General features: G+C 38.5%; 1 long non-coding RNA gene across 1 annotated transcript; it reads left to right on the top strand.

Annotated features, from left to right (window-relative positions):
- The first annotated feature begins 46337 nt into the window (after positions 1-46337).
- Positions 46338-65991, top strand: LOC104005208 (uncharacterized). The gene is made up of 6 exons (XR_678423.4): positions 46338-46396; positions 47445-47474; positions 47647-47722; positions 48400-48956; positions 61827-62841; positions 65197-65991. It is a non-coding gene; the product is annotated as an uncharacterized LOC104005208 (long non-coding RNA).
- Positions 65992-72089: the final 6098 nt, after the last annotated feature.

Below are 72089 nucleotides of genomic sequence, written 5' to 3'. Positions count from 1 at the left end.
TTTTATCCTACCTCTCACACCTCTGTCCTTGCCATTTCCTATTCAGAGCTCCTGAAAGATCATCCAAGATGGTGGCTCTTGATTCTGGTTATGCATTAGACTCACTTAGGGAGCTTTGAAAAGAATGCCGACCCCTGGGCCTCACTGGTTATCACTTCTAATTCAGATGACTCGAGCATTGTTGGCATGTTCACAAAACCCACCAGTTAATTGTAACATACACTCATGGTTAACAGCCATTGACTTAAGACGTTAGGGATTTTTTTGGTAGGTAATGAGTAGCTAGTAATGTTTCTGTGACAAAGTAAATCTGGCGACATTTTGGTGGGTATATTGGAACAGGGAGAGACTGCAGGTGGAAACCATGGATCCATCAATTCTATCAACATTCAAAGGGTGATCATTCATGGTGGCTGGAGTGTCATTCTCTGTGAAATGACTCCACTCAAAATCTTTGCTTAAATCAATGTTGTGCTTTGAATAATTGACCGAAGAATTTGGATTCTATTTAGTAAGCAGTAAGCAGCTACTGAATATTTTTTAAGCAAGAATAAATACAGATAATGCAGTATTTTAGGAAGACAAATGTGATGACTGAGTAGGGGATGGAATAAAGGGAGGGAAATTATCCCTTTAAGTAATTCCAGCATTGCAGAGGAGACTGGTCTGTCAATGCGTAAATTAGAGAAAAATCTCAAGAGAGACTTCTGAGCTTCCAAAAGATGGAGGTTATAAAAGAAGAGGGTTTAAGGTCTTTAGGTGCCTCAACTACTCCATCTTATTTCTATCCTGATTGCATCCTCTTAGAGACACTGTCTAAATAATAAGCCAGTCTTATTGATAAATTGCAGCACCAGCCTTATAGGTAAATTGTAGCTGGAAAGTTAGTAGTCATCCTTCAATGACAGCTCCTCAAGAGAGTTGTAGGTCTCTACTGATGGGGGTCTGCTTGACCTTCAGGCATGTCATACTATTGGTGGCAGTAGTTATTCTTACAGCCAAGTAAGGGATCAAAGCCTTTTTTTCTTTAGCAGAAGCTCACATTCAAATGTGCAAAGAATCCTCTAGAACATGAGGAAAGTAGATTTGCCCCATAACTTACATTATCCTCATTCAACAAAAATTTACCGAGTGCCTACTGTGTGTTTGGCCCTATCTCAGACTCACTCCTAAGGGCTCTCATGGTGTGGAGAGAATACCAGGTCTACTATCACCATTTCCCTAACCCACAGATGACAGGTACCTGGCTTACGTGCCTCTGCTCTCAGATCCCAAGTCCCTGTGGTCATGGCACATCTTCCCACTCGGCCTAGTCATGGCTCACAGTCCTCCCCTGCCCAGAACCACAGGCAATCCCACATACACTGCCTATAGGGAGCCTATGAGCTGTTGCTTCTTGTTGCTTATTTGCATGTCTGCCTTGAAACAAGTTGTCTTCTTCCCAGCATCAGAATGCCAGTTCCAGAGAAATATCATTCATTCAAAATTTACACTGTCATTCAATTTTAAAGTTCTCCCTTGGTTAAGCCTCCTTCAAGCTAGGAAACTTACAGTGCAAAAGAGAGGTGTATTCAATCCTCTCTTCTGATAACCCTACCACATACCCAGAGTTTATCTCATTTGTAATGCATAGGATATGAAAGGGTCTTTTGTGACTGAGAATGCTATAACCTTTCACTGGAGACTTCTGGATGTAATCATATCCAATGATGAATCTCACCTGGGCATTTTTATAACTTTTCCCACCTGCTGAGACCCCTCAAGCTTTGAGCAATCTAGCCTTAGGTCTCCTCACCTCTGCAGAATCCCTCTCAAGGGCACCCCTTTTATGGGCTGGATCTGGACCAAATGAAAATTTTCCCTTTGCCCTTCTAAACTGTGGAAGTGCAGGCTTGTCCCAAATCAGACCTGTCCCTTCTCTCTGCCACCAAGCAACAGAAACTTCATATACAGCCTCATGCATTGACCTTCTTTCAGGGATGAGCCAGATTCCTGTCTTTGCATCTTCTAGGTGTTCATAGGTCCTTCCCTCAGGGTTCTTCCTAGAGCCATCCCTCCTTTGGATTGAGGAGAGGACTCCTTAGATGCTTCACGAGTGGAGAGGGATGGGTGACCAACACAGCAACAACTCTCTGTGTAAAGAAATCTAATCATCAATCTATCCCCGGGATGAGTTCTTGGCCACATCTTCTGTAGTCTGGAGGTGGAGGATGAGCTATCTTTGGCAGAATAGCCAACATAATCTCCAAGTGTGTCCCACTTAGGTGGTAGAGAATCTTCTTTAAGCTGTGGGAGAAACTACTGCAGTTTTTGTTGTTGTTGAAAATCCAAGGCAACAGGAAAAGTCAAATTTAATGTCCAATTACATCTCTAATTTTTTATGAATTAAAAATCATATGGAATTTGTAAGTTATACATCTGTAGTCCCTCATGTGAAACTTCTTGGGGTAGATAAGTCTCATAACTCACAATTTTTCAGATTTTAGAAAGGAAATATAGTACATCTATCATAGAGTATGCCACGGCCCCCAGTATTTTAGGGTCAGCACCACCTAACAAAATTCAGCAACATATGCACATAGTCACCCAAAGTGGGATCAATAAAGATAAGAAATGGCCTCTTATTAGTTCTGGTCAAGGTCAGCCACCAAATAACTTGCTGCTTGGATGAAATGAGTAGTAGTAGGAGATATACTCTGGTTTCTCTCTTCTTTCTGTTCTCCAGGCTTCTACTGATGGCTCCTACTGGCCACGAACCAGCAGGTGAGAAAGCCTGGGAAATACAGTGTGTGGAATAAGCCTCCAGAGGACACAGAGAGGAGGAGGGAAGGGCTAGAAATGGGTGTGAGACAAGCACGTCTGGGACTGACACACTTACCTTTTTTGCTCAGGCCACTCCTTCAGAGGTCACTGATTTATTACCCCTCCTTCTTCCCTTTATGTCACTGCCGTTTCTTCTCAGCTAGCTCTAAATAGAACCAGCATTGAGTTGAAAACCAGACTATCTGGGCTCTGTTTAGAAGTCTCCCATTATCTTTTAATATATATAGAGTTCCCAAAATGTGAGAGAGCTTTTGGGAAGTGCATATAACAATTTTATATCATAAGAAAAGCCAGAGAGTTGAATCTATGTTGTTCAAGTACAGCTGTCTTTCTCAAGGTTTGACCCAAAGATTCAGGGTCAACAAGAACGAAGGATGTGTATTAGGTAATAACTGGTGATTTAAAGATTACAGGAATGAAAGTATTAAGACTTGTATATGATTTGGGTCCTTTTAAGCCTTTTTTAATATGACAAGGACCAACAAAAACACTAAAAAATGCATATCCATACCTCGTCCTTCCAGTGAAGGAAGAGATCATGTTGGTTCTTCAGTGTTTGCTTTTCTAATCTGACATGAAAGACAAATACAGAGCTGACTGGTGAAGGGCTAAGCTAATTTCCATTAAAAGGCACGTATCATTTTGTTATACAGAATAATTGCTGTTCTTGCTCCTGAGTGCAAATGTGTGAGAGAGGATGGGGTAGAAAGGAGAGAGAGGAAAGTCAACATAGGCTCAACTGGGGGAGACCAAGTTTAAATGTGTGTGGAGCCATACTTAGGAGAGTGATTCTGCTATATGAACTCCTGAGAGAGAAAGGGGAAAACAGTTTTTAGGAGGTTTTGCTATGTGTTGTGAATGGCAGACCTCTTTGCTGTCTCTCTATAGACGTCACTATGTTTTAAATTGCTTTTCAATACCTTTTTGGAGGTCAGGTAGGTGTTTCTTTTATGTAGGACTCTTGCTGAGGTAGGTCACAGAGAGGCCCAGTTTTACTAGGGTTATATTTTTATAGCATCTTTTTAAAGTGCTCTTTAGCGCTGCTGTTTAACTTTATTAAATAATTCTTCTTTTGAGTTTTAAATGGTGAGTAAAAAGGCTGTTAATCTTTTTCTCAGTTAACCCAGGCTCTGTTGGAATCCTGGCAATTCCAACTTGTAGACAGAACTAAAGCAAAATACCTCAGAGGAAAAAGGCAGCCTTTGAGCCTTGATCTTGGAAACCTAAATGTTCAAGATTGCAACATGAAGTATCCCAAGAAAATGCATTTTGTTTTCTAGTTTCTGAACTTCCTGTGTTCTTAACTTGGAAACAGACACGCTGAGGTTTTACGGGCCATTCCCAGGGAAGCATTTCAGTAAAACTTCTCCATTGTGTGTGATGAGGTATGTGAACAATTCCAGCATCAACGCCCATTAATTTCCCATGCCCTTCCCTGCAGGGCTGTTAGGTCCCAGCCCCAAGTCCCATCACAGAGAGGGCACTGCACCTGGACCCTCTCTGCAACATTCACCGCATTGCATCTTTGACATGTGTGTCTTTGTTCTGTCTGAACGTGTAGCACATCCTCACCTTTTTCGGCAATTTCAAAACCTGGATGTTAGTTTCCCGTTCCTTTTCCAATTCTCTTTGTTTATAGGAAAGCATTTCTGGTTACTTTCTAGACTTTGATTACTGGCTAAAGGATGATCAGTTCTCCTGGCAAATTTGAACAGTTGTCTGTGTTTACATCTGTTCCTTATCAGGAGCACCCTGTACTAGACTGGATGTTGGCATGCTGCAGACTTCCTTCTCTTTGGCCAAGTGCCTATTTTAAAATGGTACAACCTCCAAGATTTTCCTCGAGGTCATTATCAACACCTCCCAACAGCATGAGGGCAGGAGGGTGGGAGAGATTTCTTTCTGCTGGGTTTACTTCCCCAATACATGGGAGGCTTTTTCCCCTTTCTTTGAAAATAGTTTGAAGTATCTGTATCATTGCTTTCATTGTCTTGCACCAATGCTTTGCCTTGGATTGATTTATCAGTCTCTGCCTTGTTTTTTTCATTGTCTATGCATAAGACCCCGGCAGCATAGCTGCCCTAATAATTCTCTTCTTGATATTGCCATGCTTTTCAAACATGTTGTCCCAAATGTGCTCCTAAAGGAAGGTAGACTCAACCTCTGTGTATGTTTGTGTTGATGATTTTTCAGCTGAACAAACAAACATCTGAGGTGCTTGATGAATAGTACCAATTAAAAAGTATCTACCAACAAGGCATATTATTTAAACACAAAATTTTGTGCATGGATGGACTATGCAGAATTTTCGTAATTATTCATTTTCCAGTTATCAGTTATAGAGAACTTGTGCAATTTAGCAAGCCCCCAAGTTTGTCAAGTTTGAACACTTACCTTCAGAAGCAGTAGTGCAGAATAGAAAGTACATGGACTCCAGACCAGACAAACTTGGATCCAAATCCCGGTTCTACCATGTAATAGCTCTCAGGGCCTCATCTCTCCATTTATAAAATAGGAACTATATTTATTATGCAAGATTGCAGTTAAGATACATCCCTATATAAAAAGTGCTTGGAAAATACTAGGTACCCCCCAAATGGTAGCCACTTTAACTTTATTATTGATTTTCCTGAAAATGCCCTTAGTCTGCCTCACTCAGGTGCTCTCACTGGCATGATTAGCTATTATTCTTGTATTTCATAAATCACATTTGGCTTTAATGAAACCATACATATGTCCATCTGGAAAGTAAGTTCAAAAAATAAATATAACTCCACAGAATGATGAAATAGCCCCTTGGGAAGACCAAAACACTCACAGACTGAGGATTTTTAGGTAGGTCAGAGAAATTTTGCCTAGGAGTAAACAATCAATGCCTACTTTTTCATTAAATTCCAGGAAAACTATATCAATATGTCTAGAGTCTATATTTTTAAGGTTCCATTTTTGCAATTCCTTCACGGTAAACTTCATTGTACTCAATTTATCTCCCTAGACAACCAATGTTGTTCTGGGATATGATTGGCCTCAAGGAACATTTCATTATCTGACTCAATTTTCAAAAGTTTTCTAAGATACGTTGTGAATGGGATTTAAATAATTTGTTTTATTTTAAAGAAAAGGATCATTTCTCAGGAAACATAGTCATTCCTGCCTCTTAGATTAAAAAAAAGATATAAATGGGATGGGGTCTTTCAATCTGACAGTGGAGAAAACCCTTATAGAACTTGCCACTCCTAGGAATTCCCATGGGGCAAATGGTTTCATCTAAACATTGATCTGATCCCAGTGAACCAGAGAAAAATTTTTGAGCCAAAAAAGCCTTCTATAAAAATTGTAACAGAAAATTAAGTGTTTTGAGTCATAATGAGGATATCCACAAACAATTTCGGCAATTCTGTTATTTAATAAATTTGTATCTTACAATTAATCCAAAGTATGTATAAAAAGTTACCATGCATATGAAAAAACAAGAATAACTATTTATCCAAAACTATTTTGCATGTTTAAAATAAATCTTTTGAATCAATCACTCTTTTGATGCTTTATTATGCATAGGACTAGAGTGGAGCATTATTTTAATTAATTCATCATTGTTACATCCAAGATCATTTGTTATTTTCGTAGTACCTTCTGTATTCCCACTAAGTACTTTAAACTACTTCACCACATTTTAATGACAAGTCATATGAAAGTGCCTTGACATATGGCCTCTAATATGAACTCTAGCCTAGTATTTCCAAATGATCTGAATTTTGTTACTATGAGATTTCTAGTGAAAGGTAGAATTCTTTCAATTGATAGAATTAATTTTTAGACTCAAACCATCCTGTAGGCTCCCCAGGCAAAAGGTAGCTTCATCATTGGTTAGAGTAAGGAAAAAGAGATTGCTGGAGAAATGTGGGGTAAGACTGATGCTGAAGTCAGGCAGAGGTTGGGCCCTGGGTACCTGAGAAAAGCATAGCTGCGTCAAGGATCATCAACTTTGACATTTACTACCTGTTTCCTCCAGAAGGTGGTGCTTGTCAGTCACGCCTGGATGGTTGTGAGACTGGAATAGATCCTGATTCTTCATGTTTCTTAATTCTATGAGAATCTTTCCTCGTGAAAAGAAGCCACAGAATGTAGAAGCATTACTATATTGGCAACAAAGCATGTTTTAGCACATCTACGACTTCCACATGATATGCATTGTAGGAGTTCATGGTAAAGGAATGGTTGAGGTTATAGCAGAAAATTCACAGAATCATAAAATGTTCAACTAACAAAACTTCAAAGGTCATCAGTTGTAAGAGTTCTTAACAACCCCCTACGAGGTGTGTGAATGATTTTAGAACATCTGTAAACTTCTAGAAGTCGCCTGCAAATTTCATGTTGTATTTATCCATGAGGGTTCACAGTTTTCATTATATTCCCAAAGGTCCCCCAAAATAAATAAGATTTAGTAACATTCATTTTGCAAAGGAGGAAGCTGAGGCATGGCATGGTTAAGTAACTTGCTTATGTCTCCTTCAGAATATCAGTGGTGGTGCTGGTGATGGAGTCCTATTTTCCTGAGCAATGCTGCATCTACACAAAATTCCAACAAAATTTCTTCATTTTTGGAAATAGAAGTGTTTACAAGGTACTCTGCTAAGTTTGTTTCTGAATCATGTCCAAATAACTGTAAGTTTGGTTAAATACTCAAAGCTATTAGCATTACACTAATGATTTTGAAAATGCTTGTTTGACCAAATGTTTCCGTTTTGATTGATTATGTTGGTATTATCCAGACATATACAAATAACAGCACACTCCCATGACCATGATCCTGTAAATATTCTGGCATCTCCCCCATTAGCAATAAAATGATTCAGCACAAATATGCAGCACAAAAGGGAGAAAAATGGGAAACATGTGTCTGAGTTCTCCACGTGAAATCTGGAGTCATTAAGGGAATGATTTGTATTCTGCACCCTAAGCATGCAGTAAGTTAGCAACCATGGAATCCAGCAAAGTCAAAAGGAACAGTAAGATTGCGAGGGATATTTCCAAAGGAGAGAAAACCACAATTCTTGTTTCGAAACCAAAATAACTCAAAGGCTAAAACCAGTTTGAAAACATTTATACAAGACAAACACAAAATCTTGTACTCTTGTGATATGATGTGGTTTCTAAAGATTTAGGGTAGGATGGTAAAAAGACAAATATGCTGAGAAAACCTACAGACTAATAATTGCTAAATAACAGTTTTTGTTTTGTTTTTTGTGTTTGTTTTGTTTTTGTTTTTTCTTGTTTAAAACGGAGTTTCGCTCTGTCGCCAGGCTGGAGTGCAGTGGCACGATCTTGGCTTACTGCATCCTCCACCTCCCGGGTTCAAGCGATTTTCCTGCCTTAGCCTCCTGAGTAGCTGGGATTACAGGTGCATGGCACCACACCCAGCTAATTTTTTGTGTTTTAAGTAGAGACAGGATTTTGCCATGTTGGGCAGGCTGGTCTTGAACTCCTGACCTCAGGTGATCCACCCTCCTTGGCCTCCCAAAGTGCTGGGATTACAGGTGTGAGCCACTGCACCTGGCCACAAAACAGTTAATGAAACAAACAACATCAATAGCAAAAAATGAAAAATAAAAAAAATAGCACTAAAGATCGCAAACAGGTACCATACAATAACAATTATTATTAGCCTGGATAGGGTTCACATCCTTTCCCAACCTCTGCTTGAGCCTTTCATTTTGCCTATCACCAAGAAAGGTTAAAAGTCAATTTTTCATGAGAAAACAGAGATCAAAAAAGAAGCTAAATTTCCCATGGTGGCTGCACGAAGAGGAGCCTGGGAGTGTGGGCCTACATGATAGTACAGGCTTCATGTTATGTCAGGACATGGAGCCTCAAGATGGTAGGGGTAGATGTCAGGCATAAAATAATCCTATGGGGTAGAAGAAAGTCTCTGGGGGTGGTGGTGTTAGAAAATAGGAAAAGATGAGAAGTAGTTGGAAGCTGTTTCCTCTAAATGTTGAGGAAGAGGTGAGGGCAGAAAATGATCAAGGCTTCCAGAAAGACTTACACAAGCAAAATGACAATAGACACTATTTTCTAAAAACAATGTCCAGGTAGCTTTGGTATTCATGACATTGAAACAGCATGTGTGACCTATTTTCACAATGGGCCACTTTGCATTCAATGTGATGGGTGTACTTCTCATTGTACTTACCACAAAAGGAGGTGTTCAACACTCAGTGAATAACATCTTCATGTTGGTGATGAGGGCTGGGACTAGAAGAAGGTAATATGTGGAAGACAAAGGCTAGGTGTTCCACCCCTTAAACCTTACATCAAGGTCAATTGCAAGTTTCAGTGCTTGGTAATAGGAGGAAGTGAGTCCAATTAGTTAATCCCTTCTATATTTGGGATGGCTGCAATCTACATTAGTCAACTTGGGAAACAAACTAGCCTTACTCTTCATGCTTGTGAAGGTGTGAAGCACAACACTGATTGTCCACACTCAGTGATTTCCACAGTCATGAGGGAATAGGCTCAATCCTGCCATATACAGGCAGAATCCTTGGTTGCTCTGTTTCCTTTTTCCTTCCAGGTCATGAAAGTTTTTGCTTTAGTAATTTGCTAAGGAAATCTTTGAATCAGAGATTACCACATGAAATCTTCAGATTGTATTTCCATGGAAATGGCTAGGAAGGAAGACCTTTATTATAGAGTAAGTATATTGGCTTGTCATTTAGTGAAAGAGGTCCCCAGTCTTTTGTGGCCAGCTGTCCAGAACATATCCTTCCCGTGGGGCATTCACACTTAATTGTTAGAAGTGGGTTTTAATTACTTGCCACTTTGCTCTAACTCCATTAAGGTCTATTGTATGGTGGACAGTGGGCATTATTTACTCACTGCTCACGAGCCAGTGGCCATAGTTAAATTTCACTTAGATTTGCTTGTGTGTGATGTGTCAGTCATGATCAATATTCTAGAACTTCTACCAAATCAGAAACCCATTTCACTGCTTGGGAATTATGTTGATGGTCATACTTCCTGGCCATCAGGTACCATATTTTTTCTTTCAAAACTTCCTGAAGATGTCCCAGTCTTGGGCAGTTTTTCTGCCTTCAACAATCCTGCCATGAAAATGCATCTGGTGAAATGCTGTTTCACAATGTGGTTTGTGAATAATTTGCCTCAGAGTACATCACTCAGTAATCTCCAGCCCAGAGTAACAGGAAACCCAGCACCCCTCCTTGAAGGGTACCCCTCCTCTCCAGTATTTCTAGGAATTCCCCTAGGATGCTTATACTTGTGCAAACGGATGGTCCTCTTTGCTCCCAACTGCCCTGGACTGTGACTCCCACACACTCTCTTCAGGATGGGAACATCATAACCAATTCTACAGACCAGCTGTAACAGACTGGATCCCACCCATTTCATCATGACTGTTGCTGGCAAAGCCAGAAACCTGCTGAGCATCTAAAGACCCAGACAAAAGAGATCTGCTGCTGCTATTCAAGCAGCATGTTCTGCATGTCATTCATATCTGAAGCAGGATTGCTTGAGTCTGAAACTCATATTTTAGTCACTTCCACTAGTGCAGGACTTTGGCCCTGGAGATTTTAATACTTGAAATGTCATCTAAGGGCATCTCATTCTAAGACAGCCTCTTCTACAAAAGTCTTTATATTCACAGAAACCCTTTCTGATAACATAAATAAAACTAGGTCAGGTTCTGGTATTCAGACACTCATAACATAGATCTGACTCTATTTTTTTCTTGCCATCAAGAAAATTTTATCTTTGGAGCTTTTGTTGTCCTTCCCAGCCACTGGGCATCGGCAAAGACCACCCTGACAGGTCACAGTAGATTTGAAAATTGAGCAGAAATTTCAGATGGCCTGTGATCTTGCATACATTTGCCCAAGCTCTCTCTAACCACAATACAAGCTTGTATATCAATAGTTGTTTTCTTATCCATCCTTCCCCCCAAAATTCCCTTCACTAGATACTCCACTACTCTAAGTATAGCGTAGCCATATGAACATTAGAATTAGGAAATCCTGAATTAGCATATGACCATCATTCCAGATATGTGTCATAAGGAAGTTACTGAGCCTTTTAGACTTGAGCTTTTTTTTATCTGTACACTGAAAATAATAAAAGGGATAATAACCTTATGGGATTGTTAATGAGATTCAAGTTAGTTAATGTGAAGAGCTGCATTTGGCACATAGTAAGTATAGAACAAAAGGTAGCTATAACAAATGTCTGCTGTAAGTTAAAGTTGTGGTCTACTCAGGCACAAATGAGGCTCTGAGAGCCTCATGCTGTGGGGGGTTGCATCTGTTCTGCCTCTCTTGAGCAACATAATCTAGACCACAGTTGGCAGGTGGAGTTCTCTTATTCCTGATACCTATCTATAATAATGCTTGGCATGCTCCTTAAGTAAGGACTTTGTGAAGACAGAAACATTATTAGCTGAAAACGACTGGACGCACCTAATGGAATGAAAATTATATATAAGTTATAAGTATCAAGTGTAGAGATAACAGTGTAACTACACAGTTAACTCAGATATAATAAGACACATTAAGCATGGGGCTGTGAAATCCAGTCTTTTCTCACTAAAGAAGCTGCAGAATTGGTTTTCTTTTTCTTTTGTCGAGTATTTTTATCATTTTTTTTACTTAAAGTGTTTTACTCTTTTACATTTTTTAAATTATAAAATAGATGCTCCTTGTAAAAAAAATTATTAGCCTATGATTATCAAAAAAAAAAGATTCTTATATAGTTAAAATTTTAAAATCTCAAAATGTGAAGTTTTATAGAAGAAAAAAATAAAAGTCCCTATGACTCTTTTTCCTATTCTTTATCATCTCACTTCTGAGAAGCTGACATTGAAAATAGTTTGGTATATGGACATCTACACATATAAATATATGAACATACATACATATGAGTATACAGTGATGTGTTACTTAACAATGGGGATACTTGATACTTTTGGAGAAACAGATCATAGGTGATTTCATTGTGCAAACATCAGAGTACACTTACACAAACCTAGCTGGTATAGCCTACTACACACCTACAATAGATGGGATAGCCTATTGTTCCTAGGCTACACACCTGTACAGCATGTTACGTATTAAATACTGTAGGCAATTGTAACACAGTGGTACTTGTGTATTTAAACATATCTAAATACAGAAAAGGTACAGTAAAACTATCGTATTATAATCTTATTTATTTATTTATTTATTTTGCGACAGAGCCTCTCTGTGTCGCCCAGGCTGGAGTGCAGTGGCGCTATCTTGGCTCACTGCCATCTCTGCCTCCTGAGTTCAAGCGATTCTCGTGCCTCAGCTCCATGAGTAGCTGGGATTACAGGCCTGTGCCACCATGATCCACTAATTTTCTTATTGTATATTTTAGTAGAGTTGGGGTTTCGCCATGTTGGCCAGGCTGGTCTCAAACTCCTGGCCTCAAGTGATCGGCCCACCTCGGCCTCCCAAGGTGCTGGGATTACAGCACCCAGCCCAGTATTATAATCTTACAGGACCACTATCGTCTATGCAGTCCATCGTTGACCAAAATGTCATTATGCAGAGCATGTGTGTATGTATTTTTTTTTTTTAACAAAATCATCTCATACTATGTGCTGTTCTATGACTTGCTTTTTCCCTTCACAATATATTTTGGGCACCTATTTATATCCGTATGTTTAGGTTTTCTTAATTCTTAATCATGAATAATTTAGATATAGTTCATTAACCTCTTAGCTAATGCATGCATTTTCTTTAGGGTTTATTAATGCACAGTGTTATTTATAAATTTTAAGTCTTTCTTAAAAGACTTAAGCAATGTATCTTGTTTTTATTTAAGAGCAAGGCCATGCAATTTTAGTGTTTTTTTGTTGATTTGTATTTCTTTCCATTCTCATATCTTCTGCCCAAATTCCTACAGAGTAATTTTCCTTATTCTTATTGATTTACATGAAAGTTTTTGTGTATTAAATTAATCTTTTCCATCATATATGTAACGACTCTATTTTTTCTTTGCCATTGATATTATTGTTTCACTTTGTTTATAATGCTTTGCATTAAACATAAGTGTTTGAAACAAACTTGTCTAGATTTTAGTTTATTACTTACAGATTTTTGTTATACTGAGAAATGTCTTTCCTAGTCCAAGATTACCGAAAAAGTTTTTTCTTTGGTTATTTTACATTTAAAAAATATTTAAACCTTTAATCCGTGTAGAATTTATTATGAAGTAAAGAGTAAGTGCGTTTTGTCCAAATAGCTACACATATGAACCAACAACATGTACTAAATAGTACATCTTTCCCCAACAGTTTGACAACCCCATTTTAACACACAAAACTTTCAGTTTTTCTAGGAATGTATTTCTGGCTCTTATAGATTCCTCCATTGATTTCCTTGTCTATTCTTGTACCGCCATTTTGAACATTGCTTTTTGAAGCATTTTAATATGTTGCATATTTTTTCTCCCTTGTTAGATGTTTTCATATTTTTCCTCACTTTACACAAGTGTATTCCTTCAAACAAATTTTAATAGCGTTTTTGTAAAAGGTAATTTGATTACTTTTAATTAAGATTGCAAATAATTACAACATTATTTTAAGGTGAATTCACATCTTTATGATGTTGAGTGATTTTTTAAAAATCAAGAGTGTATGCTTTTCTATTTACTATCTAAATGTGACTCAGAAAAATATAAGTATTTCCCTTTATATATATCCTTCACATTTCTTGTTGATTTCTTGATATTTTAATATTTTGCTGTTATTGTGAATGGGATCTTATATTTAATTTTATTTCTTACTATTTATTTTTGATATAAGGATAGTTGTTCATTATACTTTTTTAAACTGCCACCCTGAATGATTTCTTCTCTTTTCTCTGTTTTCTAATGCTTCTTTCAGGTATAAAATAATAATATTTGCTAGAATGTAGGTGGTGGGCATGCAGGTGCTCATTGTACAAGTTTTGCAAATTTTCTTTAGGTTTGAAATTGTTCATAATAGAACGTGGGGGTGATACTATTTTTTCTGAGTACACTAGGCCACACTTTGGATATTTCCTTATACCCCACCTATAATTATATGGTTACATGAGATATTACTCAGTTCTGTTCTTATTTGGCCAAATACTTATTAGCTTTCTCATTACATTTTCTTATCCTTTATATTTCTAATCCCTTCTCTCCTTTTTTTAAAAATCAGAGTGATGGCTAATTAACCAAATGACTAGGCTTATTTTATTATGTGCTATATTGAGAAATTTTGAAAAAAAAATTGATTTTAACTAACTTTAACATCATTTATTATTTGTATTATTCAGTGTTATTATCATTTGTAAGCACATGCTGCACAAGGCCCCTGCTCTGGAGATGATATTAAACCTCACATTTAATTATTATATTGAAATTTTCTGGTATTCCAGGTAACAACAAAAGCTATGAGAATCTAGAAATAATTAAAGCATATAATTAATATGACCAGTTTAATGTTATCATACACAATCTCCAATTGGCCAAATAAATATTTATTAAAATCTCCAAGCTTATTAAAACTAATGTCTATTGGGACAATTTGTCAATGACCTCATTCATGATGCCTTATCATTCATGTACCATTAATTTCATTGTTTTTATGCTTCAGTGCTCAAATAGAACAAGAGGATTAACTTTAGTATGATTTTATATGAGAATAAGTATGCAAATATCTAGTTTATAAACTGATTTATTTGTGACATTCTGCCACACATTTCCCTGAGAAATTCACAGAGCAGGCACCTTGCTATAGCTTATATTTTAGGCAAACCTGAGCATGTGGACTTACAAATGAACTTCTTAAGGGATCACGTATTCACATATACTTACGCTGGCCATCACTAGAAATAATTTTAATAAAATGACATATTTATATTAGTTCCTTGGAATGCTTGTAAGCCTTCTCTAGACATCTGTGATGATGAAATATCTTTGTTATTTAACGTTAGTTGTATATTCTATCTCTTTCAGTTGAAATAACTGTTTAAATCAAAATGTAACTGAAATGAAGTTTTTGCATATATCTAATCATATTTGCTGTATTTTTTCAGACTTCTAAAATGGATGTACTTACATATATCTAAATATATCTAATTTCCATTTTTATAAAACTATGGCCATATTGATAATACAATTTTGTATTCTTTTTGCTTATTAGTATATTGTGTTTAAGAATGTCATTGAATTGGTTGTGGTGGCTCACGCCTGTAATCCCAACACTTTGGGAGGCTGAGGCGGGCGGATCACGAGGTCAGGAGATTGAGACCATCCTGGCTAACATGGTGAAACCCCGTCTCTACTAAAAATACAAAAAAAATTAGCTGGGCATGGTGGCAGGCGCCTGTAGTCCCAGCTACTAGGGAGGCTGAGGCAGGAGAATGGTGTGAACCCGGGAGGCGGAGCTTGCAGTGAGCCAATATCACCCCCCGGACTCCAGCCTGGCTGACAGAGTGAGACTCCCTCTCAAAAAAAAAAAAAAAAAAAAAAAAAGAATGTCATTGAATAATCTCTAAAACTATAACTTATAATAGTATGAATCTGCCATAATTAATTTGCATATTGTTAAATCTTTGCTTATTTAATATCTGAAACAGAATCTTTTGTTCTCTAGAAGCTATTATGCTACTTTCAGGGCGTAAAATAGATACACAGTAATTGTTAGAAAAAAAGAGAAAACTTTAAAAAGAAATAAAATACACCTTTTCTTTAGAAACTAATAATTACCTAGGAAGTGAGACAAAACACAGCTCAAGAGATGTGACATTTCCGAAATATAGCTGTGAACAGCTATAAAGATCCACAGAGAAGAAAGTGAATGCTAATTTTTGATGTGGGAATAGGTATAGCAATTGTTTCAAAGGTCATTTCCTCAAAGGGATGATCAGTACAGACACTCACCTTGCCAGGGACTAAAGTTATTTCAATTCTGTTTACCAAGCAAAGGGTACACATGAAAATTTCTGAAGCTGTGGGTAGAACATTAAAACGCCTTACCTTCTCTGGAATTCTGACTGAGAAAGCACTGAACGCCAGCTGAAATTTCTCCAAAAAATTTCTGGTATGCTTCCTTCCATATAAAACAAACAAAAAAAGGAATGAAGGAAGAAAGTTCTCTAGGTCACAGGCTCGACATGCACAGCCTTCCCAAGCTTCGATGTTCTTTATTTGACTGAGCAGGCACATAACTGCAATCGGAAGGCCTGTAGTGAAAGCTGGTCATATAAGCATAATGGCTAATACTAATAGAAAAAACACTTGCTCTGTGACTGGCTTTATTCTACCTAGCTTCCATACGCTGACTTACTAATCCACGCAATAACTATTGTGGTATGTCCCATTATAAGCTCCATATTATAGAAGAAGAAACGGAGGCAGAGAGAGGTTGGCTCAAAGTAGCACAGCTGGTTAGTGGTAAAGCTGGCATTCTAACCCTGGAGTCCACATTCTTAACCATTAGGACAAAGATGCCCAAACTGTCTTTGGTTCATGGTACCTTTAGTATTACAGTAATTTTTTTTCACATTGCCCCAAAGCCAAGAGATATTTGAGTTTCATTTATTAAGTAGCTAAGTCAAAACAACTTAGTTTTATGTCCTAACAACTTAATAGCCATTTAAAAATAATACACATCCATTGAAATAAAATATATTTTAGTTCACTGGTACATAGCCACAATCAGTTACTAACATGCTGTGTGCACCTATTGGGCACTGCACAGCGTTTCAAATCCTGGAAATCAGACTAGGTATGGCTATCCTCATTTCCTAATTCACACTGATTGTGGTGCCATATTTGTTTTTATTATGTCAGTTGCCAAAAACTCAGCTTTACAATAAGAAGCTGTCATGGAAAGGCATGTAGCATGACCTAATAATGTTTAAACTATGTTTAAATGTTTAAACTACCTTGAGCTAGCAGGTCTCATGCTATTGGCAGATGTCAGTTAATACCACGTTTCCCTCCAAAGTTTAAAATACCCTGTAGCCCCTGTGAGTTCCCTGCACCACCCTGGGACACCTAAGTGCAGCTTGGGAATAGTGGCTGTAGATTATATTGTCACTTGAGTTTAAGACTTGTCCAAAAATGAATTCTGATTGCTTTTAATTCAAAAGATGCCTTTTGAAAAATTATACTCTAAGTTGCCAGCTTCATTATTCAAAGCTTTACATATATTTAACTGAAAGATTCTTTCACTTGGCTTAGCACACCTTTGAGAAAAGTATTACAAATCAGAGGGAATGAAAATGAAGCCATTTGGGGGATCTTAGCCATTTCAGGTTTGTACGGCTACAAAACATGGGGCTGAACTGAATGGTTTCTAAAGTCCTTTCTAAACTTCAATCACTGGAATTTATACACTCAAGTCTTTTCTTTCTACTTGTAGATATAATATTGCTTTTCCACGTGAGGATTCCTCCTCCCTCCCTCTCCCCTCAGTTTCCCTAAGCATTGAGCCATAGACTGTGATACAATAAACACACTGGATTCCCGTTGAAAGATCTCTGGGGTTCTACTCTGAGCTCTGACATACACCATCTGTAAGACCTTGGGCAAGTCACCTCACCTTTTTGCACTCTTTCTCCTAATTTATAAAAATGAGGACAGCAGTGACTGTCTCACCAAACTGTGGTAGGGTTAAAACAGTGTGTGTGCCATAACCCTCTTCAAATTGTAAAGCACTATATGATTCTGTTATTAATATGATGATATTCTAGTGGTGTTAACATCTCTCCAGATTAGTGCCACCAATAGGCTGTGGTGATAATTACAATTTATTAGGGGAAAAATGTTTTTTAGGGTTTCTTAATTTATAATCTATATATGCCAATCCAACACCAAAAAATTCTGCTCATTTATAATCATTTTAATGCTAGGTTGATTAAATAAACATATATACTGCAATCTATCTTTAATCTAGCTTTGTTCTTCTTAGTGCCTGATCATTTTAATGGTTGCCAACAAATTCTGAAATTATTTAAACATATTTTTAAACAAAAAACAGACACAAAGCATGAGACTCCAAACTCACTCATTATAACTCATTGAAAGTTAAAACCCATTAAAAGTTAGCTCCTATCACCCCAGAAAATGAAAATATGACTTTGTTTTTAAACTAGTAAAGATTCCTCTTAGCAAACATTATACAAGTCAGATAGTAATATTTTGTTGCTTTGGGGAAAATATTTTCATCTGATTGAGTGGGACATTCAGAATATAGTTAAAGATGTCATTTATTGCATTATTGTTTCCTCTTTGCCTTAAAGGAGTTTTCTCTGTTCTTGATGTAAAGAATGTTGTAATGTTGTATTTCTCCTATGAACTTTTTTTTTTTTTTGAGATGGAGTCTCCGTCTGTCGCCAGACTGGAGTGCAGTGGTGCAGTCTCGGCTCACTGCAACCTCCGCCTTCCAGGTTCAAGTGATTCTCCTGCCTCAGTCTCTTGAGTAGCTGGGACTACAGGCCACGCCCAGCTAATTTTTGTATTTTTAGTAGAGATGGGGTTTCACCATGTTAGCCAGGATGGTCTTGAACTCTTGACCTCGTGATCTACCCGCCTTGCCCTCCCAAAGTGCTGGGATTACAGGCGTGAACCACCGTGCCCGGCCTGAACTTCTTTTTTTAATATTTTTTCTCTTTGGCTTTGTCTGTTAGCAAGTTTGGAGACAAAATGGCTTCCACTTCACATGCTAATATAATTCCCAATTTTAGTTAAGTCCTTGCCCTTATTTTTCCCTTTGTCTCTTTTTTTTTTTTTTTTTACCAATATTCATTTATTCATTCCTTTTCTTACCAATATTCATTTTATTTTATTTTGTACATTTTGTGGATTATTTTAAAATACAACAAACCCTTTAGAGAACAAATCATGGTACATAAAAGTTATTTATCACATAGAAAAATATCCTAACAAATGGAAATACACTCAGCCTGATTATCAGACCAGGCTCTGACAAAAAATGCATGGCACATCCAAGAAGGGTAATTTAAGGAGATTAATAAAAAGAATGATTTACAAAGTTGTAAAGAGGGTATAAGCAGCCTGAAAATGAGGGAGCAATGCCTCAGAGGTAGTGGCAGCAGCAGGCTTTCCACCTCCAAGTTTAAGGTGATAGTGAAAGGAGCCTTTACTGGAATCCAGAAAGGGGCCTTGTGTGGGAAGGGCCATCTGGCAAGAGGTGTGGCCTTTGGCTGTAGCTCTGCCAATGTAAAGAGGCCTCACAGGGAGGGAACCAGAGGGAATAAACACCCAAACTTTGCTCTTTTCTTGCCTTCTGATCTCCTGCCAGATGTCAAACCCAACAGGAAGATGGAGGGCCACAGAGTCCATTGATGCAGCGTGTGGAGCAACCTCTGCCAACAGGCACAGAACAGGGTAGAGACGGGTGGAGAGTGGCCCTGGGGCTGCAAATGGAGGTTCTCCAGCTGATCTAGCAATGGTTAATAATGGAAATAAAAGTAATCCATAAAGAAATGAATCTGTAGGCTGGAGGGAATAATATATGGCACCTACCATCCCTATAGGTCAGTATTTCAAAAAGCAATATTCAAAAAAATTTATAATCATTGAATAATATAAACTCCAGCATTTTAAAGAAAATCCTCAATACGGAGTATGTATTTTACAATATACGATAAAATTAAAACTTACAGCACATTATCATCATGACCATAATTTTTAAAAATAGGAATTATGGCCCAGCACGGTGGCTCACGCCTGTAATCCCAGCACTTTGGGAGGCCGAGGTGGGCGGATCACGAGGTCAGGAGATCGAGACCATCCTGGCTAACACAATGAAACCCCTTCTCTAGTAAAAATACAAAAAATTAGCCGGGTAAGGTGACGCACGCCTGTAGTCCCAGCTACTCGGGAGGCTGAGGCAGGAGAATGGTATGAACCTGGGAGGCGGAGCTTGCAGTGAGCCAAGATTGTGCCACTGCACTCCAGCCTGGGCGACAGAGCGAGACTCTGTCTCAAAAAAAAAAAAAAAAAAAAAAAAATTACCCATTCCTAATGGTACACAAATTAAATAGAAAAATCAATCTAAAAATGCGGAAATTGTATTCATTCTTTTTTTTTTTTTTTTTGAGAGGGAGTCTCACTCTGTCGCCCAGGCTGGAGTGCAATGGCGTGATCTCTGCTCACTGCAAGCTCCGCCTCCCGGGTTCACGCCATTCTCCTGCCTCAGCCTCCCGAGTAGCTGGGACTACAGGCATGCACCACCTCGCCCGGCTAATTTTTTGTATTTTTGGTAGAGACGGGGTTTCACCGTGTTCGCCAGGATAGTCTTGATCTCCTGACCTCGTGATCTGCCCGCCTCGGCCTCCCAACGTGCTGGGATTACAGGCATGAGCCACCAAGCCCGGCCTATTCATTCTTTGTTATCCTGTCATAGTGAAGACTCAGAAAAGTCATCACAGAAATGGCAAGACAAAGACAAAATGCATCTGGAATAGTGAAATCCAGTACATAAAACATTAGAAAACTAATTTTAGAAATTTAGATATAGACATTTAGAGGCTGGAAGAGAGATGCTTTTGTCAGCCAACATGATGTAGAAATGAGAGTCTAATAAGAAAGACAGAAATATATAGAATCATATTTTAAAATGTTTTATATTTGTATTGGTCTTCTACGCTTGTTTAACATCCCCCGCCACCCACCCCAAGCCTAAATATGTCACTATTGTTATTATCATTTGCTTCTTGTCTGGTTTCTTTGCCAGAGAGATGAAAACAAATCATTTTTTTGCTCAAGGTAATGAGAAAGAAAGGAAGAAAAATAGGAAAACAGAAAGAATACTGGATACTTTGAAAGGACATGATGAATTTAAGTGATTGGGACAGCTTGAACCGGGTGTATTCAGCAATATAACCCCTTGCTGTTATGCCACTAAAATATTTACCATTGTCACTTGCTTTCATAATTGCTATGGGTCTTTGTGAGTTTTAAATTGATTTTGCCACTTGTGCCTGTTTGTGTTCTCTGGCTCATTTAGATTTAAACATTTATCAGTGAGGTAAATAATAAATTTTGCTTGATTTGAAAAATTGGGCTGTTGTGCTTTCCATCAGTCATTTTGTGAATTAAATCAGATTTCAAATGCTACTTAATAGCAACCAAGTCTACTGAGTATTGACTTTTATTAATTTTCTGTCTCTGACTCTGCAAAGCAATCAACAATTAAACCAAATTTAATGTGTCAGCTGCTTGAAATGCAATTTTTTTCATGGTATATCTTAAAAATCTCTGTTAACATAATAGCTTAAACCCGTTCCTTGTTTTCACAGTGATAAAAGTATGTAGGTGGCACTTTTTTTTTTTTGAGTTGGATTCTCCATCATGAATGCATCAAGTTGTTGAAATTCTTGATCCCAAACTCAGGCATTTTAGAAACCAGTTAATTCCTATCTCCTAACTAAGCAATACTTGTAATTTTCTGATAGGCTTCAAGGAATGCCTACCAAACCATTTAATTCATTCCTGAGAAGCTTCAGTTTCTGAAATGAGCTTTCACTTCTTCCTTATAAAATAACAGCTTTGTTTGACATGCCACTGGATACTTACATGTTAGCCTTCAACCGGATTATCTTACATCCCAGAAGAAGTGTGTATGGGAGCAAATAAATAGGGGTGACTCCAAGGGTCATGGGAAATTTCCCTGGTATACAGAACAATGTGAGATATGTCTAAGAAAAATATTTAGTTTCATAATTTGGGAATAGGATTTCATTTAGCACTTTTGAAACATGTGTCTAAATCAGTACACAGCTAGCTCAGGAAAACAGTACTGAAGTGCCTGAGCTTTCATTCATTTCATTGTTAGCTCTGATGGTCGTTAGGTTCCCAAGCAGTGACAGAGCACGGAAGCTGCCTGGATCATGAAACACATCCATTCCATTTCCTAGGTGTTGCATGTGGGTTATTTTGTTGTTTTTGCTGTGTGATGTCCAGAATTGGCCACATTATACTTTAATTCTCCATTTCCTTTAGGCTCATAGGACTCTTCGCTGAAAGGAAGATTTGATGTTGTTTTGTCCAATCCACCATCTGGTGCTAAATCTGTATACCCTCCTTGAATTTCCCAACCTGTTCAGCAAATAGCAGAATTTGAGGGAAACACTTTGTCTTAGTCTGTTTGTGTTGCTACGAAGGACTATCTGATTGGTAATTTATAAAGAAAAGAGGTTTTATTGTTTGTTTGTTTGTTTGTTTCACTGTTCCGTAGGCTGTACAAGGAGCATGGCACCAGCATGTGCTTCTGGTGAGGGCCTCAGGAAGCTTCTGCTCATGATGGACAGTGAAGGGGGGACAGGCATACATGGTGAGAGGAAGGAAGCCAAAGGAAGAGAGAGGTGCCAGACTCTTTTCAACAACAATTCTCAATAACTCACTCCCCACGAGAATGTCACCAAGCCATTCATGAGGTAGCTGCCCCAACAACTCCACACCTCTCCCACCAGGCTCACCTCCAACACTGGGGATCAAATTTCAACAAGATACTTAATGGTGCAAACTGCATCCAAATCATAGCACATTAAATGAACTACCTACTTCTCTGTCACTTACTCACCTTTGAGTTGCTGAATATCAGAAGGTTCCAGATCTAGATAGATACAGCTCTAGACAGATCCAGATAATTTTTCTGTAAGCCAGAAAAATGGGGGCTCACCATGAGACTACCTATTGTAGAAACATACGGCTTTGATATACAAGGAACTCTTTTTCCAGTCTGTATGCTGTATGCTTCTTCCCCCTCCCATTTTTGTTCCTCCTAGAGGCTAACTTCCAAAGTTCCTACTAAGCCTTGGTAAAGCAAGGTTTGAACCCTGTGAGTATTCCTGCCCCAGGTGCTGGTCAGATGATGGTCACAGGACAGACTCTCCTACCCAAACCTTAGCATGATAGTAAAAACTTAGCGCCGCCATTGACTATTTCACTTCGGACTGGCAATTTCTGAGAATCCCTTTACTGTGATTTTGGAAATAATCTGATGCCTTGATTTTCTTGATAGAACCTAAAATATAGCATTTGGAGCATGTGTCCTTTTTAGAACCACATTAATAATGTAAATACCAGTCATCGTATTTATGGCACAGAGTTCACCGCTAGCAGTTTAAAGTCAGAACGGTAGAAAGAAAACCATGTGAGTTTTTATCCAGCTTCTACCACTTGCTGATGGCATTATGTGACCTTAAGCAAATAAACTTCTTGGTTTCCTAATCTGCAAAATGGGAATAATACAAAGACATGTTAAGTGCCATGGGCAACGCTCATCCACAGTGTAAGTGTGAGATGAGTATGGGCTATTGTTGCTATTAGTCTTGAATAAACTATGATGAGAAGGCCATCCCTGACCATTGCCACCCAGGTGGTGAAAAGCTGAACCCAAGCAGAGTTCTCAACCTTCTCTGTACATGCTACGGATGCTGAAGACATTTCACAGAATTGTTACACTAGACCCTGCACTGTTTACCTTTAGCCAAATCTACTGAGCTTTACTCTCATAAATAGATGACAAGCAATTACATTTTAAAAGAGATCTTCCGTGGTGTTCTCTTATGGTAAGCAGATGTTGGCATCAGGAAATTGTCTTGCATCTTAAATCTTTTGTATTGCAGCTTAAACCAATTTCCTTATTCTGTTTTTGATGAAGAGGAAAAGCCTCTGCTCACTAGATTCTGTAAATAATGAGTTGGGTAGGGACAGAGGCAAGAAATGAGAATGCCCACCTTGAGCTAGGAGATCATCATTTTGCACCCAGTTTTGTCCCAGGCAGCAAAGTGAGCCCAGGTAAGTAATCAGTTTTCTAACCTGTAGATGATCTTTCAAGTTTATTTCACCTCCAACTTACTGTAACTCTCAGTTACGGTACCTTGATGTGTTATTATGTTTTTAAATTACTGTTTAGAGATAATACAGATAACTTGCCTACTGCAGTGACTGACTTATTGTAGAAATGCAATGCATGTTTGTTCTCTTTTCTTCTTTCTTCCCTCTTTTCATCTCCTTTAGCATTAAGAGAAACCCCATTATTGGAGAATGGTTTCTGTGATGACAGCCTGTTGTAATATTTCTCAGATCATGCATATATTGCAGCTTCATTAAGAACCTTTTAAGAGTAGACATTGAATAAAATATTCTCTGAAGATAATGGACAAAAAGGAAATAAGAACAGCGCAAATTGTCATTTGTCCTCCTGATCCCTAATCAAGATTGTCTTCATTGAAACAGATGGAGTTGGTGATGATATTGAAAATTCTTCTTATTGCACAACTGCGCCATGGATGACACGAGGTCTGCATTTACATTAAAGTAATGGCAAAAACTGCAATTCATTTTGCACCAACCTAACAGTTGTTTTGCTTATTCTTCTGAGGAAAATTAAAATGAATCTAATTTGGTTTCAAAATTCATCTGAGCACAATAGCAGCCGCACATCCACCTATAGAAGGCTTCATTCTATTAACTTTTAACCATCAGAGCAAAACTACTTTCTCCCAAGTTCATCGGCCTTTACTGATTATGTTAAAGTGTGTGTGTGTGTGTGTGTGTGTGTGTGTGTGTGTTGAGGGAACAGTGAGGATGGAACTTACCATTTAATGAGCTCAATTATTTTCAGCAACATGAGATATCAAAATATTTCCGCAGGCAGATTTTGCTGACGTACAAAATTACATCTGGCCCACTCTAACCATTTGCACCTAATATGTGAGTATCTCCAGAAGCAAAAACATAATATTTTGTAGAATATTTCCAGTGCATGATGTAACATATGCCTTACCTTTACAAGGCAAATAAAAGCAGCCAAGGTTAATTAACTGCAAGCAGAACTTGAAGAAAAATACTCTAACAAGCAGTGCTCAAATGTGGCTGCACATACAGGAATTACCCAAACAGCACTGCAAACAGCACTGATGCCTGAGTCCCACTCCCAGAAATTCTGCTGGAAGTTGTCTGGGGTGCAGCTTGGACATGAGGATTTTTTAAAAGCTCTCCAGATGATTCTAATGTATAGCTAAGTTTCTAAGCCACTGATCTATGTTTGTATACCTTGAATTTGGCTTATCAAAAAATTTATGTGAGGAAGGAGGGATCTTTAAATTTAGATTCTTTAATGACCAGTCAATTGCTTCTGAATTGTGATTATAAATATTTCCCTCTTTACATAACTGTGTTCTAGAAAACCAGAAAGGGGTTGAAAATAAGGTGGAGAAAACCATTTCCTTATTAGAGAACCCAACATAACAAGGAAATAAAGGAGAAAGAAGTTTATGTTGCTCTTATGTAAAATGTCTAGAGGTGTGCAGACCTCTGGCTATAGGGTGGCTCCACCGATCATAGGGAACCTCTCTTCTTATATCGTGTTCCACTTCTGTCTTTAATAATGCACTGCCTCATGTTTGTCCTAAATAGCTGCTCAACTCCAGCCATCACAGCAGGAAAGATGAAGTCACACAGAACATCCCATTTAAAGATACTCCTTAGAAATGGAATAGGATGCTTTCACTTACATTCCTTTAACTCTGGTCCTCAACTGGGGTACATTTTGTCCCTTAGCTGATATTTGACAATGTCTCCAGACATTTTTGGTTGTTGCAACTGGGATGGGGGGTGGGAGGCAGGGGAGACTACTGGCATCTGATGGGAAGAGGCCAGAGATGGTGCTAAAATTTTCACAAGGCACAGAACAGCCCCCCGACAACTAAGAATTATTCATCCCAAAATGTCAATAGTGGCAATGTTGAGAAATCCTGAAAAGCTTAGTCATGTTAGTCATATGGCTGTAACTAACTGAAAGGAAGATAGGAAATTAAAGCCTATATTCTGAGAGGCTGAATGCCTATTTAACAATTAGAGATTCTATTACTAAAAAGGGTGGAATGGACATGGGGTTGGGGAGGAATGTTTGTACCATATTACCCGGTACATTCTAACTTTCAACTCTGGTCAAAAATATTTGAGAGCTGAAATTTGTTCACTCATCCATGATCCATCATGCAACCACGATGCAAACTTTATACCCAGCATGGACTGGCCGGTTTTTGAAGCAAAACCAGACATTTGCATGAATAGAAATGCAATTTTAATGAGGGCTTTTTTGGCTTTTCTTCCTAAGAAGCTAGGGTTATATTTTAATGAGTCAATCTCATGAATATTCAGGATGAGCCTGCTAGCACTGACTACATCAGTAGTGGGTTACAAAAGGAGTTTCCAGGACAAAATGTGCACTTTGAATTTTCTCTTTCTTCCCACCTCTCCTTGGATAGAAATGTCCCTTGAGTTGGAGCAGAGGTACCATAGATATTCAGCTCCTTGGTCTCTTCCAGTACTTACTGTATTTGGAGACAATATAAAAGAATAAAGCTGGACCTTTGAGTATATCCAATCCAACCTCATTTGGTAAATGAGAAAAGCAGGCCCTAGAGATTGGGATTCTAGTCCTAGCACGCATTCAAACTAGACATGTGATCTTAGGCAAGTTCTTTACCATCTCAGCCTCAACTCATCTCTAAAATGAAAGGATTGGAATAGATGATGTTGTAGGTCACTTCAGACTTTCAATTTATTTGTGTCACGAAGCTCTGGCTCTAAGAGTTTTAGCCAGATATATAGAATGAAGAATGGGGTAGCTGAGCCCAGAATCTGCCCTCTGAGTTTGAGCTCTCTTGTGGATTTTGCACTTTTCATTTTGTTGTCAGGTTTATACTGACCTCCAATTAGTATAATGGAAATATAAATGTCCTGAGAGGCCAGGCTTTCCTTGAAGACCAAGTTTTATTCAACAAAGTGAGAATCAGAACATTCTAAAGAGTTTTTCAGTTCTATTTTAGCTAAGTTCAACTGTAACTCTAAGACAGTAACAATTCAGATAATAAATAAAGTTGTCTGAACTTTGGAAGAAAAATCAATGAAATTCTGTCTATGAAGAGATTCTTATTAAAGTCCGTGTCTTTTATAATGACTTTATACATAATTCAAGTAAACTTTTATTTTTTTAATATCAGGGCAAAATATAATATCTGATCTGGGTTTATTATTGGGTTTTAAAAAGATTAAAGAAACATTGGCTGGGCATGGTGGCTCACGCCTGTAATCCCAGCACTTTTGGAGGCCGAGGCAGGCAGATTACTTGAGGTCAGGAGTTCAAAACCAGCCTGGCCAACACAGTGAAACTCCATCTCTACTAAAAATACCAAAATTAGCTGGGCGTGGTGGCAGGTGCCTGTAACCCCAGGCTGAGGCAGGAGAATCACTTGAAACTGAGAGGTGGAGGTTGTAGTGAACTGAGATCATGCCACTGCACTCCAACCTGGGTGACAGAGCAAGACTCTGTTTCAAAAAAAAAAAAAAAAATATATATATATATATATATGAAACAGAATTGAAAATAGCACAGAAGCTTATTAAGTCTTCCTGAGATGGAGAAAGTTTCCTATAGTTAACTTCTTTCATCTGATTAACACAATTATGTACAGCAAGCTTCAGCCACTAAGCAGAATGTTTTCATAAAATGCTTTTCTTTAGAAAGTTATGGAGAAAATTTAGTTTTCTGGAATATTTTTTTCCTGGTCTTGATATCTTGTGAATGTTAGCTGTACATACAGCCGTACTGGGGCAATGACAACATCCTACAGTCTGCTTTCCTTCCTAAACATACACATCTTCTTTCAAAGAGATGAGAGAGATGACTCCCACTGCAGCAAAAACAGACCGTTCGTTCCAGCAATTAATACTGCCCAACACCATTCAAACGTGACGATGTGCAGATGTGAACAGAGTATTCCCTTGTAATTTCTACTCCTGTTGTTGCTTCCCAAAACTGGCCTATATTTGCTGAGAGAAAGCCACAAGATCAATATTTAATCTTCGAAAAAAAAAAAACCCAAAAACCATAATATAGTATCCTACAGTTTACATCCATTGGGCATGACTTCCAACAGAGAGCACCAAACAACGCTGGCCTTAATTGCATCAGAATACATACAAACATCATACATACATCAATATACCTGTAATTTTCAATCATTTCATGTTTTACTTCTTGAAATCCTGATCTATTTGGTTTCTTATCTCCTAGGGTTTAATCTCTAAAACTAGTTGACAAAAATTATAATGAACAGAAATAATTTTTAACAGGTAGATAAAAATAGGTCTTAATTCAAATCAGAGAGTTTTGGAAAAGTCAATAAATTTTTAACATGCTCTCAGTATATCCAAATATTTTGAAAAGTGAGTTCTTTGGAAGTTGCCATAGCAGCAGGTATTTGAGACTAGAAATATCTTTGAGTTTATATGTTATGTTGGTGTCAAAATTGTCTTATTATAGAAAATGTCACAGATTTTCCATTCAGCATTACTTGGTAACAGTCATGGCAGGTAAGAAAAATCTGAGGAAAGTACCAGGGAAGGCAACTGCTAATACTTCCTTGTTTAACTTAGCCTTTCTAGGCAATTTAAGAAAGAATGAAATGCATTACCCAGTGCATATTTCATTCATTCAGTGTAACTCTATTTTTTTAATAATGATATTCAGCACATATCAATAACTAGGTGTATTTATCTGCCAAAGACACACATTATGCTTCACATAATACTTTCAATTTTACTAGGCTAGTTTTGTAAACAGAAGATGATTACTTATTCAACAAAGATCAGACAAAGTTAAATAGCAGAAATGTTAGATGTTACCTCTCTGGTGACATCCAGGGATTCCCCTTCAGGGTTGATTAACTTTACATAGGAATCTAAAATAATTATGACTACACATGCTGAAGAATGAAATGTTCCTATCAGGCAATGATTACCACCAGCATCAAGATAGAATTTCAGCAGGCAATCAGAAATCACCAATTATGCAGAGTATATGCAAGAGATAATGTTGTTGGTGCATAAAGCAGAAATGAATAACTGGATAAGATTTTTAAAGGGAGCAGATGGACTCATTTTGGCTCCTGACAGTTGACTTGTGCGTACTGTATGCACCTGACCCATGGTAACAGCCAACTACCCACACTCATTTGCAAAATGCTCTTCAACCACAATGATAGAAAACAAAGCAGAACAATTCTTGTTCAAACAGAATCTATTTCTTCTATACTTTATCTACCCAAGCCCCTTACTTTTCCCAAAAGCACGAATTTCTAATTTACATTTCAATGATGCATGTAACAATTACTTTATGGGTTTGCCAGCATGTTTTTTGAGATGCTTGTTATCCCACCACAACAGGAGCCACCATTATCTAAGATTTTTCTTGCTGGTTATTCTCTCTCTCTCTTTTTTTTTTTTTTTGAGACAGATTCAAGCTGGAGTGCAGTGGTGCGATCTCAGCACACTGCAACCTCTGCCGCCTGGGTTCAAGCGATTCTCCTGCCTCAGCCTCTGGAGTTCCAGAGTAGCTGGGATTACAGGCACCTGCCACCATGCCCAGCTAATTTTTTTTTTTTTCTTTTTTTTAGTGGAGATGGGGTTTCACCATCTTGGCCAGGCTAGTCTTGAACTCCTAACCTCGTGATCCACCCACCTCAGCCTCCCAAAATGCTGGGATTACAAGCGTGAGCCACTGCTCCCGACCTGGTTATTCTTAGTGAAACTTTACAGCTTTCTGCTATCAAGGATGGATTGAAATTTGCAGATTTGGGGGAAGTTTCCATAACACAGAAACAAGAAGGGACATTAGTTTTTATGTAGTTCACATTTCCACCTTTGAGATGTGAGATAAAGTACATAGAATCAAATATCTTGTCAACAACTAATTCGTGGCAAGGTCAAAACCAGAATGCAGGTGTCCCTAAAACATAGAAGCATAAACCACAATAATTTATTTCTCATAATGTTGTGAGGTGATTGGCTGACTTTTCTGCTGGTTTCACCTGGGCTTACCTGTATGGTTGCATTTAGCTAGAATGTCATCCTGGCCAGAAGGAACAAGATGGCTTCACTCGTCTTGCTGGCTGGGGCACAGAGGCTCTCTTTGCAATGGGCTCTTGTCCTCAGGGGGCTGGGCCAGCTCTTTACATGGCAGTCTTAGTCAGTGTTGCAAGAGAGCAAAAGCAAAAGTTGTAAGAACCCTTAAAACCTGGGCCAGAACTGGCACTGCCACTCTTGTCCCATTCTGTTGGTGAAAGCTGGCCATATAGACAGATCAGATAAGAGAAGGAGAAATGGATTTCACTTCTTGATGGGAAGAATAGCCAAGAAACATTGCAAAGGAGCATGGTAGAAATCTCCGTAGGTTGTTTGTAAATGCTTTTCTATGTTCGGTCAACAATCTCAACGAGGAAGGACTACATTTCTGTGTCAGCCCAGCCTCTTCATCATTTGCGTCATTGTTGCTGTTGCAGCAAATGGGTTCATCCTAGTTTTTCTGCAAACACTTGGCCAACAGCCAATTTGTAGGGAAATTTATCTGATTTTGGTTGTTTGGCTTTATATAACAGTGAAAACTTTTAAACCATCTAGTAAAAAAATAACTAGGTTCTCTTTTAAAATTAACTTGATTTGTAACCTAATACATTTTACAAAGTAATAAAACCTTGAGAAAGCCTTTTCCTGCTCTTAAGTCGAATCCTTAAAGTTTGATTAGTTTCCAACTGAAAGCTGTCGGGTTGAGCAAAACGCCCGTGCTCACAGTTTATGAGAGATGCCATTTGGTAACCTGAAGGTGGCAGATGCAAAGGCCAAAAGTGGAGAATGGTAGTGGGGCCAGGGTCGGGGGCCCCCAGCTGCTTTTTTGATGGGCTTTTTGTCAAAGTCTCTCCTCTAAGGAACGTGACTCCATGCAAGTGGCTGTAGGTCTCAGAATAAATATTTCATTAGTCATGATGGTTTTGAAAACTTAAAGCTGTGAAGGACACATTGGAATCTCTGTGATTTATGATAAAGCTGAAGGAAATTTGATCATTCCAGTCCTGCCATATGTAGCTGTGAGAAATGTGCAAATGAATTGAACTAGCAAACCCCACAGATTTTGTTTCTTGATTAAAAAAAAGAAAGTCTTAAGTCAGATCAGCTAACAGGCAATTTGAAACAGGGACTTAGCAAGGCAGCTGTTTTAGATGAAATTCCTTTCAGATGCTTCTTTCTCCCTTCCCCCGTCCATATTTTTCTTGCAAGGACTTAGAGCAGCTTATTTTCCGAAATTATTTTGGTGCTGCCTATCAGTGATTAAAAAAAAAAAAAAAAGCCTGGCATAGTTCTGCAGGTGCATATGTTACTCCTCTATCAGTTTGCTCTTTGAGGGTGGGTGTTTTACCCATCCTAGTATGCCCACCAATCTTATTCTCTGCACGTAATAATTCTTTATATGGTACATATAAGGCATTTAGCACAGAAGCTCAATAAAATGTACAAATCTTTTGAGTATATTATTAAATTTAATTATCATAAATATCTAGAGAAAAAGAGAAGTTAAATGACGTGCCAAACTTTGTACAGGAGTTAGATGGCTAAACCAATTTGAACCCAGGGCTCCTGAGTTGTATCTAGGTTCTTTTTCTGTTACAACATGTTTGACATTTCATAATAGGTGCTCAGTAAATATTTATGGAATGAATGAATCCTCATTGTGATTGTCTTTGTTACCAGGCAATGCAGCTTAATCAACAGAGCATATTTTAGAATCTAAAATTTAGATCAGCACGTCTGTTCTAAAACACAGTGATTCTTTGACTCCTGTCTTCAGTGACCCATGAACAGACCAGACTGGCCAAAAAGGAAGGAAGTGATTCATCGGGTCATCTGGACAAGGACTTCATTTCCCAATATGACAAGTCTTTCAACCCTTGCCCACAGTGATAGGAGCTTGGAGGTAATCAGGTTCAATGAACTGAATTTTCTTTTCTCTGTGGCATAGGTTCACATTCCTTTATCCAAAACTCTTAGATGAAAATTCAAAATATTTTAGATGTTAGAAAGGAAATACAGTGTATATTCTAAATATTCTGCATATACAGGCCTGAGGGTGCACCACACAATAAATATATTAAAATTTATACAGTGAAATAAATATTCTTAGTAGAATAAAGTCTATAAATAGCCTCACATCAGATTAAGGCAGATTTTCCCACTCAAAGAGCTTTGGAGCCAAAATTGCAAAAACATTTACAGTTTCAGAATTTTCAATTTTGGAATTGTGTATAAGAGATTGTAGACTTGAATTCTGGTGATAAGACGAGTCTCATAGAAATACAGGAAAAACTTTCTCTTGAGTGACATTTAAACATTTGGAAAGCAAACAAATGGACACACCGCTTCTCTTCTCTTCTCTTCTCTGTCTGTGCCAATAAAAGAAAAAAGGCAAGAATTCTTTTCTAGATGGAAGATGTACCTGTATAATGTGCATTTCTCCACTGTCTCAATTTAAATATCCTTCCTTTATAGAGAAAAGCAGTCATGTTGCACCTTTTTAATGCCCATTTGAGTAAGTCCTGTGAGTCGCGAGTTCCAGAGAAATCTACATTTCATTCTTATTGCATGTGAACCAAATATCTTACCTGACACGTGTCAAGTGTATAAACACAATCTTCAGTTAAGTTTTTCTTTGTCTCTGTGCTTGTTCAGTAACCAAGGGCCTAATAAATGTTACTGGTTTTTTGGCCCAGTGCTGTCAGATTCCCTTAAGTCAGGTGCAATGCAGAAAAAGATCAATGTAGAATCAGTACAAATGCTGTAGGTTGGAGCATCCATCAGTTCAACCAGGAAGAAGGGAGTGGGGTGGGATGCTGTAAAATCATTACTCTTCACAAATTCTACCTCTTGAAATCAGAATCCAAATTTCCTCCATGTCATTTTCAAAGTTCAAAGAGAGTTATTTTCTTAAATTGCACTTCATTCTTTTTAGGAACATCTGTCCAGCTGGTTTCATCTTGTGTGTAAATGAGCTACAATAGCAAAAATTTCTGTCATCTTTGTCACTGATCTGGAATGAAAGTTACCAGAGAGTCTCTTGAGAAATGTGGTAGAGGTAATTGTGAACCCTACAAAAATGTGAGTCCTACATTGCATTTGTTAACCAAAAATCCTGGAAAATGGATATTTTCCTAATATCATCTCTAATAACCAAAATGTCTCTGCATAAATCACATATATAAGGAAGGTGCTTACACTTTCTAGAGTAATAATATTAATAAGAAATCAACTTCAGATAAAGAATAAAATAGCTATTTATGTGGCAAGGTATCTGAGATCTCAGATTATGAAAGTTAGCAAAATAAGATTAAGTCATCCAGGAAAAAGAAGAAAGAATCTACCAGTATGTTGGTCTCTTCTCACGCTGCTATAAATAACTGCCCAAGACTGGGTAATTTATGAAGAAAAAAGTTGTCTAATTGTCTCAGTTCCACATGGCTGGGGAGGTCTCAAGAAACTTATAATCATAGCAGAAGACACCTCTTCACAGGGTGGCAGGAGAGAGAATGAGTGCCCGCAAACGGTAAAGCCTGTTACAAAACCATCAGATCTTGTGAGAACTCACTCACTATCACGAGAACAGTATGGGGGAACCACCCCCATGGTTCAATTATCTCCACCTGGTCCAGCCCTTGACACTTGGGGATTATTACAATTCAAGGTGAGATTTGGATGGGGACACAAACCCAAACCATATCAACCAGTTATCTATTACATTTCTAGTTTGAGCTCCCTAATTCTTCTTTCAACTTTTATCCTTCTCTATAATGAGCAGCTGAAGTGATCGTTTACTATGAGAAGTTAGAGCATATTAATCCTCTACATAAAACTGTTTAGTACCTTCCCATTTCACTTTGGAAATATCCAAAATTTTTAGCAAACCCACAAGGCTCTATGAACTGGCCTGGGACTAGCTCTGAAGGTAGGCATGACCTACACCCCTGTTGACCATGCTGTCAACATACTGATCTTCCTCCAGCATTTTCAAAGTGCCACTTTCTTTCTTGCAGAGCTTTTACATGTGCTGTCTAAAATGCCCTATTCCAACTTGCTGGCCTTCAGGTTTCAAATTAAATATCATATCTTCAAGGAGTTTTCCCCTGGTGACGTAGATTTGATTTCAGATACTTACTCGTAAAATCTGGGCCTCATAAAATCTGTGCCTGTCTTTGAAAGAATCCCCAAATACTTTTCATTATGTGATTATTGGTATAATTTTGAATTCATTGCCTATTTTCCTACAAGCTTCTGATTTCTTTCAGGCCTGAAATTGTACCTGTTTACTCTTTACTCCATTCCCAGTGCCTGGAAAACCTCCTTGAACATGCAAAGCATCCATGAATACTTAAATGAGATGTGACTTTTATCATATATATCTTTTCTTATTGAAGAGTCCCTCACTTGTGAAGGGAGTCACTTGCCTTGTGCCTCCTGAACAGTTTCTCATAGAGGCGGAATGAACATAGTCACATTTCCCTAGGCAGTTGATGTGAGAACTGAAGGCAGAGGTTCATGATTCATGGGGAAAGGCCCAGGTGAGGATTGAGGCCACCCAATTCTCCAGGCTCTCCCCACGCACTTCAGCATTTGTCAATTCACACTTCTCATTTGTCAAATGTGAAAATAATGCCTCCCCAACTCCTCACAAAATTATATCAGAAGTAGGCTGGGTGCAGTGGCTCACGCCTGTAATCCCAGCACTTTGGGAGGCCAAGGCAGGCAGATCATGAGGTCAGGAGATCGACACCATCCTGGCTAACACGGTGAAACCCCCGTCTCTACTGAAAATACAAAAAAAAAAAAAAAAATTAGTCGGGCATGGCTGCATGTGCCTGTAGTCCCAGCTACTTGGGAGGCTGAGGCAGGAGAATGGCGTGAACCCAGGGGTGGAGCTTGCAGTGAGCTGAGATTGCGCCACTGCACTCCAGCCTGGGCGACAGAGCGAGACTCCGTCTCAAAAAAAAAAAAAAAATTAGAAGCAAGGAGATGAAGATGAAGGTTGTGTGAAACATGCTATATAATTTAACTATAGTAAATTCCTTTTTTTAACTTTTATTTTAGGTTTGAGGGTGCATATAAAGGTGTGTTACATAGGTCAACATATGTCCTGGGGGTTTGTTATACAGATTATTTCATCACTCAGGTGTTAAGCCCAGTACCCAATAGTATCTTTTCTGCTGCTCCCCCTCCTCCACCCTCCCCTCTCAAGTAGATCTGAGTGTCTGTTGTTTCCTTTTTTGTGTCCATGAGTTCTTATCATTTAGCTCCCACTTATAAGTGAGAACATGCAGTTTTGGTTTTGTGTTCTTGTGTTAGTTTGCTAAGGATAATAGCCTCCAGCTCCATTCATGTTCCAGCAAAAGATATGATCTCGTTCCCTTTTGTGGGTGCATAATATTCCATGGTGTATATGTGCCACATTTTTTAATCCAATCTGTCATTGATGGGCATTTAGGTGGATTCCATATCTTTGCTATCATGAATAGTGCTGCAGTGAACATTCACATGCATGTGTCTTTATGGTAGAACAATTTATATTCCTCTGGGCACATATCCAATAATGGGATTGCTAGGTTGAATGGCAGTTCTGCTTCTATCTCCTTGAGGAATCACCATACTGTTTTCCACAATGGTTGAACCAATTTACACTCCCACCAACTGTGTATAAGTGTTCCATTTTCTCCACTACCTTTCCAGCATCTGTTATTTTTTGACTTCTTAATAATAGCTATTCCAACTGGTGAGAGATGGTATCTCATTGTGGTTTTGATTTACATTTCTCTAATGATCAGTGATATTGAGCTTTATTCCTATGCTTATTGGCCACATGTATGTCCTCTTTTGAGAAATGTCTGTTCATGCCCTTTGCCCACTTTCTAATGGGGTTGTTTTTCTCATGCTCCCACATACTTCTGTAATCTAAACCAAGCTGTACCAAAGGGAAAGAGATGTAGTTTTCCAAATACACCTCCAAATGATAAGAGTATTATAATAAATAAATAACAGAGATTCCTTGAATTATATGTTAGCTTTCTGGAAAACAGAAGACAACATTGATCTGAAATGCCTGGATCTGAAGAGTAGAAGTTCTTATTAGACGAGGAAAACAGTTACACCTGAGTAGTTACGTAGGCAAAGTAGTCTGTACCAAATATACTACCATGTACCTCATTAAGTAACTGCTAGCAAGATAGTGCTAACCCACAAAAGCAGATGAAAACACTAAAAAATGATATTGGGGATTTAATCTGGAAGTAGACTTGATGCACTTGCAGATTCAACAAAAATCTCAAACTAAAACAAAAGTATCCATGATTTTAAGGAGATAGAAAAGAAGGGGATGAAAACAATGGTTAGTTCTTTGCTCTTTACAGACTTGATATATTTATCTTGGAATCAGAGGGAGGGAGGGATGCACATTATTTCTGATTGAACATTTTTCATCACTGCCTACTTGACCGTGGTTCAGTGCTAGTGTTAGTGTGTGTGTGTGTTTTAAGAGGAGTGACATGGTACTTCAAACAAATAATCTTGCAGCCAGCAGCAGCTGTTTCTGATTTCTTTTAATAATCCATGAGAAAAATATTGAGTGTATAGTAATGCAAACAGCCAAACAATGAAATAAAAATAAGCAGAAGCAGTCATTTGCTCTAAGTCCTTTCATTTTATTTGAACATACCGAGTAGGTTGAGATGTTGAAGTAACTGCCACTGTTTATGAAACAGCACATTTGTGGCACCAATCTTTAATGTGTCATACGTGTTCGTTTAAATCCATTCTTGGGTTGAAGTGTTTGAAGTCAATGTAGCTACTCTTGTTATAAAGGAGATCTTTCTGCTTCACTAATTTGGCCTTACTGTTTTCATTTTTAAGCTATCCTCTAATTGTTTCATCGTGTAACTCACCCAGACCTTGAGCAACAACATCAGATAAACAGTGCATAGATGAATTAGTACACATTAGCTTAATATCTGGTACCAGAATTCGTCTTACACTGGGAATTGTCTTTTGTCAGGAAAAAGCTTTATCAGGTGCCACCCACTACCCTGTTTACCATGCTCTGGAGACACTGGTCTTCTTCCAGTTTCTTGAACAGGCTACTTTCTTTCTTGTCCCAGGGCCTTTCCATGTGCTATAAATTGGGGCTAGAAGGTGAGACTATGGGGACAGGAGTTAACATGGAAAAAAGGAAATGGAAGTGATAGATACAACACTTTAAATTAAAAATATGTGGAGAATTGTGCACTTAAGATTCATATATTTTATTCTGTTACTAATTTCCTGGGCTGCTGTAACAAATTACCACCAACTAGAAGACTTAAAACCATAGAAATTCACTGTCTCACAGTTCTGGAGGCCAGAGTTCTGAAACCATGGTGTCAGCCTAAACCTGCTCTGTTTGAAGAATCTAGGGGAGGTTCCGTACTGTACTTCTTCCAGCTTCTGGTGGCTCTAGGTGTTTTCTTGGCTTGTGGCCACATAAGTCTAGTCTGTTCCTCTATGGTCATATTGCCTTCTTCTGTTTCTTTTTTAAAAGGACACTCGTCATTGCATTTAGGGGCCATCTGGATAATATGGGGTAATCTCATCTCAAAATCTTTAGCTTAATCACATCTGTAAAGACACTTGTCCCAAATAGGGTAACATTTACAAATCTGAGGGATTAGAACGTGATAATTTTGAATGGCCATTATTCCATTAACATCTTCAAAGTTACTTGCAAAGTATTGAGCTAAGTTATGTCTTCAGTTTCTTTCAATATGCTTTTGGGAACTTCTCATATTGTAATTTTTTGTTTAAGTAGTTTTACATTGTCTTTTTTCATAATTAGGTTAGCTAATGGATTGAAATTTTACACACTTTTCAAGAAAATAACTCAGAAATTTGGTTACAAATTTTGTAATTGTGTTATCTCATTATTTTTAATATATATTTTTATATTTATCTCATTAATTATTTCTACTTTTATTAGATTTGTTGTGGGTTTTTCCCCATCTTTTTAATCTGAATGTTTAACTCATCTATTTGTATTATTTCTTGTTTTATTGATATTATTTCTTGTTTTATTGTATTATTTCTTGTTTATTGATGTAAGACTTTCATGTTAGGTATTTTCTTCCAAGAACCTCTCTAATCAAATCCATAGTGCTAATAAGTATTTGAGTCTTTGACCCAAGAGTATTTTTAAAAAAGATTCTTCTAATTTAGAGGTAGCATGGTATTTTTGTTTATTTTTAAACTTCTACTACATTAATTTTAGTGCAATTACATAGGTCTGAGATTGTTACATTTATTGTTATTGATTTTTAGGATTTGGCAATTTTTTTTGCGGCCAAGATTTGTGATTGTTCCATGGGTACCTGAAAATATGTTCTGCCTTCAGAGTAGACAATCAAGTAGAAGAGACTTGTTAATTATGTTATTTAGGTCTCCTATATTCTTATTTTCAAAACTTGATTAAACATAAAATGGGCCAGGCACGGTGGCTCACGCCTGTAATCCGAGCACTTTGGGAGGCCGAGGCGGGCGGATCATGAGGTCAGGAGATGGAGACCATCCTGGCTAACACGGTGAAACCCTGTCTCTACTAAAAATACAAAAAATTAGCTGGGCGTGGTGGTGGGCGCCTGTAGTCCCAGCTACTCGGGAGGCTGAGGTAGGAGAATGGCGTGAACCTGGGAGATGGAGTTTGCAGTGAGCTGAGATCGCGCCACTGCACTCCAGCCTGGGTGAAAGAGCGAGACTCCATCTCAGAAATAAAAAAAAAACAAAAAAAACTATAAAATGATAGTGATATGGTTTAGATCTGTGTGTCCACCCAAATATCGTGTAAATTTGTAATTGTCAGTGTTGGAAGTGGGGCCTGGTGAGAGGTGACTGGATTCATGGAGTGGATCCTTCATGAATAGTTTAGCATCATCCTCTTAGTGTTGATAGTGAGTGAGTGAGTTATCGAGTTATCACAAGATCTGGTTGTTTAAAAGTGAGTAGCATCCCCCCCACCTCTTTCTTCTGCTTCCACCATGTGAGACGTGCCTGCTCCTGCTTTGCCTTCTGCCAAAACTTCTGCTTTGCTTCCTGGGGCCTCTTTCCTATACAGGCTGTGCAACTGTGAGCCAATTAAACCTCTTTTCTTTGTAAATTACCCAGTCTCTGGTATTTCTTTATAGCAACATGAGAAGGAACTAATACAGAAAATTCATACTGAGGAGTGAAGCATTGCCATAAAAATACCTGAAAATGAAGCAAGTTTGGAACTGGGTAATGGGTAGAATTTGGAAAATTGTGAAGAGTTCAGAAGAAGACAAGGAGATGAGGGAAAGTTTGGAACTTCTTAGAGACTTGTTGAATGGTTGTGACCAAGGTGCTGAAAGTGATATGGACAATGAAGTTCAGGATGAGGAAGTCTTAGATGGAAATGAGAAACTTATTGGGAACTGGAGTAAAGGTCATTTTTGCTATGCTTTAGTAAACAGCCTAGCTGTATTGTGTCCCTGCTCTAGGGATCTGTGGAACTTTTGAGAGGAATGATTTAGGGAACTTGTCAGAAGAAATTTCTAAGCAGCAAAGCATTCAAGATATGGCCTGGCTGTCTCTAACAACCTATGCTCATATGCGTGAGCAAATAAATAACCTAAAACTGGAACTTATATTTAAAAGGGAAGCAGAGCTTAAAAGTTTGGAAAATGTGCAGCCTGGCTATGCAATAGAAAAGAACAGCCCATTTTCAGTTGAGGAATTCAAATAGGCTGCAGAAATTTGCATAAGTAAAAAGAAGAAGCTAAGTGCTAATAGCCAAAAAATGGGGAAAAGGTCTCAAAGGCATTTGAGGTTTTGGGACCAGGCCCAGGCCCTGCCTCCCTGTGCAGCCTCAGGACACTGCTCTCTGCATCCTAGCCACTTCAGCCATGGCCCAAAGGGGCCCAGATACAGTTTGGGCCACTGCTTCACAGGGTGCAATCCATAAACCTTGGTGGCTTCCATGTGGTATTAAGCCTGTGGGTGCATAGAGTGCAAGAGTTGAGGCTTGGGAGCCTTCATCTAGATTTCAGAGGATGTATGGAAATGCCTGGATGTCCAGGCAGAAGTCTGCTGCAGGGGTGGAGCCCTCATGGAGAACCTCTACAAGGAAAGTGCTTAGTGGAACTGTGAGAAGAGGGCCACCGTCTCCAGACCCCAGAATGGTAGAATAACTGGCAGCTTGCACCCTGTGCCTGAAAAAGTTGCAGACACACAATGCCAGCCCTTGAGAGCACCTGTGGGGGCTGAACCCTGCAAAGCCATGGTGGCAGAGCTGCCCAAGGCCTTGGGAGCCTACCCTTGCATCAGAGTGCCCTGGATGTGGGACATGAAGCTAAAGGAGATTATTTTGGAGCTTTAAGATTTAATGACTGCCCTGCTGGGTTTAGGACTTGCATGGGGCCTGTAGCACCTGTATTTTGGTCAATTTCTCCCTTTTGAAACAGAAGTATTTACCCAATGCTTATACCTCCATTGCATCTTGGGAGTAACTTATTTTTTATTTTACAGGCTCATAGGCAGAAGGGACTAGCCTTGTCTCAGATGAGACTTTAAACTGTGGACTTGTGAGTCTGTGCTGGAATGAGTTAAGACTTTGGGGGACTGTTGGGAAGGCATGATTGTATTTTGCAATCAGGGAAGGAGGTGAAATTTGAGAGGGGCCAGGGGCAGAATGATGTGGTTTGGATCTGTGTCTCTGCCCAAATATCATGTCAAATTGTAATCCTCAGTTTTGGAGGTGGGGCCTAGTAGGAAGTGATTGGATTCATGGAGTGGATTCTTCATGAATTGTTTAGCATCATCTCTTGGTGTTGTTATTGTGCTGGAATGAGTTAAGACTTTGGGAGACTGTTGGGAAGGCATGATTGTATTTTGCAATCAGGGAAGGACATGAAATGTGGGAGGGGCCAGGGGCAGAATGATGTGGTTTCGATCTGTGTCCCTGCCCAAATATCATGTCGAATTGTAATCCTCAGTGTTGGAGGAGGGGCCTAGTAGGAGGTGATTGGATTCATGGAGTGGATTCTTCGTGAATGGTTTAGCATCATCCCTTGGTGTTGTTCTTGTGATAGTGAATTATTGAGTTCTCACAAGATCTGGTTGTTTAAAAGTAGGTAGTACCTCCCTCCTCTCTCTCTTCCTCCTGCTCCCATCATGTGAGGTGTGCCTGCTCCTACGTTGCCTTCTGTCATGAGTAAAAGCTCCCTACGGCCTCTCCAGGAGCAGGAGCCACTATGTTTCCTATATAGCCTATGGAATGAGCCAATGAAACCTCTTTTCTTTATAAATTATGCAGTCCCCAGTATTTATGGCAATGTGAGAACAGCCTAAGTCTTTTTCTCTAAGTGTGATTCTTTTTTCTCTGTGTTTCCTGTGCTATTTACTATATGATTATTAATACTACATTATTTGGTATATGGCTATTCCTAATTATTAAACACTATTGTAAATTTCATTCTTTACCAATCTAAGTTGACTATAATTGTATCATCAAATGCCTTTTTTTCCCCCTACTTATTTTTCTTTTTCTTTTTTTTTTTTTTTTTTGAGACAGAGTCTCACTCTGTCGCCGAAGCTGGAGTGCAGTGGTGTGATCTCGGCTCACTGTAAGCTTGCCTTCCGGGTTCACACCATTCTCCTGCCTCAGCCACCCGAGTAGCTGGGACTACAGGTGCCTGCCACCATGCCTGGCTAATTTTTGTATTTTAATAGAGACGGGGTTTCATTGTGTTAGCCAGGATGGTCTCAAACTCCTGACCTCGTGATCCACCCGCCTCAGCCTCCCAAAGTGCTGGGATTATAGGCGTGAGCCACTGTGTGCAGTTCCTATTTACTTTTTCTCATACTAAGGTTGTAACCCCTGCTTTCCTAATTGTTTGCTTGCATTTTTCTCACATGCATTTTCCCATAATTTAATTTACAACTTTTCTTATTTTGTTTTTTTGTTTTAAGTATCTGTTGTATAAAGCCTACAATTAAATTTAGCTTTACAATTTCCAAAAAAAAATCTTTTTTTGGGATTTTTGAATAGGCAAATTTGTCCATTAATACATTTATTAATATGAAAATAATGTCTGATCTTAGAAGTATGTAATATTTTACACCACCTTCATCTCAGTTTTTATTCTTACTTTGTATGGTTTTCTATAAGATCTGTATTTGCTTTGTGGCTATCTTAATTCTTATGACTTAAAAGGTTTTCATATTTGTGCTGTATGATTGACATTATACAATGTCCTTAATCTTGTATTTCTTTTGAAAGACTGTTAATTCCTTACTATAAGCAATGACAAAATACATATTTTTCCATTTCTCATTCCTTTCCCTGGACCATCCAAATTTTGGATGATTATGTGTTTTGTCCTAATATTTGCCTTTCTGTCTTTATGCTTCATCTTTTGTGACTTAAATGTGCAGACTACAATAACGTTGTAGCTCCACCCCTCATGGGTTGAGAGTTGCCCCTGGTAGCTTAGCTTTCACTGCAAAGCTCCCCCACACTCGCTTTCTGAGCTGACTAGGCTGCCCTGACTTTGATGAAAGCCCTGAGGCAGAAGAGCAAAAAGCCTACACGGAACTGTCCACACAACTGCACAGGATTCAGAAGTGGGTCCAGGGATGTAATGTGAGCACCAAAAGCATCTGTTCCAGTATCCACAGAAGAGTGAGTGTTAATTCATGCAGCATCAGTTGGGCATTGATATCATGCTTGAGCCTCAGGTTGCATCAGTCTGTGATACCAGCAAGTGTGGGAAAGGCTGTGAAGAAGCCTGTTCAGTTCACACAGTCTATCTTTTGGGCTTATCTTCTCTTTTGTGTTCTGAGCAACAGCTACTGTTCTTGCTATTCTTGTTCCCATGAGCACAAACACAGGCCATGTGACTTATGAAGGTACACACTAGTTAGGGCCTGATCAGGCTTCTGTTGGAGACAGACACTAAAACTAGATGCAGTCAATAAAAACACAAGTCAAAAGTATTACAACTATAGTTGCCAAAGTAGCTGGTCAATAACAGCTTTCATAAATCAGGTTGTTAAAAATGGATTTCTCTGTGTCTCTTCCTGGCCTAAAATACACAAGATGAAACAGATCAATTTATTAAATTGCTTAGATATGTCTGTTTTTCTAAATTCCAGTTACTAAGTGAGTGCGCTTTTGGGCCTCACATCTGGATTAAAATCTTGCCTTTGCCACATACTGACCATGCGAACTTGGGCGAGTTACTGAACCTTTCTGGGACTCAGTTTCTTCATCTGTTAAAATGAGGTAATAACAGTACTTACTTCATAGTATTGACAAGTAGATTTTTAAAATCATTTTTAAAATGATATATGTAAAGTGTTTTAAACAGTGCCTGGTCCATAGTAAACACTGTACAACTGTTATCTCTAATCATTATTATTGTTGTTACTGTACTCCCACTTATTAGGTGAAGGGTCTCTTCTTGTGTGTGTCTATAATGCCTTTATAAAACTGATCTTACGGTGGCTCGGTGATTCACGCCTGTAACCCCAGCACTTTGGGAGGCCGAGGCAGGAAGATCACGAGGTCAAAAGATCGAGACCATCCTGGTGGCCAGGATGGTGAAACCCTGTCTCTACTAAAAATACAAAAATTAGCCAGGTGCGGTGGCACGTGACTGTAGTCCCAGCTACTCGGGAGGCTGAGGCAGGAGAATCACTTGAACCTGGGAGGCAGAGGTTGCAGTGAGCCGAGATCGTGCCACTGCACTCCAGCCTGGCAGCAGAGTGAGACTCTGTCTTAAAAACAAAAAACAAAAAAAACAAAAAAACAAAAAACAAAGTGATCTTACTTACAGTTACTTATGCAGTGCGCATCTTACCTACTAGACTGCACGCTGTGAAAACAGGGATTCTGTTTATCTAATCCACAGTTTTTTCTAGCTCCTGGTAAATAATGTGGAACATGGTATGGTTCAATAAATACTTTGTTGCTTAAAAGGGTGAATTACTCAGTGAATCTTTCAATCAATCCTCCTCATTTAGCTCCCGTATGTGCCAATTTTCTGAGGTAAAGCATATATTTTGAACTCTCTCACTCATTATAGAAAAGCATTGTTCTGATATAAGCTTTGAACATACCTCTTAAAACTATATTTATATTTCCCCTTCAGTGATAAAATATAGATCAGACTGATAGATCAACCTAACCCATAACTCTTCTCCCTAAGCACCGTACACAGATTGACTTAAATTACTCGGATACATGATTTTCTTTTCAGTGGATTATATAGACCCTATGGTGTGACCATTCAGGCATAATCTTGAAAAAATTCTCAGTCCTGACCCCTAACCCATCCTATTCCTGTTACCCTGGAAAATAGTCATTAATACCTCTGCTGCCATATGGGATAAAAATGGATTAATTTCTAAATTGTCTGATGTAGGTAATTACCTTTTTGTCTATCTTTCACTCTTTTTAAATTGTATGCCCCTAAAGCTAGAATTAATAAGCTTCAAAGTGAATGGAGAGAAACTGACCCCAAAATTTCTGATTTCCAAGCAGTCCGAGGTGGTTCAAGAGTGTAGGTCCTGGATGGGGGAGCTAAATGAACAGGATTGATTGACTGATTCAGTGATTATTCATTCATTTATGCAACAAAGTATTTATGGAACCAGCTTCGGGTGAGATAAAATTGTCCTTTGTCAGGGGCCTGAGATTTCTTCTAACATGGAAACACTGCATTCCACTGACACATTAGGAATACTCATTGGCTGGACATGCCTGGTACAAAACCATGAAGAGGAGCAAAAGCGGAAGGGAACTAACATTAATTAACCCCCAGTTGTGTCAGATGCATCATCTTATTTAATCCTCACCGCTATGAATCCTGTAATTAAACCTCTTTTTGATGGGAGGAAACCGAGATTCAGAGAGGTGATGCAACTTGCTCAGGGTCCAGACAGGAAGAAACAGCGGATCATTGATTATTTTGATTATTTGTCATTGCTGATAACTAACATTGGCTCACTCAGAGTCTCAACTGCCTAATTAAGTGGGTCCGGGGATGTGATGTGAGCACCAAAAGCATCTCCCCACTCCCATCTTCCCCTCAATTGTATGAGATCTCACATTGCAGGGAACACCTCTTTTGCTGCGTCTATTGCTTCTTAAACCCTACCCACCCCCAGACATGGGTCTTTCTGTCAAACAACCGCTGTTTACATGGAGTTTCCCTATCTTTGTCCCACTCTGGGGCCTGCTCAGGTAAAAAGTGATTTACAGAAAGTAATTAACAGCATGTTTTGTGTTTGCATTTTAATTGGTGCTTAGATTCCAGTATATACAATCTATTATTTTCTTGACTTGATTACTTTCTTCCTGAGTTCTTCGAATTCTATTTTTACTTCTCCATCTCCCTTGCTGACTCCTGCCCCCAAGGACCTGCCCTTATTCTTTTTTGTGAGCTACACAATGTTCTCTTCTTAACTAAAGTCACACCTTTACAACTTTCAGTATCATTTCTACTCACATGAATCAGATAGCTATTTCTGACCTCTCTGTTGAGACCAAGATTTGCATTTCCAACACCCAGTTGGACATCCAATAGATGTTTGCTCAGGTTTGGACATGTTGATTCTGATGCAGGCCTAATGTCTATCAGAAGACTCCCATTCATGTCTGTATTTATTTGTTAATCTCTAAAAGGATGCCAAGCTAATGCTTCAAAATCAACAAGCCCAGACTTCTCCTTGCTCCCTGGTTTGATGAATGTTATCACTTAGCCACCTAAACTTAAAACCTAGTTACCTTTGTCTTGCTGTCTTCCCTGAACACCCACGTGAGTTGGGTCACCAGATTTTGTGGACTTTACTCAATCCTTATAAGGTCGCTTTTTATTGATCCTTCATTAGGATCCTAGTTAATCTTACCACCTTTTGCTTGACCACTTTCTATATTCTCCCAATTAATCTTCATCCTTGCACATCTTTCTCTGCAAGTTCATTGACACTGACACTAGAGTTATTCTTCAAAATCACAGATCTTATCTTGTTTCTCATTTATCCAAAACCTTCTAGTTTCACTTCATTGCCCCCAGAATATCAATACAAATCCATAGTGGGCATTTTAGGCCCCCTAGAAAATCAGTTCAACCTACGTTTCCCACCAGTCCTAACTAGCAATGTGCTGCCCTAGAGCCAGACCAGACTAATTTATCATGCACTGAAGGCTCTGACTTTCCTTCTATGCCTGTGCTCATGCCACACTATTTTGCTTAGAAAGGCTTTTCTTCCTGCTGTGTCACACTCAGCCCAAATTCAACTTTGTCTTTCAATATCCCAGTTCTCTCTGATACGGTTTGGCTCTGTGTCCTCATACAAATCTCATCATGAATTGTAGCTCCCATAATTCCCACATGTTGTGGGAGGGACCCAGTGGAATATAAGTGAATCATGGGGTGGTTTTCCTCATACTGTTCTCATGGCAGTGAAAAAGTCTCACAAGATCTGATGGTTTAATAAGGGGTTTCCTTTTTCACTTGGCTTTCATTCTCCTTATCTACCACCATGTAAGACATGCCTTTCACCTTCCACCGTGATTATGAGGCCTCCCCAGCCACATGGAACTGTGAGTCTATTACACCTCTTTTTCTCTATAAATTACCCAGTCTTGGGTATGTCTTTATCAGCAGTGTGAAGATAGACTAATACATTCTCCAAGTCAGAGTTTATTGCCCCCTCATCTATTTTCCCATTACTTAATTGAAATAATATCAACATCTATCTTTCTTTCTTTTTTTATTTTGAGACGGAGTTTCTTTCTTTCTTTTTTCCACTCTTGTTGCCCAGGCTGGAGTGCAGTGCCATGATCTCGGCTCACTGCAACCTTCGCCTCCTGGGTTCAAGTGATTCTCCTGCCTCAGCTTTCCCAGTAGCTGGGATTATAGGCGCATGCCACCATGCCCAGCTAATTTTGTATTTTTAGTAGAGACAGAGTTTCTCCATGTTGGTCAGGCTGGTCTCCAACTCCTGACCTCAGGTGATCCGCCCGCCTCGGCTTCCCAAAGTGCTGGGATTACAGGCATAAGCCACCGCACCTGGCCCACCATCTATCTTTCTATGTTTGTTTAAGCTTTTTGAGCAGACAGAACTTTTCAAAATCATTTCTGTAATTATGCTACCCTTAGTAATTCAATACAAGTTGAAATTAACTTCCAAATATCTTACCTCTTAGATTAGAAATGTATCAATAGGACATTTATATTGAATAACCTTGTATTTAAATCATATTATGTCACTAATGTTTTTACTTAGAGACTATGAATTGTAAGCACCATTTTAAAGACAGGAAAATAAAATACAAAGGAGATATTTGGTGGAGATCAGCCAATGAAATTGTGAAAGATTTTAGAGAAGAATTTGGTATTCCTCATCTTTAGTGCTATTTTTGAGACAGGCTAAGATAGAAGTACTAGCCAAATGTAACAGTTTAAATTCACTAAAATTAGAGAAAAAGGTAAAATTCAGTTATTTATTCACATCAGAAACATTTTAAGCACTCAATAGCCACATACGGCTAGTGACTACTGTATTGAATAATGTTGGTGTAAACATTTTCATCATCACATAAAGTTTTTTCAACAACATTGTTCTATTTCCCTTTTTTTCCTTTGTAGCATACACTTAATAATTCATTACCTATTAAGGTAAGATTCTACTCCTTTTTTGGTGTTTTGTTCTTTCTTTATTTTTATTTGCTCCTGCATTGTGAAATCCGGTGTTTGGTGTGTGTCGGAATGAATAACTATATGATTTTCCAAATACCTCTTATAAACTAACTGCCATTCTTCCATGTCTTTGGAATTTCTTTCAATCCAGCTTCTTCTCAGCTGAGGTCATGCAAAAATGACTCACTTGCATATGATACTTTCCTTGAGGAATTAAACCATAAACTGTATCCTTTTGTGCAAATCCCTTACACATCTCAGTCATGAATCTGTATGGCTTTCACTTCATTTATTCTGGCTTAGTTATCAGCATAAGCCTGTAAAAGTCAAATTTTGCTAACAAATGGAAGTAATAGCAAAGAATGCTAAGGACAATTTATTTCCCTTAGGACATGGGAAGCAGAGGTACAAACAACTTTTGTTCCACCACCCTTTTCACTTAAAACACACACACACACGCACACACACATGCACGCACACACACACACACTATCTTACTACTTGAAAATGAGGGCATTAGAGTCTAGATAAAAGGGACAGAGGGACAGAGTACACTAATGTGAAGATCTCTTGTCAGTTGTACATTCTGAATAAACATTTCATCTTACCCTAATGCATAGGAAACTCGAACTTGTTTTCAGAACAATGAAGTCATCACTCCTATCTCAGTATTACTTCTAAATTCTGGGCCTAGTTCAAATATTATTGTATATATTTTATTTATTTGCAAAGTCATCTACTTGCATGTAAAGCTGACTATACTGTAAGTAATTAAGCCAGGTGTGTCCCCTCATCTTTTTATCCCCAGCATATATTAGGAATAAGCTGATACAGCCCATTCCTCAAATCCTGAGTAGTCCGGCCTTCCATATCCCTGGCCATATTCCTCATTCACCATTACCAGCCCTCCTTGCATTGTGTATTGAGGGAGAAGATTCCTAGAAGCAACATTCATCATCTCTCTTTTCAATGATGGACAACTCTCTGCTGTGCCAAATATACTAACTTTAACCACCCACTGCCAAACTCACACCTCCTTGTTCAACAAGCCAGTTACGGGCAGTGAATGAATCTACGATGTTGAACAGCCCCGTGGGCATCTTCTCACTGGGCACTGGCTAGAATGCAGTTGGATTAGACTTTTACAATTGCTTTGTTTTCAAGCCAGGAAGGAGAAATTGAAGGCAATTCACCACCTTTCTATATCCAAGATGAAAACACAGCACTCTCCTAAACTTCAGAAGTATAACTCAGTGGGTTAGTACTTCAGATCTAGCCTGAGGCAAAATTATGATTTTTCCAAAAGATTTTCTTTTTTTAGCATTCTTTTCCTTACACGCAGGCCTTTGATCAAGCTACAGTTTTGAACTGATTACAGCTTTTGAAGCCTCAGAAGATTTAAAGACCCACATTGTTAACAATGGTGTTTTAGGTGTGTGGCGTATTACTCAGAGGAGTCGGGTAAGTGCAAAATCCTGAAATTTACACAAGGGTTGCAGCTGCCTCCTCCACTAGTCATGAGTGCAACCTGCTATGGTGGGTCTCAAATAAAGAAAAATCTTAAAGATAAAAATAATTAATTTAGCTTTGAGATCAGAGTCTAAAAGCTGCAGAAAGAATTTCCTATTTCCCTCCAGAAAGGAAAGAATTACAGTCTGCTCAGTTCCAATCAAGCCTTTCTATGACATATGGAACAACTAACTTCTTTTTTCCACAGAGAACAGCTTTCATTAATCAAGTTTCTCAACTTCTATAGAAGAAAGGCTGACATATAACTTAAACAAGTGGTTAAACCAAAAATATGTATAGTTTTTATTTGGTTAATCAATGATTTAATAGCTTAAGCTGGACTTTTAGGACTTCATTTATTTTCAGTTTTCTTTATCAATAGAATTAGATCTAATTGACTACACAAAATTGCTCATTAAAAAGATTGGTCAACAAAAGAAAAAAAAACGAGGGAAAGTCAATTAAAATGCCAGCATAAAGACAGAGCCATTGATACTGGGAAGCTCCAGAAAGCTTATACATCATGTAGAGATTTTTCTTTTTTCTAAAGCTTCCTTTTAAAAAGGTGGCATTGATCTTGTTTTGGACAAAAGCAAACATATTTTCCCCAGGCTCACCCTATGTTTTCTAAAGTTATCAGATTTATTTCTTTAAATCTTCTTTCTTTGGTCTGTTAACATAGCCTATCTGGGTAACTCATAAACAATACACAAAACTGTGTCTCTCTACTGAGACCAGGCTAATGCTTCTCTATATTAGCTTTGTTCTCTTTGCTCTTCCTTGCTGTGACTTTCCTCATCCCTTCATGTTTACAGCTTAATATAAAAAAGCAAAAAAATTTAAAAATATGGCAGAGGATTGAGGATGGGGAAGAATATCTCTAAATCTCAGCAAAAAGGTACATGGGCCATGCATTTTTATCATCCCCATGTCTTGTCAGTATTGCATAGTCAATTTAGGGTGTCATTTTTTCAAGCACAATATTATGAAACAAGACACTGTATCTCTGCAGTTTGGACACAGGGAAGGTGATCACACTATGGTGCTGAAGAAAACTATGTATCAGATGACTTTGCTCTGGATTCATATATTTGATACCCAAATTGACATCCTTGAAGCTCTGGGTATTTTCTGAACAGAACATACTGGAAGCTAAATGCCTAGTGGGAAGTACCTTGACAGCCAACTAAAGAATTGACATTCAGAGCATACGCTTTGGAGCATTAAGTGATTGAGAACAGCAGATAAGCATTCAGACTTGAGAGTCCATTTTCCTTTTAAGCTGCATAGACGCCAATAATAATAGATCAAGGTTACCTTTTTACACTTTTGGCATCTGTCTTAAGCTACAGGATATAAATGCCCCAGACAATGCATACTTAAAATTGACTTTATACAGAATTTGGAGAGGGAGAGTAGTGATTGTGCAACCAGATTACAGAGGCCAGCCGCATTCCAGCAAATTCACATTTACACAGCATCTGGGATAGTTTAAAGCTTACAGAAAATGGGAATGAATGTTGACAAAGGTAGAATAGTATACATTAAGTTCAAAGATAATACAAACAAACCATATAACCAATGACATTTTCCATGAAGAGAAGCCTTTAACAGGAATAGCGAGAGGCCGGGCTGCACACCCCTTCGGGTGTCTAGACATTTGGGTGGAAGGAAACTAACCAAATTGTTCCAAATCCTTCTCTTTTGCACTGATTGAATCTGGCTGCAATGACTCAGCCTGTGTCTAAAACAGAACAACCCAGTCTTCCTCTTCTTCTTCCTCTGCTCTTTCATGTTTCAGAGTTGGTAGTTTGGGTCAAGGAGGCTACAGACAGCATATGAACCTATTTATAAAAACCAGAAAGAGTTCACTGATCTTGAACCTTCCTAAGTGTTTCCTTGATTTACAGACACTCTGCCTTTCCTGAGTTATCAACCTTTAGGTGCTCAAACTAGACACATCTATAATGGACATGGCTGACCTCCACCAGGGAGGCCCTGCAGTCCTTAACACTGAGTACACTTGAAGGCAGGGGCTTCTCTTGACTCTCTTTTTTTTTTTTTTTTTGAGACGGAGTCTCGCTCTGTTGCCAGACTGGAGTGCAGTGGCGTCATCTTGGCTCACTGCAACCTCCGCCTGCCCCAGGTTCAAGTGATTCTCCTGCCTCAGTCTCCCAAGTAGCTGGGACTACAGGCATGCACCACCATGCCCAGCTAATTTTTGTATTTTTAGTAGAGACAGGGTTTCACCATTTTGGCCAGGATGGTCTCAATCTCTTGACCTCGTGATTTGCCCACCTGGACTTCCCAAAGAGCTGGGATTACAAACGTGAGCCCCCATGCCCAGCCTCTCTTGACTCTTAAATCTTTGTTGACGTCTCTGTAGGATTCCAAAACTAACTTCTAGTAAAAAAAACAAACAGACAAAAAACAACAAAACAAAACACAAAACAAAACAACAACAACAAAAAAACAATGCAGGATATCTTTAGCTTTTTTTCCTTCTTACCAGATATTTGGACAGTTGCTGCTAATTGACTTGGTTGAAGATGTCCATTCTTGAGGTAGTTTATGGCCATGCTTCTAGGGTCACCTTTATCTAAGGGTCAAGGATTAAATTGGGATCTTGAGAAGGAAAGTGAGTATTGACATATATGTACACATTACAAAGGAAGCAAAAGAGCCTACTATCATTTAATTAAATAGAAATAAAATAGATAAGATTTTAAAGTGATGGTATTTTAAAATCTACCCACTACAAACAGGAATTGGAAGACTTTCAAAACAGTGTCTACTAAGTGGAGAGAAAGGTAAACATTTAAGAAGAGAAAAACTGCCTCACTAAGTCAGACTACCTTATATCTAGAAAGTTTTTTTTCCTCTTTCAACAAGGGACTTTTTGTAAGAAAGTAGTTACTTCCTACATTTAACTCTGAAAGATAGAGATGTGCCCCGAACACATAATTTACTGTAATCAAACTTGGATGATGTTAAATTCTTCCAAATCACTGCTTGCATTAGTTTATTATGCCCAATTGAATGACGTCATCACTGCAGACAGCCAGAGAAAAACCATTAAGAACAAATACTATTTAGTAGTCTATATTCACTGGAGCATCTGAATTCTTAAAAGGGATGCTTGGCTAACCTCTGGAAGCATGGAATAGTCCTCATCTTCCACCTGCAGAGTTAGCCTGCCTGGGACCAAACCTGGCTCCACCACCATACTACTGTGTGAATGTTTTTGTCAGGGTTCTCCAGAGAAACAGAACCAACTGGATTTACAGAGAGAGAGAGTATGTGAAAAGAGATTTATGTTAAGATATTGGCTCACGTGATTGTGGAGGCTTGATGAGTCCAAAATCTGATGGAGGAGGATGCAGGCTGGTAACTCAGGAGAGAACTGCAGTTGGAGTTCATAAGCAGTTTGCGGGCAGAATTCCCTCTTACTCTGGGATGGCAGTCTTTTGTGCTATTGAGGCTTCCTTCCAATTGACTGGCCGAGGCTCACCCACATTATGGGAGCAATCTGTTTTACTAGAAGTCCACCGATTTAAATATAAATCTCATCCCAAAACACCCTCATGGAAACATCCAGAAAGTTTAACCAAATATCTGGGTATTGTACCCCAGTCAAGTTGGCATATAAGATAAACCATCACAATGACCTTGGACAGGCTACTTAACCTTGTGCTTCACTATGCTCGTCTATAAAGGGAGATTGTTTAACGTATGGGCACATACTTCATCGGGTGATTGTGAGGATTAAATAGGTTCATTTCTAAGTGGAGTGCTTAGCTCCAGTGCATAGCTCATAGTAGGCACTTTATTGCAGAACACTGGAACAGAAGGGAACTTTCAAGATATCAAGTACACTCTGAGATTCAGAGTGGTGAGACGACTTCCCTAAAATTGCAGAGTTAGTTGTTTTAGGGATGAGATTACAATCCTAATGCTCCAGCACCAGTCCAACCACTATTGTAGAAAGCTTTACTGCTGCTTCCCTTGACTGGGGTAGACTCAACAACAGTGTATCACATGAAATGTATTACCACTGGAATTTAGAATCCTTTCATTTGTGAGATGTTATTAAAATAAGTACTTGGTAATCATTATTGCAGAAATGTATGTTTGATTATTTATATCTACAGATTATTGAAAAAATACCTCTCTTGTCCACTGCATGATTTATTGAAACTGGGATTCCTTTATCCTTCTGCTGTTTCACATGAGACATTGTATTCCCTTGGGACAGACTGAACTAACACACCTGGTGTTTCCACAGAACCTACCCTCTAAGGTTCAGTGAGAGTCAAGATACAACTAATTGAAAATACCTGCCTAATTTGAGTTGTTTAGGTTTTTTTCTTTCTTCAGGGCTTAGATCTGCATTCCATCCCAGCCTGCTGAGAAGAGCTCTCTCTTTCGCAAAGCCTTTTCTTCCTTCCTATGTGAAATGTTACTCAATCTGAGATTCTAGATCAGTGTTTCTCAAAGTGAGTTCTACCAAGATTATTTGGATTATAATTACTTGCAGAGTTTGATAAAAATATAAGTAATTGGTCAGCACTACAGAATCACTGAATTTGAATTTCTTGAGGGGAGATTTGGGAAAGGATACTTTTTATAAGGTCCTCGTGTTGATCCTTATGCCATAAGAGCTTGAGAATCACTGCCCTCGATTACCTTGATCTTGCTAATAAACACTGCTTCGCGGAATTTCAAGGCTGTAATAATGTCAATTAAAGTTTGTAGGTGGATCAATCTCTACTTAATTATGTTGCATTATACATTCCTTCTAGCTGAAAACAGTTTAGTTCTGCATTAATGAAGTGTAGCTGTGCTTACACAGTATTTCCTGATTTGAACTGCTAGGCTGGTGATTATTGTTAGCTGTGCCTTATAGAAGCTCCAGAATAGGTATCGTGTGTTTTAATGCTGACTGTTAACATTCACGATTTATTACATTAAGTGCCAAATTTTTAATCACTGAGTGTAAAAGTTTCCATTTTCAAAGCACATTAAATCCCAATGATATTCTCGACTGAAGTCATTCACATCCTTAAGAAACGGTGTGGTAAGTATATTTGAAGGGCCAGTTGGTAACAGGTAGAAAGATACATGTGTAGGCCAGGCGCAGGGGCTCACGCCTGTAATCCCAGCACTTTGGGAGGCCTAGGCGGGCAGATTACGAGGTCAGGAGATCGAGACCATCCTGGCTAATGCAGTGAAACCCCATCTCTACTAAAAATACAAAAAAAAAAAAAAAAAAAAAATTAGGTGTGGTGGTGGGCACCTGTAGTCCCAGCTACTCAGGAGGCTAAGGCAGGAGAATGGCGTGAACCCGGGAGGCAGAGCCACTGCACTTCAGCCTGGGCGACAGAGTGAGACTCCAACTCAACAACAACAAAAAAGAAAAAACAAAAAAAACATGTAGATGTTGGTACTGATGATATAAACTTACATTGAGGAAAGAAGTCTTTGCAACCTCAAGGCAAAAATACCCACTGGAATTGATTCTTGACCCCTGCCTGACCAATTATCACTGACAATACTAAGATCAAGAACAATTTAACATTCAGTGAATGTTCACTACATTGAGGGACCTCTATGCATTATATTATTTAATCCTCCAACAAAAATTAATTAGATAACTTTATTGATCTCCATTTTTCAAAGATGAACTGGGGCTTGGAGCAGTCATGGCTCCTGCCCATAGTCAAACAGCCTGTCAGGGAAAGAGTGAGGATTTGAACACAGGTTGATCTGACCTCAAAGCCCTTGTTTTAACCTTGTCTTTCAGTAGACCAGCTCCCTGCTTCTGTTCTGGTCTGGCGTTATTCATAAAGTGAAACAGCAGACAAAAAGAAAATGGGATTTGGCCTTTGAGAACAGTGTCAGGGCATCTTGAACATGCTGCCACTCCAAAATTAGAACCATGCCATTTTCGTTTTACTGCAGAGGAGTATGGCGCTGCCTGGGGCCCAGCTGAGCCAAGCTGAGGTTTGGAATAGCTCAATTACTAGTTAAATATGGACTCTGTGCAAGTCATTTATTTCTGTGGACTCCATTGATCATATGTAAATCAAGGGAGCTAAAATCACATGCCTTCAAGCTTCCGGTATTTTACAAATACTGTGATTTTTGTATATTTTCACAGAACTTTGGAACTAGCAGGGATGATCTCGTCAAGAATCATTTGGCTATCAGGAAAAGAGACCCACTCAAGCTTGCTTAGTTAGGTAAAGGAAGTTTATGGTAAGGAAAATGGCTTATCTCATAGAAACAAAGTTAAAGGATACAGCCAGGCTTCACAGGAAAGAAAAGTCATCATTTCTCTTCTGTTTTCCTTTTCTTCTGTATGGGGATAAGGGATGTTCATTTCTGTGTGTTGTTACTTTGTTTCTCTCCAACTCTGAAGATTGGCTTTCTTTCCTCATTTGCTTATGGCCAGTCAGAGCTGCCCAACTGGAAGCACTCAACACTGGCTCACTTCAGTCTCTGGGTATGAATTCCAAATTTTAAGACAAGAGCATCTAACTGGTTGAGTGTGGGTTCCATGTCTAACATTAATTATTCAAGCCAAAGAGGTGGGATGGGAGTGTTTGGTATTTGGTGCTGTACTTTCAAGAAATGATTTTGGTAATTCATGCAGAGATTGATTATACAACCTTTGTGAGAAATTGAGAATGAACCTCTAATGGATAGGATAGACATGGTTTGCACAAGGAGAAGCAACAGCGTTTTTTACTCTCTCTTATTCTAATTCTGTATCTTTGATGCTATTTTATTCTCATTCTTTCTCAGTGCCTTCATCTTACCTTTCATCCTGGTCTTTTCTGATCTCCCTGGTTCCTTTCCTTCCTCTACTCATGAAATTTCTCATTTCTTTGAGGTGCTGCAGTTAGGTCTTTGAGGTAGCAGCAAAACGAATCTGATGAAGTAATTTCTGCCTAGAGTTAAAATAAATACATGTTCATTTTTCACTGAGTGATTATTATGTGCCAAATCTAGTGCTAAGCCGTTCACATATACTATTTTATTTATTCCTCACTATAAACTCTCAAAATAAACATTAACTTATTTTTCCATCTGAGAAACTCAAGGTTCTGTGTAGTTAAGTAGTTTGTACAAGCTCACACAGCTAGTAAATGAAACTGCTGGGATTTAAATTCACCCTCCAGAGCCTGAACCACTATATGCTATGGCTGCTATTGTCATATGTTATCCAAGCATGTGAAGCAGCAGGCTTATCCTGACTCACAAGGGCCAAGTGTTACATTTGCAGGAATTTTGAGAGCTGATTATTAAACGTGATCATTATGAAAATTTAAATTATACCACCTTACAATGAAATTAAGTTTATTTTAAAAAAGTAACACTTAAAACACATCACTAATTATGTTACTCTATTTGACCACTATACATGCATTTGAGTTTCTTTCTATGACATCTGTATGGTAGAAATACTGCACCTCTCCCAAACTCTAGAGTATTTACACCACAGAAACTGACAACTGCCCATCTAAAGGCAATTAAATTTTTTAAAAAAATGAATAAGTAGACAGCCATACAGGCACACAAAGTCCATCTAAAAGCTAAATAGGACTGTGAACCACCAGTTTCTGACCTCTGGTTTTTTTGTTTTGTTTTGTTTTGTTTTGTTTTTTGAGATGGAATCTCGCTCTGTCACCCAGGCTGGAGTGCAGTGGTGCAATCTTTGCTCACTGCAACCTCCGCCTCCCAAGTTCAAGCGATTCTCCTGCCTCAGCCTCCCAAGTAGCTGGGACTACAGGCATGTGCCACCACACCTGGCTAATTTTTTGTATTTTTAGTGGAGATAGAGTTTCACTGTGTTAGCCAGGATGGTCTCCATCTCCTGATCTTGTGATCCACCTGCCTCGGCCTCCCAAAGTGCTGGGATTACAGGTGTGAGCCACCGTGCCTGACCCTTGACCTCTGTTTTAAAGAAATGCATCTACAATGAATGAATCTCAAGCACTCATGCCAGAACACTCTTTTAAGTGTGGGCATCTGACACGACTACACATCTGCTCAATCATGACTGCCTCAGGAACCACTTGTTGTCCAGACCAAAAAAAGGAGTTAAATTAGTGCTAGCCAAAGGTTGTCTGTTGCCTAAGCTGAGGACTTTTTGAGGCCTGGCTAAGGTTTTCTGTCCTGCACAGCCAGGTATTTGCATTGGCAGATGTGGCATCACCACAGTCTCTGCAAAGAGCTGGCTGGACTTCTTGACTAAAGCAGTAGTAAGCAGGAAAGAGCTGACCCAGAGATTGCATTTTTGCTTACCCACAGCAGTGTACTTTTTATGCAGACACTGCCTTTGCATCTGTTTTAGACTTTATTTATTCATTAGTTCTTCTTTCTAGGTCAATGAGAAGCCAAAGAGAAGAGGGTCTTGCAGCTGGAGGAGATAAATCTGTGATGGGGTGTGTGGGTGGTCATTTAATGTTGCTTTCTGGGCTGAAATGATGCTGGTTTCTTATGTTGTCTGTGGAAGTAGCAATTATCCTTTTCTCTTTGACTGAAGTAGTTATTTTTGGTAAAAGCTATTAAGTCTTTTGAGTAAGAACATTTTGGGTACCCTGTGGTTGGTTGTCTATGTTTAGATCACTTGATCTGTGACCTTGGACAAATCTCCCAGCCTTTCCACTTCTCTCTTGTTAAGTTGAAAATGATAGAGTGACTTGTCAGTAACTAGACAATTAAAAAAAGGTTTTAAAGAATTTTTAAACTTCTAGAATATTATTTCAATTCAATTATGATTTAATATTATTTCAATTTTTTAACTCCTAGAATGTTATTTTAATTCACATTTTAGCGGAGAAAAAATGTTATTTATGTATTTACTTAAACAATTACACCAGTTGCCACTAATTCATTTTGTGCTTTGGACACCATATCATATCCATAATGTATCCAACATTTGAATACAGGAACCATACCCTTAGTTTCCTAAAAGTTTCTGTGGTATGATTGTCTCAGTCCAAATTATGGTATATTGCTTCAGGTTGTGAACCTTTGGAGTATTTCTCTTCTGGGTAGCTCTAAAAAGCCTCTTCACTTCTACCTTGCTATTTGAGTGTAAGGACCAGAAAAATTTAATGAATACTATATATATAACTACATATATATTCTGTAAAATATCGCTGTGCTTTGCTATGAGGAAGACCCTGCTTTGCTATGAGGAAGACCCTGCTTTCCTATGAGGAAGACCCTAAAGGAATTGTGAACAGTGTCTCTGGAGTCAACGATAGCAGTTTACATGAGAAAGATAATTATCGCCCAAAAAGCAGTATATAATCAAAGTCGAGTAACAGTCTCGACTGTAAATATAAATGAGAAGAATCTCTCTTCACCATCCACTTAACCAATACTCTGGAAGAAATTCAGCTCTTCATTCACCCCATCAAATACGCTGACCTTTGTCATAGCATACTGTCTGCTCAGAGCTAGCGTGCACCCCTCTGCTAGAGCCACTTGAACAGTGTGAAGCCCAAGTGTGTTTATTCCAAACTGTGAGTGGCACTTGTTATTAAAATCATGTAACATGAATCAATGAAATATCGTACAGAAAGTGAGGTATGGGTTTTTTTGGTATGAAAACTAAATTGATTGCATTATGAGGACTTTTAAATACGAATGGCTGAAAACAATTACTAATGAATTAAATATTGCAAGAAAACTTTTTTTTTTTTTTTTTTTTTTTGAGACGGAGTCTCACTGTCGCCCACGCTGGAGTGCAGTGGCGCGATCTCAGCTCACTGCAAGCTCCGCCTCCTGGGTTCATGCCATTCTCCTGCCTCAGCCTCCGGAGTAGCTGGGACTGCAGGTGCCCGCCACCATGCCTGGCTAATTTTTTTTGTATTTTTAGTAGAGACGGGGTTTTCACTGTGTTAGCCAGGATGGTCTCGATCTCCTGACCTCGTGATCCGCCCGCCTCGGCCTCCCAAAGTGCTGGGATTACAGGCGTGAGTCACCACACCCGGCCAAGAAAACTTTTTAAAAATTAGGGGCAGAAATCAGAAAAATTTATAGGAAGACTTCAGACTCACAATACTTGGAAGGTTCTTGCTCTATTTTAAATAAACCAAGACTGGGAATCATGGAGGATGCATTATGGGTGAATTGTATGCAAGATGCTGTAGGATTCCTATTAGCAGACTCTTAATCACAGGAAAACATGCCCCTGAATCAAAAGCTTAAGGAAATAATGTACAGTTTTAAACATTTTAAATTGGAGTATTTATAAAGCATATATATCATTGTTAAGATTCCTTCTCTGATCATTTTTTTTCTTTTTTTTTGTTTTTTTTTTTTTTTGCTGTTGTAGTTGATTGGCAAATCAACTACTGGTCTTGCTTTCATCAAATTAGAGAACTTCTACTATATTGAGGATTTGGGAAAAGATAAAATCAGTTTTGTTGAATAGTTGGGAATTTGACTGTAAAATTATTGGTGTGATTTTCTCACTATAGAAGAACAAAGCAAAAAAAAATTTTTTTTTTGAGATGGAATCTCACTCTTGTTGCCCAGGCTGGAGTGCAGTGTCATGATCTCAGCTCATTGCAACCTCTGCCTCACAGGTTCAAGCGTTTCTCCTGCCTCGGGCTCCTGAGTAGCTGGGATTACGGGCGCGTGCCACCACACCCAGAAAATTTTTGTATTTTTAGTAGAGATGGGGTTTCACCATGTTGGCCAGACTGGTCTTGAATTCCTGACCTCAGGTGATCCACCTGCCTTGGCCTCCCAAAGTGGTGGGATTACAGGCGTGAGCCACCACGCGCGGCCCAAAGCAACATTCTTAGTTAAGAATAAACACACAAATGGCAAGACAATGCAAACTTCAGAGCGGGAGAGGTAAAAATCCAAGCATAGGAGTAAAGAAAAGAGAAGAAAAGGCCCAGAAGAAGCTTTTGGAAAGATCTGGAGGAGCTAAGGGACGCGATTATAAGTAGTAGGCAGTATTGAGCCATTGACTGATTTTGATCAGAACAGTGAAATTATGAAAGCAATATTTTGAGGGAATTCTTCTGATAACAGTGTGCAGAATGAGATGGATCTTTAATGGCAAATATGTTTTTGAGGATTGTGCAGACTCAGATTATTGGTAATGCTGGTCTGGAGCACTGTGATGAGAAGTATGAGGCTGAGGCTATTCTCTATAAGACGTGCTGTTTTCTACTAGTGATGCCTGACATGAGCAAGGGAAAGCAGGTTGCAGCACATCTATGCCTGATGTTTGTAAGCCTCTGGTCAGATTAAGGGTAAAGATAGTAGAAGCATTTATGCCACCACAATAGCACGAGAGATTATAGAAGAAGGTATAAAATATTTTTTTTCAAATACATGCTAATTTGGTTCCATGGATAAAATTATGTCATAAGTAGAATTTTTAATTTCTGTTTTGGAGTCAAGCAAGATTATGCTTTTCCTTATTATTCACATAAGGGAATCATTACAATATAATCATGAAGAGCAACACAGGATTTCGAGTAAGACAGAATTTTGTTCAAAATCCAGACCTGCCATTGGCTAGTTAAATAATTTGAGACAAATTTCCTGAACTCCTTAAAAATTTATTAAGTTGCTATAAAACGGGAACTAAGTTACCTAGCTCATAAGGATCCAAAATATTAAGTTTATTGGCTAATATTAAAGGCAGTTAGCATACTGCCTATCACAAGCATGGTCAATGAAATTCTTCTTAAAAATATTTTACCAATTTTTTTCTCATTAAGCCTTAAAAATAAAAATCTGTAAGATTATTATTCTAATAGTTGGAATTTTCTAGCTTCTGAGCCCCCAAATGAAACTGAACTAACTCTAGATAGAAAAATAAGTTAAAATATATTTTTCCAGGTTTTTGGAAAAGAGACACCATTTCTTTTTCCACGAGAAACTAGATATTATGAAATTCCTCCTCTATCTGAGCCACTGTTTGCCTACTCTTTAAAGGCTTTATAAATGAGGGATCATCATGACTTTGATGGTCTGAACTGCAGGATGTTGGTACACTCATATACAGACATTTCAATGTATTTTTTTTCTCCTACTTCTATCCCGTGGGCAGTGATTTCTTGGCAATTCACATGCAAACACTGGGCATCCATTCACAGAATTTCTCAGTTTGTTTAGGAGAAGTTGTGATGTTCATTTGCAATAGGGTTTTGGCAAACTCCTGACAGAGTTTTATAAATTTCTTTATAAAAAAGGACAGAGCACTTAATTTGGCATGGTTCTTTCATGTGTAGGTTTGTATTTCCTGTCTTCTAGTTTCCTTAAAAATATGCAGAAACACACACATACCCATTCATTAAGCACTTTGAAGCAGCAGTTTGTAATATTTCCAAACAAAACAGTACTTTACCAACATGGTTAAGTGTCTCAAACATCTCTTTTCTATTGAATTCTACCAACTGATATTTGAGACAAAAAAGGAAGCCAAAAATGTAGGTTCTGGCTAGTTGCATAGTGTGTTGCTTGTGGTAAAGGAAGATTCAAATCAATTCTAATCCAAGAGAAATATCAGGAGTCATCATATTGTTCAGGGTGTGAATATCCTAGAACTGATTTCTTTGCAAAGCCTACTTCTTCCCTATGAACTTTTCTTTTGAAGCAAATGGTAAGCTTTTTTTGTAATGTAAAAATGATAATTTTTTTCTTTTTGAAACAAATGGTAAGCTTTTGTTTGTAATGTAAAAGTGATAAAGCTGTGATATATTAAACATATATTATTTATAACAATGGCTTGAATTATTATAATCATTACCTCTATCACTGTTAATCATTCAAACACAGCTAATTCTAAGTCCTCAAGTGCTCAGAAAACAACATTAAAAAGTCTGACATTTGAAAAGTATGGAATTAAACCTCATGGAACTGGCTTTAAGAAGGTATCCATTCGTGGCATGAAAATGTGAAGAACTTTCTTTCTTTGCAATGTGAGTTCAAGGAAACGCCCAAGAGTGGATGTTCCATCGTAAATGCTCTGCCCCCAGCTTTTCAAAGGACACAGAAATTGCACCCAGCAAAGATGTCCTGTCAAAATGATTTAAAAGAAGAAAAAGAAAGTTGCTAGAGGGGAACTGGTACTCCAGATCAAAAAACAATTTTAAGTGGTCTATTTTGGTGGTCTGTGTTGAGACATATAACAGCCCAGGCTGCTGTTTTTCCAAGAGGTTAAATTTCAAAAAGAGGAAACAACAGCAAACAGGCTGCCAATTTACTCAACAATGTCACAACTGGCTGGAGCTCTGTTCAAAGTAAAACCGCTGATTTACAAATTCCTGGATTTACTCTTAAATATTAACACTTCTTAGGAAACTTTAGACCTTACATGTCACATTTATGACTCCTAGGCAGACACAATCCTCTCCAAACACATGGTCCTCATGACAACTCTTTGCCATGTATTTCAGCCCCACTAAGGGAAGCCACTGTCAACTCAACCTGTGATGCCAAGAAGCAGCCCAGGTACCAAGGGACATAGACTGGAGTCAACATTAGATGCCTTTCTGTATGGTGTAGCTTGGAGGAGGATGTTTACAGCACAATTCCGCAATAATATGCTGTAGCAGACAGAAGTTTCCCTTCTATCAGACAAAGAACTAGTCAGGGAAGGCAAGCTGGCTAGACCACGGTTCAGTTTTTCTCATCTCCTTTCTGCAAGAGGAAAATCTGTTGGCTGGCAGTGGAAATAATAGGGAAACCACCTCAGAATGTTGGAGAAGAGGATGGGGGAGGAGTTGCAGCTCAGGAATCCTTCAAAGAAGACGTGTGGGGAGAGGAAGACAGCACACAGAAGCAGGGAGAAGTAAGTGTTAAATAGCCAGTAACTAAAAATTGAGAGAGGTGTAACAGCATTTAAACATTCTATATCCCAAGCAGTGCTTCCTTCTAGAAAGCAGAAATTTCTCCAGGTTCTTCAGCTGTAAGAAGGGTCCAGGCTTCAGTCAGAGAATAAATTTAAAGTAGGTCTGGTGAAGGTTGCAGGACTGCATATATAAATATACTAATTTAATTTTTTTCCTTTCTTTTTTTTTTTTTGAGATGGAGTCTAGCTCTGTCACCCAGGTTGGAGTGCAGTGGCGCGATCTCAGCTCACTGCAAACTCTGCCTCCTGGGTTCACGCCATTCTCCTGCCTCAGCCTCCAGAGTAGCTGGGACTACAGGCGCCCGCCACCACGCCTGGCTAATTTTTTGTATTTTTAGTAGAGACAGGGTTTCACTGTGTTAGCCAGGATGGTCTCGATCTCCTGACCTCGTGATCCGCCTGCCTCGGCCCCCCAAAATGCTGGGATCACAGGCGTGAGCCACCGCGCCCGGCCTCTAAATGTATTTTTTAAGAAGAGAAACAATGTACACTCCTTTTTAAGAAGGGAAATGCATACTCCTTTAACTAGAAAAGGACTCAATTTGTCATTCAAAAAAATATGTGTGCAAACAACTAGAAAAACATAAGACACTCCACTAAAAGTTGCATGACTATAAATTGTACTGTATGCATTCATTTTTATATATTTATGTGTTTGTTATTTCATCTGTGTCTATTATCTATCTCTATCTATCTATCTATCTATCTATCTATCTATCTATCTACTTATCTATCTTCATGATCATCATCTGTCTCCTTGTTAGTTTACCTAGTTATCCTTGGAAAAGGAACAGCTATAAGAAAAATTATTAGGGGAAAAAATAGTGTTAATCATAACTACATCCAAAGTTTCTATGACATCACTAGGTGTTTTTAAATAAATCTCTGTTATTCATCTAGAAATGAAAACACACATGGTGATAGAGCACACATTAAACACCTTATTGCTAACTGAGTTATGTCTATCTTCTGTAAGTACATAAGTAGTAGCTAAGATTTATTGAGTGGTTCTCACCTGCCAGCCTCTGTGCAAGGCACTTCACCTATATCATGCATTTGATCCTTATAAGAATTTTAATGAGATAGAGCCCATTATTATCATCTTTTTCAGTTGATGAGACTGAGGCTTGGAGAAACAACTTGGCAAAGGCCCACTAAGTATAGCCAAGTGTCATGTTTTAGGGGATAAATGATTTGACTCTAGATTTATCCAAGTTTGTTCAATAATTAGTAATGTTGTAAATGGATCTTCATAGTTCCTAAGAAAGAGATCTTAGAGGATCTGGAGGAAAAAAATGCATGAAAAAGCCTAGTGGGCTGAAGAGTTAATGGACTTTGGAAGCAGATGGCCTGGGTTTATATTCTGGCTCTACCACTTTTTAGCTGCGTGATCTTAGGCAACTTATTGATATTTTGGAAAGTGAGATTATCTTTCATTGTTTAATCTTGCCAAATGAATGTGTAACTTTAGCACTGACTTTACTGAATCCCTTTAGTTCTTTATGTAGGTGATGGTCATAATTAATTTTATAACTATATTTCTTAACCAAAAATAAATAGAGCTAGTAATTCTTTTTTTTTTTTGGATCTTTCATAACAAGCAGGTAATGTTTTTCAAGTAATATTTTCAAGCTGTCATACCAGGATGACACTGAAAAGTACCCATCAGAAAGACTTACTTGGGTTATTGTCCACAGCTAGATATAATTCACTCTTGCTCTTAGGTTACAATAAGGGAAACTCGAAGTTTCAAGAAAATATCTTATGAAAGATGATTTCAATTTAAAATAATATTTACCAGGAATAATAAAATCCTAATAACCCTGTAACTAAGCTTTGGGTTACTTCTTATATGATTCACTTTAATCAAATGTGTAACCTCATGTATCATTTTTTTAAAGAATTTCCAATCCCAGCACTTTGGGAGGCTGAGGTGGGCAGATCATGAGATCATGAGGTCAAGAGATCGAGAGCATCCTGGCCAACATGGTGAAACTCCGTCTCTTCTAAAAATACAAAAATTAGCTGGGCGTGGTGGCTTGCACCTGTAGTCCCAGCTGTTTGGGAGGCTGAAGCAGGAGAATCACTTGAACCCAGGAGGCAGAGGTTGCAGTGAGCCGAGATTGCACCACTGCATTCCAGCCTGGTGACAGAGGGAGACTCTGTCTTGAAAAAAAAAAAAAAGGAATTTCCACTCTCATTTTGTTAGTTCCACAAAAACACTCAGAAAATGTTGCTAAAAATGCCTCTTTATATTGAAAAGATTAATTTCAGATATCTTTTTATTTACCCCAGGTTAAGAGTATGAACCTTACCAACAGGTAAAAATGTGTCATATTAATTTTTTCAACATCAACAAACACGTCAAAAGATGGAGCACTAAAAGCTGCATTTTAAACAAATGCCCCAGGTAATGCATACTGAAAATGCAATCCTGATGTCCTAGGTGGCAGGATTATTGTTGTTGGAGAATGCTCCTGTAAATTTCTTTTCCAGTCTTCTCTCCTCACTTTCCGTGCCTAAGGAGTCTAAGTCCCACTGCCCCTGCTAATTGTCCCTGGTTAATTAGAATGGAGAATGACCCCTGAACCAACATGGGCCCATGAGCCGCACTGGTGAATTGTCATTCAGACCCAAAGGCTAGTCAGTCTCCCTGGGCATTGAGAAGCAACAGAAAGCAAGTATGTTCTTTGATTACAGATTAATTTTCTAGCCCCAGAGTTGGAACTAAAATATGTAGATATGATAGTGGCAAGAGACAGACAAATGCCTAGGCAGATAACGGGTGTCCCTGGAGAACCTCTGACCTGCCCAGGTCATTGTGCACCAGGGTTTTGCCTAAACATGCCCATGGTGAAAAATTTCATCCCTTAACACATGCAGTGTACAGTGGCTCAGACTAAGGGCCTGCACGCACATTGGAAAGACAGGGTAGAGCCACCAAAAATTCGCTCCTTATGCAGGGGAAGAGCCTGGCCTCCAGCTTGTGTGTGGTGGCCTGGTATTCAATTTGTGAGATGGAAACCTGTGTCCAGGACCCCTCTCTTTGCTGACAGCTTTCCTTTCGCTTAATAGATTCCACCCTCCTCACCTGTCAATGTGTCCACATGCCTAATTTTTCCTGGTTTGAGACAAGAACCCGGATTTAGCTCAACTAAGAAGCAAAAAATCCTGCATCAGATCTACAGATAGATAGACATAGATCTAGATATAGATACAGATACAGGTGTAGACACAGATGTAGATACAAATACAGATAAACGTATCTTTACAGAGAACACACCCACATAGTATGAGTAAAACAAAAAGTTAACACCACTCCCCATGCCAAGTGTGTAAAAAGAGGACACTAGCTTAAGAGAAATAAAGTCTTGTGGCTTATTTCCCAGGAAGATGATAGTGTATGCCAAAAATGGATGTAATATTTAGTCTCAGTTGAGATTGCCTGTCTTACATTTAAGGCAGATGGGCTTCAACTACTATAGCAGATAGTTGGTGACCTAAGGCAGAAAGCTTTGTTACAAGGTGGCAGATGGAAGGAGAGAGGTACAAACTCCCAAAAATGACTCTCCCAGAGTCTCTTAAAATACTCCTGGACAGGGATGATCATCTTTGGCCCATTTGCCAAGAAAAACTGAGAACAGATTCCAAAAAGAAAAAATTAAACAGATATGAGTAGAGAAATGTGTCCTGCCCTTGGTTTGTATGAAATATCATAGATTCCTCCTAAAAAATCCCTTACCTTTGATTTTTTTTCTTGATATCACATGTAGTTTTCTGTTCTTTGTAATGAATTAATTCCTAACCAAGATAGCCACAATAGGCAAACAATTAGAAATATTAGAGCATGAATTTACAGGGTACCTTGGCTATTTGTTTCATTGATGCCTGAAATTCTGTATTAGGTTTTTATTTTTTATGTCATTTTAAATTTCATATCATTCTTTTGGTTTCCACTCATTCAAATATAAATATCTCTGAGAATAGCAATTACTCCTGAGTCCATACATTGAGTATACCCTCAGAATTGTATCAGAAATTTTTCTTGTGAACACTTTTTGGTAGAGAAAAAAGCCTCTCATGTGGTAGGAGGGGTGGAAGTGATGCTACTGTCCTTGCTGCCAACTTCCTCTACAGTGACTGCCCCTGCCACTGTGGTCTTCCTAAAGATGGGGGTCTTCGTTCCTAAAGGATGATTCGGAGAGCCCCTTCTTACTGTGTTCTACCTGGCAGGATTTGAGTTAGGCATTTCAGATGTATTCAGGCAGGAATTTCTCACAATAACCCTATGATGTTGGCATTATTATTAATGTTCTACAGATGAAGACTTACAGACTTAGAGGATCAGAGTGATAAAGAAACTAGCTCAGAAAGAGCTGAATTGGAACCCAGGTCTGTCTGCCTGACTCAAAGTCTGTGGGTTTTTTTGTTTTGTTTTTTTTGAGATGGAGTCTCGCTCTGTCACCCAGGCTGGAGTGCAGTGGTGCGATCCTGGCTCACTGCAACCTCTGCCTCCCAGGTTCAGACAATTCTCCTGCCTCAGCCTCCTGGGTAGCTGGGATTACAAGCAAGCACAACCACGCCCAGCTAATTTTTGTATTTTTAGTAGAGACGGGGTTTCACTATGTTGGTCAGGCTGGTCTCCAACCCCTGACCTGGTGATCCACCTGCCTCGGCCTCCCAAAGTGCTGGGATTACAGGCGTGAGCCACCACGCCCAGCCAAAATCTGTGTTTTTAACCATGGATATAACAAAAGAGGAGACATGAGTAAATATGGGACATAAGTGAAAAAGGAAAGTTTTGAATGTCTATGACATTTCTACAATTTAACTTTTTGCCCAAGAATCTCGTTAATAGAAAATTAATATTTTTTAACATTTATAACCTATAACAAGATGCACTATGTTAACTGTGAAAATTGATCGTATTATTACATATAGATACGTACAACACCACATTTTCCTAAATTTATCATTCTCTAGTTCCAGTTTCCAGTAACTCTCCGTAAATAATCACAATAAGAGGTAGTTTTGAAGGATTTTTGATCACAAGAATGTTCATGCTTGCAGTGTATATAGGTAATTACTAAAATGTATAAGATGGACATAATCAAAAACTGCTTAAGAAGGATAAAACTTTAAAATGTTAGATATGTGTAATTTATTACTTTTAAAATATCAACAAACTATCTGTACCATAATTTTAACTGGAAGATGCTATCTTTTTAGACACTTTGCATACAGGTAGCCATTAAGGGCAAAAACTCCAGCTGAAGACCCTTTGCCCTATATAGCAGGACATTTCTGTAAGGTTACAATTGGAATATTTGTCTTGCTTCTTATGTATAGGTTATATGCTACTTTAACTTACCTTTCAACACAGTGATTAAAAATAAGCTTGTCCATGTTTGATAAATACTCTGTGAAGTGGCAATCTCATGCATGAAGTCCTTTTAAGAATGAAAATAAAATGACTTTTCTCATAACAATGCCTGGTAGAGACAAAAACTTTATTAAGTCAAGTTCTGTACTTTAAGAAATGTGATGAACTCCGAGTTCATTAGCACAGCCTAATACCCTACGTCATGAAATGTGAGCATTTAGAGAAGCTTTTTTCTAAACTTTAATTAGAAAATGAATAAATTAAAAATAAATATAATTCTTTTGACAGTTGAACAACAAATGCATATGATCACAAGATCTATTTGGTGAGAGAATAATCCATATTGCAGTGATATGAAATGGTCAGATAATTGCTTGTCGGCCTCTTGGTGAGGTCAAGTGAAATGGTCAGATGGTCTGGGCTATATTGTGGTCTCTTCACCATTTTACTTGCTGCTTCTTGGATTCTAGTTTTTAAACAGAAAAGAATTACTATCCTCACTACTTGGGTTCATACCCACTTGGCAGAATAAAATAGCAAATTGTCAATTGTTCAGTCTACATACAAAGTACAGATTTTCTGACTGAATAATGCACAGTAAAAGCAGAGTGCTGGCATGACTGGTTAAGCTTTTGTATTAACACAATTGACTACACAGTTGCTCACTACCTTAGGAAGTTCTGCTGACAAGTTCTGGCAACTTGCCCACAAAAATTGGAGTCAACATCACCAACATAGTTATAAAGCATTTTAAAAATAAATATATACAAACATAAATTTCGCAGACAAGATAGATTAAGATATGATTATTTACCTTACAAATAGTGATCACTCTTCCTTGATTTATTAAATAATGCTATTGTGCAGTGTATTTTAAAAAGTTACATTCACAAAAGTCTCCTTTATCCACAATTTTCAAGGAATACAATTATTAAAAAGATATTTGTGTTAATTCTTGTAAATGGGTTCATATTAGCCATTTTATTTAGACAAGATGGAGATATGATAATCTTCAGATAATATAGGGATGCTAAGATTTGGCTCCGATCCCACCTTTAGGCATAGGGTGTGAGAGAATAAACAATACCTTACTATAGGCTTTCAGGTAATAAAAAGAAATAAGCCCAAACTGTAACATAAAACTAGGTAATGGATCTCACATGTTTACAGAGATTATTCCTGCCATAAAGTTAAAAAAAAAAAAAAAAGGAATGGCATAAGGTAATTCCCTCCTTTGTAGCTCCTGGGTTGGTTTACCATAGAAGATGACATGTTGCACTCACCACCTAGGGCATTCATCCATTCTGAAATCCAAGCCTGACAGAGTAAAGAGGGAGAGAAAGAGCAACTCAGACTTCCCTGTCCCACCTCCATAAACTCTCCTTTTGTGCTTCCACTTTGCTGACTGAGAACCAATCTTTCTCCAGTGGTCCAAACCATCCCATATTGAGTGGTGTGGCCTCTTAGGTTTTAGCAACATTACTACTGCCTTCAAACAGCGCCACCCCTGCTCATGCAGGAGATATGAAGCTACACAGTCTTTAACTGCTAAGTCTGGCTTTGTTCCTTGTTAACCATAGGAATGTGGCAAAATCAGAGCTACTCTAAATTTCACATGCTTTGCTGATTCTGTGTGTGTGTTTACAAGTTTGTGCAATATTAGGATATATACAAAATGCAGTATTACAAAGAGAACTCACTTAAGAAATAACGTTTTGTCTAAATAATTGAAGGCCCTGTGTACTTTTTTCCAATTATACCGACTTACTTCCCTGCCAAGAATCACCATTTTAAATTTGGTATCTCTCATTGCTTGCATTTATTTCCTGCTCATTCCTTTTATGTGGGCTAACAATACTCTTAACCTGTTTTCTTAGTATGATTGGTTATTTTATTTTATAATAAAATAAATGAAGTAAACTTTGGTTAAAAATGAAAAAGATATTTTTTATAGAGAATAACATCAGGGTAGCTTTACTAATAGTCATAAAATGGACTTATTTTGAAGATGTTATTATTTTATACTAAACACACTTCCCCTTATACCACAGCACTTATTCTCTTGATCAAATTTGCAATTTTAGCACCTGTTGGATACTGAAAATCAGACAAATATTAAGAAAAAGTCTCAAGGCCAGGCGCAGTGGCTCACGCCTGTAATCCCAGAACTTTGGGAGGCTGAGGTGGGCGGATCATGAGGTCAGGAGATGGACACCATCCTGGCTAACACTGTGAAACCCCATCTCTACTAAAAATACAAAAAATTGGCCGGGCGTGGTGGCGGGCGCCTGCAGTCCCAGCTACTAAGAAAGCGGAGGCAGGAGAATGGCCTGAACCCAGGAGGCGGAGCTTACAGTGAGTGGAGATGGCGCCACTGCACTCCAGTCTGGGCGACAGAGCGAGACTCTATCTCAAAAAAAAAAAAAAAAAAAAAAAAAGAAAAGAAAAAATCTCATTTCTGAAATGAACTACACTATATAAAAGGGGAAAATTAAATAATCTAGAATGAGAGGAACCCAAACATAGAAAGATATACGGGATTTTACATTTAAAAAAACTAAAGCTATTTAGTAAAATATAAGAACAGAAAGCACGAAATTCAAGCTAAAATTCAATTGGTTTAAGTTACAACTATGGTGACTATTAAGATATCTAAACTATAACATAGATCATTAGAACTCTTCAGTTTACCTTAGCAGCACTCTTCCAGATGGTTTTATAAAATTAGGAAATAGAACAAAAGAAATCAAATACAAAATAAGTATTTGTCAATACCCTTCTGGACTCATAAGGACAATTTCTTCCCAACCTTCATTTACATTTTCTCATGAAATATTCAAAGAATAGACTAAGAGTTATTGAAATCATTTATCACTTTTCCCCTTCATGAAAACTGATGCCATTTTAGAGGTGTTGTGTATTTCTACCCATTGGAGCTTGAAAATCATAATTTCTAAACTGGGGTTTTCCTTTTAATAAATCACTCCATATATGGTTAAAGTGTTTGTGTGTATACTTTTTTAAAAAACATTTTATTCTACAAAAATTCAAAACGACAAATTAACTATCTGTATTTCAAAAAAGAACTCACTTAAAATGAAAAGGTTTCCTAAAATATTAAATGTATGTTGAGGCCAGGACTTTGAGATCAGTCTGGGCAAAATAGTGAGACTCTGTCTGCACAAAAAAAATTAAAAATTATCCAGGTGTGGTCACATGCCCCTGCAGACCCATCTACTCAGGAGGCTGAGGCAGGAGGATCTCTCAGACCCAGGAGTTGGAGGCTGCAGTGAGCTATGATCATGCAACTGTACTCCAGCCTGGGCAATAGAGAGAGCTGCTGTGTCTAAATAAATAAATAAAACAAATATATGTATGTGTCTTTATTTCAGGGTTTTTTTTTTTTTTTTGAGATGGAGTCCTGCTCTGTCACCAGGCTGGTACAGTGGCAAGATGTTGGCTCACTGCAACCTCTGCCTCCCAGGTTCAAGTGATTCTCCTGCCTCAGCCTCCCGAGTAGATGGGACTACAGGCATGTGCCACCATGCCCGGCTAATTTTTTTGTATTTTAGTAGAGACGGGGTTTCACCATGTTGTTCAGGCTGGTCTCAAACTCCTGACCTCAGGTGATACGCCCGCCTTGGCCTCCCAAAGTGCTGGGATTACAGGCATGAGGCACCGTGCCAGGCCCTTTATTTCAGTTTTATAAAAATATAGGTATGTTCTTAAAACTGAACTTCAGAAACAACCTCTTCTGTCTCTCTTTTTGTGACAATTGGTCTGTACATATTTAAAAATGCATGCT

The sequence above is a fragment of the Pan troglodytes genome, chromosome 13 (assembly GCF_028858775.2).
Source record: "Pan troglodytes isolate AG18354 chromosome 13, NHGRI_mPanTro3-v2.0_pri, whole genome shotgun sequence".
NCBI classification, from domain to species: domain Eukaryota; kingdom Metazoa; phylum Chordata; class Mammalia; order Primates; family Hominidae; genus Pan; species Pan troglodytes.
The sequence above is the reverse complement of the archived record's forward strand: the minus strand, read 5'-3'. Positions and strand labels throughout refer to the sequence as shown.